This window comes from Salvia hispanica, chromosome 4, assembly GCF_029641045.1.
Source record: "Salvia hispanica isolate PSC_SH4W2 chromosome 4, Shi_PSC_v1, whole genome shotgun sequence".
NCBI lineage: Eukaryota > Viridiplantae > Streptophyta > Magnoliopsida > Lamiales > Lamiaceae > Salvia > Salvia hispanica.
Genome location: NC_142695.1, coordinates 22,987,328 through 23,059,416, shown reverse-complemented (window position 1 = coordinate 23,059,416; position 72,089 = coordinate 22,987,328).

Genomic DNA, 72,089 nt, shown 5'->3' with positions numbered 1-72,089 from the left:
TCTACTGGTTAGTATAATGGAGGTAAGGGTCGAATCCCACGAGGATGGACACGTTTTGATAACTGCGGTGACTTTCCTGGGTGTTTGGTTAGCTACCACGCTTGGGTTGAGATTTTACCTAGACAGGAAATAAAGGTAGTACTCTACTGACTAGTAGGCGGGAAAATAACAGACATGTGGGAGTGTTCGTGAAAATAGGGGACAAGGTGTATCAGAGACATATGGAAAGTGGACAGGTTCTAAAAGAGGAAATTTAGACTACAAGGTATATCTGTTGGCTGGGGGCTTTCTGACAGGTCTGGATAGTACATCTGAAAAGTAGGGAACAAAAGCAAAAGTAACTTAAAAGTAAAAGTGGTCCAATAAAGTTGATTTTGACGTTTTCTTCTTCACCAAGTATTAACAGAATTCAGATAAACACAAACACCATGACTGAACTTCAGATTCACAAATTCAAACTTAAGATCCATCGATTTAAATGCTCAAACTTAAATTAAACAGTGAAACTGCAACTTAACTTCTACTGACTGACATGCAAGGTAGTAATCACGGCGCAGAAAAGAAACTCATGCACGAAAACTTGTCTAAACATAGCTACAACTTCGAATCAACAACTCTCGATAAGAAAACACATAGAAATTGAAAGCAATAACTAAATCTAACTTTCCTAGGCAGAATGAAGCAAACTCGAACCAAAGTGATATGCGAAATAGAAACTTCATAATGTAAACGTTGGAAAATAACAAGTACTTCAAAAGAGCAACAGCGATGAGTGTTTGCAAATAACTTAAATGATGAAAACAAGTAAACTTTAAACTAAGAAAGCGATTAAGATTGTTTGTGTCACTCTGGGCGATGATACTACTACACTGCTACGATAACTGGCTGGAACGACGGACTGATGACTTCTCTGCAAACTCTGGACGTCAAGTGACCATGGCTGTGGCGAGGAATGAGAGGTGGGATAATGCTGAAGGATGGATCTTCTAGAGAGAATTCTACTAAGTGTAATTTCCGAACTGCGAACTGAGAGCTTCGAACCGAACCCCTAAGGAACCAACTCTAAGTGCGATCGTCGAACTCCTTCTCTCTCTCCAAGTGGCTTCTTTTATAGGGAGGCTTGCCCTTGCTTTTAGGGTAGACTTCTCCCGCACTTTGACCTTTTTGCCCTTGTCAATGATCATCCCAGCTATCCTCCTTCTCCATCTTGAGCCTTTTATCTGGCATGCATCCTGGTCAGTATCGCACCCTTCTGGCGCCCTTTTCACTTGCGTCACCTGAATCGTTTCCTACTGACTTGGATCCTTCAATCCTGCATACTTAAGCAACTGTTTTGCAGATAATACATGAATTTCACGACATACTGACCAGTAACCAAGGCTTAGAATACGACTTATCAGGAGGTCATAAGCGTCTATACTGTAAAATCGATTTTCAACGGAATGAAAAAGACATATATGGTAGAATTGTAACCATAGAATACAACCCTAATCGAAATGCATACATTTGTCTCATACACTATGGGGATGGTGAGAAGAGATATATTTTACATCCCGGAGGGGCTATAATTGGAGATACCATTGTTTCTGGTACAGAAGTTTCTATAAAAATGGGAAATGCCCTACCTTTGAGTGCGGTTTGAACTATTGATTTACGTAATTGGAACTAACCAATTAGGTTTACGACGAAACCTAGAAATCAATCACTGATCCAATTTGAGTACCTCTACAGGATAAACCTCAACAGAAAACTGAAGAGTAACTGCAGCAAGTGATTGAGTTCAGTAGTTCCTCATATAAAATTATTGACTCTAGAGATATAGTAATATGGAGAAGACAAAATTGTTTCAAGCACCGACAGAACCGGAAGCGCCCCTTCTTTCAAAGAGAGGAGGACAGGTTATTCACATTTCATTTGATGGTGAGAGATGAATTGAAAGCTAAGCAGTGGGAATTCTAAAGATTCCCCGGGGAAAAATAGAGATGTCTCCTACGTTACCCACAACATGTGGAAGTATCGACGTAATTTCATAGAGTCATTCGGTCTGAATGCTCCATGGAGAACATAAGCCAGATGACGGAACGAGAAGACCTAGGATGTAGATGATCATCCCATGAGTGATTCGGCAGATTTGGATTCATATAGATATCCACCCATGTGGTACTTCATTGTACCATATATATATATATATATATATATATATATAAGATCCATCTGTATAGATATCATCTACATCCAGAAAGCCGTATGCTTTGGAAGAAGCTTGTACAGTTTGGGAAGGGGTTTTGATTGATCAAAAAGAGGAATCTACTTCAACCGATATGTCCTTAGGCACAACCATACATAACATAGAAATCACACTTGGAAAGGGTGGACAATTAGTTAGAGCAGCGGGTGCTGTAGCGAAACTGATTGCAAAAGAGGGGAAATCGGCCACATTAAAATTACCTTTTGGGGAGGTCCGTTTGATATCCAAAAAATGCTCAGCAACAGTCGGACAAGTGGGGAATGTTGGGGCGAACCAGAAAAGTTTGGGTAGAGCCGGATCCAAGCATTGGCTAGGTAAGCGTCCTGTAGTAAGAGGAGTAGCTATGAACCCTGTAGACCATCCCCAAAGGGATGGTGAAGGGTGAGCCCAAATTGGTTGAAAATAACCCACAACCCCTTGGGGTTATCCTGCACTTGGAAGAAGAAGTAGAAAAAGGAATAAATATAGTGATAATTTGATTGTTCTCCCCCAGTCAGTATATCTGCTTGTCAGGATCACCCAATCCTAGGCCAAACACTGGGTTCACTCAGTCACTCATTCCTCACAGGGGATGTTAGGACGGTTTTCTCTCAATGCTAAACCACAGATGTTTCGGACTCAGATCTCACATGCAGCTCCTGAAGGTCTTTAAGGCTTGTAATGGGGCTAGTGGCTTGTAATGTTTGGGGTAGTTGTCCCTAAGGCTCTAAGGTCCAACAATGACTACTTATTTGATGAGGGAGAAGTGTGTGCATTCGGGCTTCTGGCTAGGGCTTCTTCTTTGGCTGGACAATTTCTGTTATTGGCTTCCAACTGGTCAGTAGCTTCTTCGTGGCTTCGCCACCCTTGTTCCTTCTTCTCCTTTCTCTTTTTGTGGTCAAGTATCTGCGATCATTTTCTTCAATTTTTCTTTCTGTGGCTTCGCCACCCTTATTCCTTCTTCTATTTTTTTTGGGATCTGGAAACTTCAGATCGATTTTCTCCTTCTTCCTTTGTTTTTCTCTTCTTCAGCTGGTTCCTTTTGTATGTCCTCCTGGGCAGTTGCTTCCTTGCCTCATGCCTTGCACGCACACAGTTCCAGTGGCTGAGGGGTTATTTCGGGGTATAATTCAGGCTAGAAAATGGGGTTCTAAGGGTAGGTTTTTTTTTTTTTTTTCAAAGGGGTTTCCTACTGCCTTCAGGGTTTGCTACACGCGGTCACCTTGCCCTAGACATCATGTGGTAGCCTCTCTTTTTTTTTTTTCAGTATTTAGTGGAAAGTAGTTCCACTTTGGGGTTTCTAACTCACCTTTTAAGAGGGCTTTCGTGTCTGACCTAAGGGATGGGTTTTTCCTTCATACTTGCATCATCTATACTGACTAGGGGTTACTGAAGGGGGTGGTTTCTGTTTTCCGGCATGCCTTATCTCCCTCAATTCCCCTCACCGTCAGTTCGAGGCAGTTGAGTTTTAAGCCCATTCATAAAACATAACACATAATTCCTAGACCTAAACAAACCTAAAAAAAAACTAACATGCACTGACTCAAATGACACATATATACATGTCATACTGGCCATTTGCTCTCCCCTCTCACTTCACAAGTGTCTGCCCCAGATACGGGCTGCGAAGTGAAAATTGGGAACGGCTAGTATGACCGACACACGTTTATAACAAACACATATTATATCTAAAAACTTCTCACACTTAGACTATGCAATAGGCTAAGTGGGAGAGTTTCAGATATATTATAAACAAAACAGAGCAAAATATTGACAAACATGAAATATAAACATATAAACTCCTCACACTTAGACTGCGCAGTAGGCTAAGTGTGAGGTAACATGCCCACGAAAAAACACAAAGGAAAAAAAAACATAATAAGCATATGCACCAAAGTAGCAACCCTTTTACTTCTCACACTTAGACTATTAAATAGGCTAAGTGTTATGAATGGGATTTGCATACAATTAAAACACATAAATCTACCTATTTAATAAAATTACGAAAACATAAACAAAAGAAAAACTAAAAAAATTAAAAAGAAAACTAACTGGTCAGTTGGGGGTGGTTCGGTCAGATGTTCCTCCTGCTCCTTTTTGGGGCAGGGTTCTGTGCAGGTGGGTCCGTCGGTGCTTCTTCAGTAGGTCCGGGTTGGTTGTCATCATCCTCCTGTTGTCTATCGCCGTCTTCTTCCTCAGGTCCGGTGGGTTCTTCTTCCTGTCCTCCATGTTCCAGCTCCACTGCTTGCTTTCCCTCTTGCCAACTCCCTTAGGACGCTCTCCATTAGGGCTGTCAGTTTCTCCATCTCAGCCCGCGATTGTCTATTCTCCTCAGCCAGCTCAGTCACTGCCCGCTCCAGATTTTCTTGTCTCAGCCTCTCCAAGTTGTTCGGCTTTTTTCGGTTGTTCGTCTGTCTTCTCCTCTTCTGACTGGTGGGCTACCCCTTCCAAATTTTCCGCTTCCTTTGTTGCTTCCCCCTTCCCTACTGCCTGGGATGCGAGGTCCAGTACCTCAGCCACCCCTTCAGGGTTCACCACGATTCGATCCTCCTTGCCCAAAACCGCTTGGAATTCATCATCCGTCATTAGCCTTTGCTTCCTGGCCGTCTCGTTCAGATCTATCTCCTCCTTCTCCGCTTCATCGATATTTGTTTCGGTGGCCCTAATCTCCTCTGCTTCACCTTTCTCGCTCTCGCTCGCTCTCCCTCCGCTTTCCTTATCTTCTGTTTCTCCCCAGTTGGGATCTTGATAGGCGGAAAGAGGGCTGACGTCCAGCGGCTCTGTTTGTTGTTGTAAAGGAAAAGGGTGGGAGGGTTCTGATTGTGCAGCAATTGTTGAGGAAATATTTTCGGACGCCGGAATTGAGGTTTTTGGGGTGGTGGTGGGTGGGTTTTCTGTGGTTGCAGTTGGGGTAGGGTTTGATGTCGCCGACATTCCTCCGGTTAGGCTAAATCCAGCCAGGGTTGCTGTCCAGTCTCTGTTTGGATCTTGTTGCCTTAGAAACGCCGTCAGTGCGTCTAGAGGAACCATCGCCGGAATTTGTGTCATCGGCGGTGGCTGTGATCGTTGTGGGCTTGGCGGCCGCGATTCGGCTGCTGGCTGGAGTTCTGACGAGGCCTCTCCGGTGGTAGATGCCGGGTTGTTGGTTGCCTTTCTCCTTGCCATGACTGTACCGGTGGTGGTTTGCGGTGGTTTCTGTAGTGGGTGGTGGTTTTCGGAGTGGGGTGGTGGTTGTGAGAAAGGGAGTGCAGGTAAGGGTTTGTAAAGTGAAGGGTAGTAGGCGGTGGGGTGTTTTGCGGTTTTTGGGGTGGTGGTGGGTGGGTTTTCTGTGGTTGCAGTTGGGGTAGGGTTTGATGTCGCCGACATTCCTCCGGTTAGGCTAAATCCAGCCAGGGTTGCTGTCCAGTCTCTGTTTGGATCTTGTTGCCTTAGAAACGCCGTCAGTGCGTCTAGAGGAACCATCGCCGGAATTTGTGTCATCGGCGGTGGCTGTGATCGTTGTGGGCTTGGCGGCCGCGATTCGGCTACTGGCTGGAGTTCTGACGAGGCCTCTCCGGTGGTAGATGTCGGGTTGTTGGTTGCCTTTCTCCTTGCCATGACTGTACCGGTGGTGGTTTGCGGTGGTTTCTGTAGTGGGTGGTGGTTTTCGGAGTGGGGTGGTGGTTGTGAGAAAGGGAGTGCAGGTAAGGGTTTGTAAAGTGAAGGGTAGTAGGCGGTGGGGTGTTTTATAGAGGGGTGGGTAGTTGAGGGTTTTGACCGGTTGTAGGCAGTCGCCCGGTTGAGACGCTTCGTGTGGAAGGCGGTTGCGCTTGCTGACGGCTGATTGGACGTTGCTTGTCACGTCCTTGCTTCACGCGCCTCCCAGCCTCTGCACTCGCCTGCAAAGCTGCAACACGCCCAAAAATTCAAATTTTACTCGACTCCATCTTCTCAATTAGCTAGAAATAGAAAAAAGTAAATAAATGGGTCTTTAATATAATTCAGAGTTTCACCCAAGTGGTATCCTCGTGGTCAGTACGAACTCCGAATTAATATTTAAGATCCGAAAAATCTTTTTGTTGTTTTTCCTTCTTAACTTAAATTAAATTACCAAATATTTACAGTATTTACATCATTACTAAGGGTAATTGAAGTTTTACCCGGTCAGTAAGCACAATACTTATGCCGTTGACCAGGTGAAACTTCAAATCCCCTTCCTACGGGTCATTTAGACGCTCTTAAAGTGTAGTGGAATTTCTTCCACTACACACACCTCTTCATTTTCCCTACATATTTTCAATCTATGTCCATTAACGACAAAAGGTTCAGAGTTAGGGATACTCCCTGAAATCTCGACCGCTCCATTAGCACGTAGCGCAGTGATAATGTAGGGTCCTGCCCATTTGGACTTGAGCTTCCCAGGCATTAGCTTTAATATTGACTGGAAGAGTAGTACTTTCTGACCATCTTGGAGATCCTTGGTTCTCAGATTTTTGTCGTGCCACATCTTTGTTTTCTCCTTGTACCACATGGCTGAGTCGAACGACTCCAATCTGAGTTCTTCCAGCTCTTGTAGTTGTGCTTCCTTTCCTCTTCACAGGCCTTAGCATCCACATTAACCTGTTGTACTGCCCAATATGCTCGGTGTTCAATTCCCACTGGCAAGTGACACATCTTCCCAAAGACGATGCGATAGGGGGACATCCCTATAGGAGTTTTGTAGGCTGTCCGATATGCCCACAGAGCATCTTCCAACCTTGTGCTCCAATCTTTTCTGGAGGGGTTGACTGTCTTCTCTAAAATGCTCTTTATTTCCCTATTTGAGATCTCTGCCTGCCCGTTGGCTTGAGGGTGGTAAGGACTGGATAGGCGGTGATGGACTCCGTACTTCTTCATCAATGCTTCGATCGTTCGGTTGCAGAAGTGAGTCCCTTGATCGGAGATGATTGCCCTTGGTATCCCAAATCGGCTGAATATATGACTCTTGAGGAACTTGGTGACTTCCTTAGATTCACAAGTGCTTGTGGCCTTGGCTTCTATCCATTTTGACACGTAGTCAACTGCCACTAGGATGTAGGAGTTACCATAAGATGAGGAGAAAGGACCCATGAAGTCCATACCCCAGATGTCGAACACCTCACAAACTATTACTGGAACTTGTGGCATTTCATCCCTCGCGGAGATCCCACCGGTCAGTTGGCAACGGTCACAGCCCTTGCAGAACTCGTATGCATCTCTATTCAGGGTCGGCCAGTAGAATCCGCTATCTAGCACTTTCCTGGCAGTCTTTCTTGGCCCGAAATGTCCTCCACATGCCAAGGAGTGGCAGTGCGTCAGTACATCCCGTTGCTCCCAGTCAGGAACACATCTTCTAATGACCTGGTCTGTTCCTACCTTCCACAAGTATGGGTCGTCCCAGAAATAATACTTTGCTTCGCTCTTGATCTTCATCATCTGAGCCTTTGTCACGTTTGGCACCATTGGCAGCTCTCCTGTTACTAGGTAGTTTGCCAAGTCCGCATACCAGGGTTTCTGTCCCTCTTTCTCCTTGCCCTTGGTTGTTGCGTCCTGACCAGTGAGTCTCATCACTTCTTCCCAATTGATCTTCCTTGTGGAGAAAATTACTTCACATAAATGCTCTTCCGGGAATCGATCCCTTACATCTTCACTGTTCCCTTCTTGTATTATTCTGCTCAAGTGGTCCGCTACCTTGTTCTCAACTCCCCTTTTGTCTTCTACCTCCCAGTCGAATTCTTGTAAAAGCAGCACCCATCTGATCAGTCGGGGCTTTGACTCCTTCTTCGCAATGAGATACTTGATCGCCGCATGATCGGTATAGACGATGACTCTGGATCCCAGTAGGTACTGCCTGAACTTCTCGAATGAATAGACAACCGCCAACATCTCTTTCTCGGTGGTGTCATAATTCTGTTGGGCTTGATTCAGGGTTTTCGATGCATAGAATATCACGTACCTTTTTCCGTCTATCTTCTGACCCAGCACGGCCCCCACTGCATAGTCACTAGCATCGCACATCACCTCGAAGGGGTGATCCCAGTCAGGAGCCTGAATGATCGGTGCAGAAATTAATTTTTCCTTAAGGAGGTTAAAGGCAGCCTTGCAATGCTCATCGAAGACGAACTCCACCTCATTCTGGAGAAGCCTGGTAAGAGGTTGGGCAATCTTGGCGAAATCCTTGATAAATCTTCGATAAAATCCAGCATGGCCAAGGAAACCTCTTATTCCTTTCTGATCAGTAGGGAAGGGCAGTTTGGATATGACATCCACTTTAGCTTGATCCACCTGGATCCCTTTTTCTGACACCACGTGTCCTAGAACAATTCCTTCTGTAACCATAAAGTGGCATTTCTCAAAGTTCAAGACCAGACTCTTTGCTTGACACCTTTCTAGCACCACATCCAAATGTTGCAAGCACGAGTGGAAAGAGTCTCCATAGACAGTGAAATCATCCATAAAGATCTCTATACAATCTTCGATCAGGTCCGAGAATATGCTCATCATGCACCGTTGGAAAGTACCGGGGGCGTTGCATAGGCCAAATGGCATACGCCTATACGCATAGGTTCCAAACGGGCACGTGAACGTGGTCTTATCCTGGTCCTTCGGGTTCACATAAATTTGAAAGTATCCACTGTACCCATCCAAAAAGCAGAAGTACTTCCTCCCAGCCAGTACCTCCAGCATTTGATCGATGAATGGCAGGGGGAAGTGGTCCTTCCTGGTTGCAGTGTTTAGCTTTCGGTAATCTATACACATTCGCCACCCAGTAACTAGTCTGGTGGGCACTAGTTCATTCCTCTCATTCTTAATCACCTGGATCCCTGACTTCTTGGGGATCATATGGATTGGGCTAACCTATTCACTGTCTGGCACCGAGTATATAATGCCCAGTGAGAGCAACTTCAAGATTTCCTTCAGTATCTCTTCTCGCATGTTTGGGTTCACCTTTCTTTGAGAGTCCCTATGCGCCTTGGCTTCATCCTCTAGCTTAATGTGATGCATGCAGACGTCCGGGCTTATACCTACCAGGTCCGTAAGGCTCCATCCAATAGCCTTCTTGTTTTTGCTCAGCACAGTTAGTAGTCTTGCCTCTTGCTCTTCAGTCAACCCGCTGTTGATGATTACAGGGAATGAGTCTTCTTCCCCTAGGTATGCATACTTAAGCGCTGCTGGTAACTTTTTCAACTCCACTTGCGGGGGTAGTGTGTCCGTAGGTAGGGGGTTCTTCTTTAAATCCTCCTCTTGTTCTTGTTCAACATCTGATTTTTCCTCCATACTGGCCGGTACCACGGCCCCTACGGATCCTGCTAGTTCTGACTTCTGACAGAATTCCGTAATTGCTTCTTCGATCTCTTCGTCAGTCAACCCTCGGCTACTGATCAGATCACACCATGCGGCTGCTTCCACATCAGCCTGGGCATACACATCCAAGGCTTGGAGCTTTTCCTGCAATAATTCGGTCTCAAGAAATTCTTGGACTAGGGGGTCAATTACATCAACATAACATAGATTTTCAGAATCTATTGGTCTTTTCATGGCTTCATTGATGTCAAAGACAAATTTCTCACCATTAAAGTCAATGCATATTGTCCCCTCGGCCATATCCACAATTGTCTTAGCCGTTCTTAAAAATGGTCTTCCTAACAATATCCCGCTAGACTCCCTAGCTTCTGGTTCACTCATTTTAATGACATAAAAATCAGCGGGATAAGTAAAGTTCTGTATCCTGACCAACACATTTTCTAACACACCCTCAGGATTGATACATGACCTATCAGCCAGTTGGATCAACACCCTAGTATTCGACAATTTTACCCCCTTTAACCGATTATAAATGGATAACGGCATAACATTGATAGATGCTCCTAAATCACACATTGCATGCTCGATTTTCACATCTCCAATCGTTATGGGTAGGGTAAACATACCTGGGTCGGCTCTCTTGGGTGGTAGCTTCTCCTGTACAATGGCTGACGCTATTCCTTCCACCATGATCTTTCCATCCTCCTGGGCTTTCCCAGCTATGAACTCCTTTATAAACTTCCCCAGAGGGGGCAGTCTCACGGCTTGGAGGAATGGTATGGTGACATCCAACTTCCCAAAGATCGACATGAAATCCACAGGGTTTTCCTTCTTCCTCTTCGTCACAAACCGATATGGAAACGGTTTTTCTCCCTTAGCTTCTCCAGTCAGTCCTTGTGGAATTCCCTTTGGCTCCTCCTGGGCTTGAGGTTCCGATGTGGGTATCACTCCTCCCGGTTGCTCATTCCCAGGTTGTGTTTCTCCCTTCTTTTCTTCCACGGTAGGCTCCTTGTTTAGAAAAAACGGATCCTCCATCTGAGGCAGAGGCCTCTTGAGCTCTTCCGCAGGGATGATGTCGCTCAGCACCCCTTCTCTACTAGACTTCCCAGGAGGGTTCTTGAGCTGAGGTCCATTATAGGCTGTCCCGGACTGTAACGACCCGCCCATTTAGGGTATAATAAATGCGGCGTTCGCTAACTAGGTAGACTTAAAACATCAAAGATCATAGACTAGGGTTTCATTTGAAAAGAGATTTTCATCAAAGCATTAAATGAGCAAGTAAGAAAAGAATAATGCTTTAGCAATGAAATCCAACAAAAGGCTATCACCATAAATGCTCCAAAGTAGCAAAGGTTCCAAAATATTTTCAAGTGTTCCATATCCAAAATATACCCACGAAATAAAAGTATTTAACCCAACAAAAGATCACAGTTTTCATAATCAATAGCGGAAGCGACCAAGAAAGAAGTGAGGCTATGTATGAGGACACAACGACACCTTAAGTACCAACAGATCATCTTTATTATTTCCTACTCAACACCGCCGCCCGCTCGCCACCGCTCAACCTGCACATAAGGAAAACACATGCAGGGCTGAGTACGATAATCATACTCAATGGGCTCATTGCCGAAAACAGTTTTATCACAAATATAGTTATTATCATGCCACTTTCAAGTGTCCATCGGGGTTTTAACTTTAGAAAGACCCGAGGCACCAAAATATCTTCTTTCTCAAATATCCCGGTCGCGCAACCATTTTTCTCATAGACGTTTACCATATCCTCATTCTACATGACAAGGACTGCGGCCGCAATCCAGGTCACTAGACCGGCCGACCCGTACGCCAGCACTCGGTCTAACATTGGTGTACACTAACCCAAGTAGAGTTTGCGGCTCTACAAGGATCCGAATTCGATTAAATCAATAGTGGCATAGCCACGAGGGATAGGCACGACAAAACAAATCAAGGCATGATAACACATCTTTCATTCTCATCAATATCATTTTAGGACAATGTCCTTATTTTAAAAGAAAGCCCACCTCGTAGGTTTAGCTCGATAGAATTCTCTTCTCCTCGTTTATCACGCTGAGAGCGCGAAGTATCACCTTTAAATTAGGCGTATCACAAATCAGTTTCAATCATTGATTTCAAATCATGCATGTCTCCCATATTTCCCTTTTCCCCATCGATTACTTTCAAAATCATCAATCAAAATCAAGGTATGATTAGCATATCATTTTTATTCAAATAACAACTCCAATTTCACCATTAAATCGTATCACGCATGAGTGTTCCACACACACAACACATGCACACGAATACAACAATTGTGCACGCCGACCGAGGCGTGCACACACACACACACACGGTCTCGCACACACACACTCACACACATGTAACCCAAAATTCACCGATTAATTTCCCCTTCACTCAATCTATATGCATGTGGAAACAAGAATACCGATTAATCGGTAGGAGAAGAGGAGATCAATAATTAAAGTACCTTTTCCAAAAGAACGAACGGTAGAAACAAGGAATTAGTCTTGATTCTTCAATAATCTCTTGAATTTCACTTGAATTCTTCTCAATTGATGAAGAAATCTTGAAGAAAACTTGGAGAAAACTTGGAGAAAACTTGGAGAGAGTGGAGGAGAGAATCTCGAAATTTTTGAGAGAGTGGGCGCCGGTTTTTGTGAATAGAGTGCCAATAATAATATCCCAATAATAAATAAAGATTTGGAAGATTTGTTGGTTATAGGGGCCGAAAATTTGGAGGTGGTTAGGAGAGAATTTTCGAAATCTAGGCTATTAATTTAGCCTATGATTTAATTCAAATATTTCACGGAGCAGAATAATATATCACGGAGCAAGAATAAAATAAAATACTCCCCAAATAATATAGAAGTAGGCGTGTATTTTGATTCTCAAAAGGGATTTGAATTTCAAATCCTAATTTAATTAGGATATAGTAAGATCTTCTTGGATATATCAAGATATGCTAGGATATTTTAGCATATTTATATTTATTCATGGAATAGAATAAATAAGGAATCAATAAAATAACAAATAAATCCTCCCTCCTTTCTAGATGAGATTTCCGAAAATCTCATGAATACCAAAGGTGAAAATTTCGAAAATTCCATGTAGGAATTATAGAGTATTTGACCTTTGGATTTAATTTGGATAATTATCCCAAACAAATAATTAAATCCAAGAATAAAATTATTTCTTCTCCAATATATAATAATGGCCGAAAATTCCACATGATTTAGTAATGCTCCTATTATTTTTCTCACTCATCCCTTCGGAAAATAAATAATAATTCTCCCACAATTATATTTCTCCGCATCAAGTATTCACATAATCAAAACAATCATCTCTTCACTTCTACTCCATTTTCTCATCGTATTGACCTTTCAACGGTCACATCATTTTTCCACATCTTTGACTATTAAATAGCCACGTCAACATTTCGACAAGTTGACTATTCAACTCAATCTCAATATCTTATACGCAATTAGGTCACATAGACACTATGCAATTTATTACCCATCAATTAATTCACATATCATAGCATTTAAGGCATTTAATGCAAAAATTTTATAACCCGAAAATTAGGGTTTGAAAAAGTTGGGCGTTACATTCCACCACCCTTAAAAGAAATTTCGCCCCGAAATTTGGTACCTCATGGAAAAAGTTCCGGGTACAGTTCCTTCATCTTGTCCTCAAGCTCCCACGTGGCTTCTTCATATTCGTGGTTCTTCCATAGAACTTTCACGCTAGCAATGGATTTATTTCTCAAATTCTGAACCTTCCGGTCCAAGATCATTTGGGGTCTCTCTTCATAGTTCAAGTCGGAATTCAACGCGACTTCTTCATAGTGAATCACACGCTTTGGATCAAACACATATTTTCGCAACTGCGATACGTGAAAGACGTTGTGCACGTTTCCAAGACTTGGCGGTAGCGCCAATCGATAGGCTACGGGTCCTATTCCTTCTAGAATTTCGTAAGGCCCGATAAAACGTGGTTTCAATTTTCCTTTCACACCAAAACGTGTTATCCCTTTCGACGGGGACACTTTGAGAAAAACTTTATCACCGACTTGAAACTGTAGGTCAGTTCGTCGGACGTCAGCATATGACTTTTGTCTGTCCCGAGCTTCCTTTATTCTCGCACGAATTTGTCGAACGACTTCAATCATTTCCTCGACTGCATCGGGTCCTAGCACTCGTCGCTCGCCAACTTCATCCCAGTAGAGCGGCGATCTACATTTTCTTCTATATAAGGCTTCATAAGGCGCCATGTTGATTGTTGCTTGGAAGCTGTTATTGTATGCAAATTCAATTAGTGGTCATACGGTCTCCCAATTTCCACCGCGATCGAGTATTACGGCTCTCAACATATCCTCGAGAGTTTGGATCGTCCTCTCGGATTGCCCATCAGATTGCGGGTGAAATGCCATGCTGAAATTCAGTTGCGTTCCCAACTCGCGCTGTAGACTAATCCAAAATTTCGATATGAACTTCGGGTCACGATCGGACGTAATTGTCACTGGGATTCCGTGCAATCGCACAATCTCCTTTATGTAGATACGAGCCAGCTTGCTCGATCCATGGGTTACCGGAATCGGTATGAAATGCGCACTCTTGGTGAGTCGATCTATAATCACCCAAATTGCGGTATTCCCACTTAGGGTCTCTGGCAAGGCCGTCACAAAATCCATGGCGATATGCTCCCATTTCCACTCGGGTATCTCCAGTGGTTGTAATTTTCCATGCGGTCGTTGATGTAATGCCTTCACCTGTTGGCAGGCTAAGCAACGTTCCACAAATGCCGCGATATCTCTCTTCATGCCATTCCACCAAAAGGACTTTTTCAAGTCTTGGTACATCTTCGTGCTTCCAGGGTGAGCAGTGTATGGAGTTTCATGAGCTTCGCTCATGATCTCGTTCTTAAGTTCCTCGTTGTTTGGCACGCACAACCTTCCTTCAAAGGTGAGGGCGTTGCCGGACTCCTCACTAAATTTTCCGGATTCGCCGGTTCTCACTTCAACTCGGATTTCCTCGAGTTCCGCATCCATCCGTTGCGCTGCAACGATTCTCGTTTTCAGATCTGGTTTAACCACCAAAGTGGCAATTCGCTCTTCCGCTGTTTCGGGTGCTCTTATCACTTCTAATCGCATTTTGCTAAATTCTCGTATCAAGCTCTCCTCTTCCGTTAGGAAGGTAGCCATTTGCGAGTGATCTCTACGGCTCAAAGCATCTGCCACTACATTTGCTTTGCCGGGGTGGTAGTTGATGCCACAATCATAATCTTTCACTAGTTCGAGCCATCTTCGCTGTCGCATATTCAAGTCTCTCTGCTCGAAGAAATACTTTAAGCCTTTGTGGTCCGTAAAGATTTCACATCTCATTCCGTAGAGATGATGCCTCCAAATCTTTAGGGCATGTACCACTGCTGCTAACTCCAAATCGTGTGTTGGGTAGTTCAACTCGTGTGGTCTTAATTGTCGCGACGCGTAGGCGATCACTTTGTTATTTTGCATCAGCACGCATCCTAATCCAATCTTCGAAGCATCGGTGTAGACTACGTAATTCACTCCAGATTCGGGCACAGCTAACACTGGCGCGGTTGTCAACTTTTCCTTCAAGAGTTGAAAGCTTGCTTCACACTCTGGGGTCCAATTTACTTTAACTCCTTTCTTGAGTTGTTGCGTCATTGGTCTCGCTATCTTGGAGAATCCCTCAATGAATCTTCGGTAGTATCCTGCCAAACCTAGGAAACTCCGAATTTCGTTTGGTGTTGAAGGCGACTTCCATCGTTGTACCGCCTCGACCTTGGCGGGGTCCACTCGAATTCCTTCTGCCGACACAATGTGTCCTAAGAAGTTCACTTCCTTTAGCCAAAATTCACACTTGCTGAATTTGGCATACAACTTCTCGGTTCTCAACGTTTCCAACGCAATTCGTAGGTGCTCTTCATGCTCCTTCTCGTTCTTTGAGTAGACTAGAACGTCATCGATGAAGACTAAAACGAATTTATCCAAATACGGATGGAATATTCGATTCATCAAATCCATGAACACCGCTGGGGCATTCGTTAGTCCAAACGGCATCACCACAAACTCGTAGTGGCCATATCTTGTACGAAACGCAGTCTTGGGTATATCCTCCCTTCGAACTCGTAGCTGGTGATATCCGGACCTCAAGTCCATCTTTGAAAAGACTCCTGCTCCTCGAAGTTGATCAAACAAGTCATCTATCCTTGGCAGTGGATACTTGTTCTTAAGAGTCAACTTGTTTAACTCCCTATAATCGATGCACATCCTCATTGATCCGTCCTTCTTCTTCACGAAAAGCACTGGTGCGCCCCATGGCGAGACACTAGGTCTAATGAAACCTAAGTCCATAAGCTCCTGGAGTTGTATCTTTAACTCCTCCAACTCTTTTGGCGCCATTCGATATGGTGCCTTGGATACGGGTGCAGCTCCCGGTTCAAGGTCAATCGTGAACTCCAATTGCCTATCTGGCAGTGGTCCAGGTAACACTTCTGGAAAAACATCGGGAAATTCTTTCACCACAGCAATATCTTCCATTTTCTCCTCGTTCTTCTCCTCTCCATGGAGGTAGACAAGATAGGCAGTTCGCCCTTTTCTCATCATTGCGGTCGCTTGAAGCGCGGATATGATGGTTGTTCGCCGTTTCATCGCGATTCCGTGGTATATGGTGGGTTCGCTTCCCGGAGCTTGTAGAGATATCTGCCTCTCCTTACAACGAATCGTCGCGAAGTTCGTTGTCAACCAGTCCATTCCCAAGATTATATCGATATCTTCCATTTTTATGACTCGTAAGTCATGAGCAACTGTCTTAATTTCTCCCATAACTATTTCTATGTTCGAGCACGTTCTAGATATTTCTATCATTCCTCCTACTGGTGAGGACACCATCATTCTACGTTCGGATTCGCTAGTAGACAAGCTCAAAGTGCGCACACATAATTCAGATATAAACGAGTGCGACGCGCCCGTATCAAACAACACAACAACAGGGGTGTTGAGAATTTCGCCCATACCTGTCAAATTCCCTTTTTCACGATCCTCTTGCTCTTTCTTCGGCTTCTTTTGTTCCAGCGCGAACGCTCTAGCTTGGGGAGGAAGTCTGGGGCGTTGAGATTGTGGTTGTCGCGATGATGAGTCGCGATTCCCTCCAGATTCATTCTGCGGTGCCCTAGTTGGCTGACGGAATCCCTGATCGTTCTGCCGTGATCCCGATCCTCTTTTGTTATTTGGACACTCCCTAGAGAAGTGACCGTTTCCTCCGCAAGTGTAGCACTTGATCGCATTCTGGTATCGGCATTCTCCGAAATGGTACTTAGAGCACACATTGCATTGTGGTGCCCTCGGTCGGTAGTCTCCTCTCTGGCTAGACGTGCGCTGCCCTCCTTCGTACTGGGACCGATGTTGGCTCGACTGGTGCCGTTTTCCATCATGCGAAGCTCTAGGCTCATCCCACTTCCGTTTCTCCCTCGAGTAGTGCGGTGGGGGTAACGACGAAGTTGCAATCTCCTTAGCTTTCTCCTTAGGCATTGCTGCCTCAATATCCAATGCGAGTGCCAAAGCTTTAGCGTATGTGAGTCTCCCTCGACTGGCCAACGACATCTTTATCTCGGACCTTAGTCCCTCGCGGAACTTGTCCGACAGCTTCTCATCTGTGTCGACTTGATCAGGGGCGTATCGGGTCATGCTGTTGAGCGCTCGATCATACTCTGTCACTGTCATGCGTCCTTGCGTAAGATTGTTGAACTCGGATGCCTTCGCCTTCCGGTAGCTTTTCGGTACATACTTGTTGTATAGCTCGGTCTTGAAATCGTCCCACGTCATTGCTTCCACTTGGCCTTGTGTCAAGGTCTTTATTCTTGTATCCCACCAAAAATCGGCTGCCTCGGCTAGTTGATGAGTCACGCAACTCATCCGTTCCCTATCATTGCATCCCAAGATTGCGAAGATACGTTCTATCGCGCGGATCCAAGATTCGGCCTTGGCCGGTTCTCCAAGTCCATCGAACACGGGCGGTTTCTGTTCCAAGAACAGCTTCACTACTTCCCTATCAACCGGGGGTGGGGGAGGCGGCGGTGTCGGAATCGACTGCGTCACACTCTCCTCACTTGAAGGTGGAGGTGTCGGTTGACGGTTATGGCGTCTTGGCGGCATTCTGATTTATCAACACAAGAATTATTCCCATGATTCTAACAATAGTCACATGGTATAGTTGAATAACAAGGTTCATGGTTCAATTGTTTTGGAAAATATGGCCAAGCGCAAGATATCAAAAGTTCGTCACATAGACGGATTGCAAAGAATAGCGTCAATCAACATTGTTACCAACAATCGGCTGCGTCAAGGTTATCAAAAGATAAATGTTTCCATATCATCAAGGCAATTGCACTTAAGAAGCAGTTGTACAATTTCTAGTGGCGATTACAAGGCGCCATAAGGTATTCCAAAGATGGTGGTGCTATAAGAGGCATGATGTGATGGCATGATAATATAGTGATAGATAATTTGTACCATGTACGAAAGGCAATCCTTTCAATCAAAATAAATATCTCCCCATGGCATATTAATCAAAAAAACGTCGCCTCAAAGAGGTCTTAGTATCAAAAGCAGCAGAATAAAAGAGTAGCAAAAATCACAAGGTAGAAAAAGGCAACAAATCATTCCAAAACATGGGGGAAGCCAAAACAAATGTTCCACGACTATCAATCCTAATCGATGTCGTTCATATCCTCCTCGGGGTCATCGTCCTCATCCATCTCCAAAGCAGGTCCTTCCTCGTCCGGTCCCTCATTCTCGCCATATTCACCAACATCCGGGGGCGGCGGAGTGATCGCACGCATGTCCTCCACATTTCCATGGATAACCAAAGGATTAGCCGCGTTAGCCTTAAGCCTTGGCCTATTAGGGACGCGATCAACATGCGGCTCCTTATCGCGACGATACCTCCATCGGCGAGCTTGGCCTGGCGGATACTTGTGCGGCGGGGGACTAAGCGGCGGTCCATCCCTCGCAACTGCCATGGCTGGGAGTAGCACTCCAATCAAGCCGATGATATCGCCTCGAGGCTTATACTCGGGCGGACTGAACCATGTGTATGGCAATGCAGCTTGGGCAGTCCATTCGCTCCAAGGACTCGGCAGAGTGTAGATCAATCTCGAGATCCCCGCGTGATGGGTAACTCCTCCATACGCGTATGCATCCATCCAACGATCGTAGAATTCGGCGACGTAGGTTAAGAGAAAAGACTTTCCATCCCATTCAAACTCTTGGTAGGTTTCGACAGGAAAAACCTTATTCTTTGCGTAACGATCGCGCATCGGTGCGTAATAATGATTAAGCATCTACAAAAGAAATCTCAGCATCAGAACAAGGATCGAAGAAATTATCAATAGTGTATAAGATTTCAACTGATGCTGAGAGTACGATGGATATATATATATATATATGTGTGTGTGTGTATGCGTCGAATGACGGAGGTGTGAAGATAATATCATATCAAGAAATATCGGAATTTCCTTTCCGTGCCAAAAGGTGTGTATATATATATATTTTCGCGTTTCAACGCTTCGCAATTCGTTCTCATAAGTCGCTCGCCTCGTATTCGGCGTCTGGTACCTCCAAGTTCGATATTATCACAAAATTTTCATTCACGACACGACTTACAACTATGTATAGCAGCATGTTCGAGTTCATTCTCATAAATGTCGTTCATCACACATCACGAAATTCACAATCATATAAAATTTCATTTATTCAATTCATAGCGATCTTAGTCGCAAATCACTTGCATAACAGCATTCATCTTATATTTTTGCATAATCACAGTTAGCAATTTCGCATGCTTGCATAATCATCACAATTTCCAAATATATATCAACAATCTCCCTTTCGCATCACTTCCAATATTTCATAATTCAAATCAATATTCAAGAGATACTTGTTACCTCTTTCATCGTGGTTGAGCGGAGACGAGTTGCGGTGTTGAGCCTTCGACGATTATCAATTAATCAATTTACACAAATTTCAGATTTCAATTCAACAAGACTCTTGGGTCCAGAGTGGAAAGAACGATTGCTCTGATACCAACTGTAACGACCCGCCCATTTAGGGTATAATAAATGCGGCGTTCGCTAACTAGGTAGACTTAAAACATCAAAGATCATAGACTAGGGTTTCATTTGAAAAGAGATTTTCATCAAAGCATTAAATGAGCAAGTAAGAAAAGAATAATGCTTTAGCAATGAAATCCAACAAAAGGCTATCACCATAAATGCTCCAAAGTAGCAAAGGTTCCAAAATATTTTCAAGTGTTCCATATCCAAAATATACCCACGAAATAAAAGTATTTAACCCAACAAAAGATCACAGTTTTCATAATCAATAGCGGAAGCGACCAAGAAAGAAGTGAGGCTATGTATGAGGACACAACGACACCTTAAGTACCAACAGATCATCTTTATTATTTCCTACTCAACACCGCCGCCCGCTCGCCACCGCTCAACCTGCACATAAGGAAAACACATGCAGGGCTGAGTACGATAATCATACTCAATGGGCTCATTGCCGAAAACAGTTTTATCACAAATATAGTTATTATCATGCCACTTTCAAGTGTCCATCGGGGTTTTAACTTTAGAAAGACCCGAGGAACCAAAATATCTTCTTTCTCAAATATCCCGGTCGCGCAACCATTTTTCTCATAGACGTTTACCATATCCTCATTCTACATGACAAGGACTGCGGCCGCAATCCAGGTCACTAGACCGGCCGACCCGTACGCCAGCACTCGGTCTAACATTGGTGTACACTAACCCAAGTAGAGTTTGCGGCTCTACAAGGATCCGAATTCGATTAAATCAATAGTGGCATAGCCACGAGGGATAGGCACGACAAAACAAATCAAGGCATGATAACACATCTTTCATTCTCATCAATATCATTTTAGGACAATGTCCTTATTTTAAAAGAAAGCCCACCTCGTAGGTTTAGCTCGATAGAATTCTCTTCTCCTCGTTTATCACGCTGAGAGCGCGAAGTATCACCTTTAAATTAGGCGTATCACAAATCAGTTTCAATCATTGATTTCAAATCATGCATGTCTCCCATATTTCCCTTTTTCCCATCGATTACTTTCAAAATCATCAATCAAAATCAAGGTATGATTAGCATATCATTTTTATTCAAATAACAACTCCAATTTCACCATTAAATCGTATCACGCATGAGTGTTCCACACACACAACACATGCACACGAATACAACAATTGTGCACGCCGACCGAGGCGTGCACACACACACACACACGGTCTCGCACACACACACTCACACACATGTAACCCAAAATTCACCGATTAATTTCCCCTTCACTCAATCTATATGCATGTGGAAACAAGAATACCGATTAATCGGTAGGAGAAGAGGAGATCAATAATTAAAGTACCTTTTCCAAAAGAACGAACGGTAGAAACAAGGAATTAGTCTTGATTCTTCAATAATCTCTTGAATTTCACTTGAATTCTTCTCAATTGATGAAGAAATCTTGAAGAAAACTTGGAGAAAACTTGGAGAGAGTGGAGGAGAGAATCTCGAAATTTTTGAGAGAGTGGGCGCCGGTTTTTGTGATCTCTAGGGTTAGGGTTTCTCTCTTATTTATAGAGTGCCAATAATAATATCCCAATAATAAATAAAGATTTGGAAGATTTGTTGGTTATAGGGACCGAAAATTTGGAGGTGGTTAGGAGAGAATTTTCGAAATCTAGGCTATTAATTTAGCCTATGATTTAATTCAAATATTTCACGGAGCAGAATAATATATCACGGAGCAAGAATAAAATAAAATACTCCCCAAATAATATAGAAGTAGGCGTGTATTTTGATTCTCAAAAGGGATTTGAATTTCAAATCCTAATTTAATTAGGATATAGTAAGATCTTCTTGGATATATCAAGATATGCTAGGATATTTTAGCATATTTATATTTATTCATGGAATAGAATAAATAAGGAATCAATAAAATAACAAATAAATCCTCCCTCCTTTCTAGATGAGATTTCCGAAAATCTCATGAATACCAAAGGTGAAAATTTCGAAAATTCCATGTAGGAATTATAGAGTATTTGGACTTTGGATTTAATTTGGATAATTATCCCAAACAAATAATTAAATCCAAGAATAAAATTATTTCTTCTGCAATATATAATAATGGCCGAAAATTCCACATGATTTAGTAATGCTCCTATTATTTTTCTCACTCATCCCTTCGGAAAATAAATAATAATTCTCCCACAATTATATTTCTCCGCATCAAGTATTCACATAATCAAAACAATCATCTCTTCACTTCTACTCCATTTTCTCATCGTATTGACCTTTCAACGGTCACATCATTTACCCACATCTTTGACTATTAAATAGCCACGTCAACATTTCGACAAGTTGACTATTCAACTCAATCTCAATATCTTATACGCAATTAGGTCACATAGACACTATGCAATTTATTACCCATCAATTAATTCACATATCATAGCATTTAAGGCATTTAATGCAAAAATTTTATAACCCGAAAATTAGGGTTTGAAAAAGTGGGGCGTTACACGGACCGCAGTGTAATTTTGCTCACATTTGCCTTTTCAGGTACATGGACTGTAGATGGGAGTTTCCCTGAGTTCCCTTTCATTTCGCCCATCGAGTTAGCGAGTTGGGCCAACTGCCTGTTCATCATGTCCATATTTTCCCTATGCTCCTTCTGGGCACTTTGCATCCCTTGCATTGTTTCATTACTGGACTGCAAATCATTTTTAATGCTTTGCTGCGAGGCAAGCATCTCCCCCATCATGTCCTCCATAGACCTCCTCGACCTGTTTGGCTGATGGAATTGGTTTGAGCTCTGGTGCTGGTTATACTGAGGTGGTGGGTTTGACTGGTAGCCTGAGAAATTTTGTTGGTTTTGGTTCGGCGGGTGCTGATTATACTGGGCAGGAGGGTTATACTGGTCGTGGTTTTGCTGGTACTGACTTTGGTTTTGGTGGTGGGTGTTATGTTGAGGCCCTGGGTTAAATTGGTTCTGGTTCTGGTTTTGGTTTTGGTTTTGGTTTTGAGAGTTTCGCTGATGGGGTGGCACATAAGTAGGGTTCGGGTTCTGGTTTTGAGAGTTTTGGTTCTGAGGATGCTGGTTCCTTCCTACCCAGTTAGATTGGTAGTCAGGGTTTGTTGGTCCGCGGTTGGGATATTGGTTCGGTTGGGGGTTGGGTTGATTTGGAGCCTGATTTTGGTTCTGATTCTGATTTCCATCTCCCCAACGGAAATTTTGGTGGTCCCTCCACGGTGCATCTCTTTGTTTCCCCGGAATCCAACTACCATTGGAATTGTAGTATCCTGCGGCATTTGCTTGCTCCACATCCAGCGAGTTGTCCGGCTGATCATATGGTAGTGCTGGGGCTTCTTGGCCTCCAGTTGGAGAAGGTGGTGGAGTGTTCTGCTTGATTGCAGTCAGCAATTCCTTCTTTAATTCCTCCATCTTCAAGTCCATCCGTTCCTCCTGGTCAGTAGCCGAAGCACTCGCTACCCTTTCTCTGCTGTACCCATCTCTTGCATTGTGGTACGTCTTCTTCGCATTCAACAGCTTGCGTAGCACCTTTTTGGCTTCACTTACTCTCAACTGGGTGAAATCACCTCCAGGTGATGAATTCGCCAGATCCTTGGTTTCCTTGTTCATCCCCTCATAGAAGGTGTGGTGCACCTCTATCTCCTTCATGCGATGGTTGGGGCATGACTCCAGAAGGCTCATGTACTTCTCCCAGTACTCGCTCAGAGTTTCATCATATTCTTGCCTTATGCACGATATTTTCCTCTTCAATGCACTTGTCTTTGAAGACGGGAAAAACTCGGCTAGGAAGACTTACTTGAAATCGGCCCATGTATTGATAGAGTCGGCTGGCAGGCGCATGAACCAAGTGTTGGCCTCTCCCTTTAGGACAAAAGGTAGGGCTTTCAGTCTGTAATCATCCTCGCTCGCTCCTGCTGGCCGCCTCTGTGCCTTACAGATTTTACAGAACTCATTTAAGAATTCGTATGGTCCCTCGTAGCTCTTCCCACAGTACGTCGGTAAGATTGCGATCACGTGGGGTTTCACATCACAGGCGGTTTGGCCTGGGGTAACCACTATGGCTTGTGGGGGATCTCCATCGGCATGCGCGGTAAGTGTCGCGAGTTCGGGATCGTCTTCACCTTGGTCAGCCATTCTCACTAGTGTTCTTACTGGTTGGGGTGGAAACTCCGGGAGTTGGTACTCTAGCTCCTCTTTTTCTTCGTTGCTACTCGTGCCTAGGTCGGACAGTGCTGTCGACAGGCCAGAACGAGTGGTAACGAGTATTGTTCCTCGGGGAAGTATCCTTGGTCTCCACTGGCCAGGAGCCGAGCCACTTCTCATAAACTGAAAGCAAAAGGAAAAGAAAAATTATAAACAGTATGTACACCAAAAAGATCACATACAATAACAGGTATGAACGCCATCCATCCCCGGCAACGGCGCCATTTTGACAGCCCGGATGGTCTCCCCCACTCTCTCGAGTGTTGTGATGGTTTTCGTATGTAATTTGGAGTGTATCCAACTGATCAGGAAGAGATTCCCGACCCAGCTGAGTCGTTGGTACGATAACCGGGACCTGGCTTCAAACAAATTTCCTCAACCCACTTCTACTGGTTAGTATAATGGAGGTAAGGGTCGAATCCCACGAGGATGGACACGTTTTGATAACTGCGGTGACTTTCCTGGGTGTTTGGTTAGCTACCACGCTTGGGTTGAGATTTTACCTAGACAGGAAATAAAGGTAGTACTCTACTGACTAGTAGGCGGGAAAATAACAGACATGTGGGAGTGTTCGTGAAAATAGGGGACAAGGTGTATCAGAGACATATGGAAAGTGGACAGGTTCTAAAAGAGGAAATTTAGACTACAAGGTATATCTGTTGGCTGGGGGCTTTCTGACAGGTCTGGATAGTACATCTGAAAAGTAGGGAACAAAAGCAAAAGTAACTTAAAAGTAAAAGTGGTCCAATAAAGTTGATTTTGACGTTTTCTTCTTCACCAAGTATTAACAGAATTCAGATAAACACAAACACCATGACTGAACTTCAGATTCACAAATTCAAACTTAAGATCCATCGATTTAAATGCTCAAACTTAAATTAAACAGTGAAACTGCAACTTAACTTCTACTGACTGACATGCAAGGTAGTAATCACGGCGCAGAAAAGAAACTCATGCACGAAAACTTGTCTAAACATAGCTACAACTTCGAATCAACAACTCTCGATAAGAAAACACATAGAAATTGAAAGCAATAACTAAATCTAACTTTCCTAGGCAGAATGAAGCAAACTCGAACCAAAGTGATATGCGAAATAGAAACTTCATAATGTAAACGTTGGAAAATAACAAGTACTTCAAAAGAGCAACAGCGATGAGTGTTTGCAAATAACTTAAATGATGAAAACAAGTAAACTTTAAACTAAGAAAGCGATTAAGATTGTTTGTGTCACTCTGGGCGATGATACTACTACACTGCTACGATAACTGGCTGGAACGACGGACTGATGACTTCTCTGCAAACTCTGGACGTCAAGTGACCATGGCTGTGGCGAGGAATGAGAGGTGGGATAATGCTGAAGGATGGATCTTCTAGAGAGAATTCTACTAAGTGTAATTTCCGAACTGCGAACTGAGAGCTTCGAACCGAACCCCTAAGGAACCAACTCTAAGTGCGATCGTCGAACTCCTTCTCTCTCTCCAAGTGGCTTCTTTTATAGGGAGGCTTGCCCTTGCTTTTAGGGTAGACTTCTCCCGCACTTTGACCTTTTTGCCCTTGTCAATGATCATCTCAGCTATCCTCCTTCTCCATCTTGAGCCTTTTATCTGGCATGCATCCTGGTCAGTATCGCACCCTTCTGGCGCCCTTTTCACTTGCATCACCTGAATCGTTTCCTACTGACTTGGATCCTTCAATCCTGCATACTTAAGCAACTGTTTTGCAGATAATACATGAATTTCACGACATACTGACCAGTAACCAAGGCTTAGAATACGACTTATCAGGAGGTCATAAGCGTCTATACTGTAAAATCGATTTTCAACGGAATGAAAAAGACATATATGGTAGAATTGTAACCATAGAATACAACCCTAATCGAAATGCATACATTTGTCTCATACACTATGGGGATGGTGAGAAGAGATATATTTTACATCCCAGAGGGGCTATAATTGGAGATACCATTGTTTCTGGTACAGAAGTTTCTATAAAAATGGGAAATGCCCTACCTTTGAGTGCGGTTTGAACTATTGATTTACGTAATTGGAACTAACCAATTAGGTTTACGACGAAACCTAGAAATCAATCACTGATCCAATTTGAGTACCTCTACAGGATAAACCTCAACAGAAAACTGAAGAGTAACTGCAGCAAGTGATTGAGTTCAGTAGTTCCTCATATAAAATTATTGACTCTAGAGATATAGTAATATGGAGAAGACAAAATTGTTTCAAGCACCGACAGAACCGGAAGCGCCCCTTCTTTCAAAGAGAGGAGGACAGGTTATTCACATTTCATTTGATGGTGAGAGATGAATTGAAAGCTAAGCAGTGGGAATTCTAAAGATTCCCCGGGGAAAAATAGAGATGTCTCCTACGTTACCCACAACATGTGGAAGTATCGACGTAATTTCATAGAGTCATTCGGTCTGAATGCTCCATGGAGAACATAAGCCAGATGACGGAACGAGAAGACCTAGGATGTAGATGATCATCCCATGAGTGATTCGGCAGATTTGGATTCATATAGATATCCACCCATGTGGTACTTCATTGTACCATATATATATATATATATATATATATATATATATAAGATCCATCTGTATAGATATCATCTACATCCAGAAAGCCGTATGCTTTGGAAGAAGCTTGTACAGTTTGGGAAGGGGTTTTGATTGATCAAAAAGAGGAATCTACTTCAACCGATATGTCCTTAGGCACAACCATACATAACATAGAAATCACACTTGGAAAGGGTGGACAATTAGTTAGAGCAGCGGGTGCTGTAGCGAAACTGATTGCAAAAGAGGGGAAATCGGCCACATTAAAATTACCTTTTGGGGAGGTCCGTTTGATATCCGAAAAATGCTCAGCAACAGTCGGACAAGTGGGGAATGTTGGGGCGAACCAGAAAAGTTTGGGTAGAGCCGGATCCAAGCATTGGCTAGGTAAGCGTCCTGTAGTAAGAGGAGTAGCTATGAACCCTGTAGACCATCCCCAAAGGGATGGTGAAGGGTGAGCCCAAATTGGTAGAAAATAACCCACAACCCCTTGGGGTTATCCTGCACTTGGAAGAAGAAGTAGAAAAAGGAATAAATATAGTGATAATTTGATTGTTCTCCCCCAGTCAGTATATCTGCTTGTCAGGATCACCCAATCCTAGGCCAAACACTGGGTTCACTCAGTCACTCATTCCTCACAGGGGATGTTAGGACGGTTTTCTCTCAATGCTAAACCACAGATGTTTCGGACTCAGATCTCACATGCAGCTCCTGAAGGTCTTTAAGGCTTGTAATGGGGCTAGTGGCTTGTAATGTTTGGGGTAGTTGTCCCTAAGGCTCTAAGGTCCAACAATGACTACTTATTTGATGAGGGAGAAGTGTGTGCATTCGGGCTTCTGGCTAGGGCTTCTTCTTTGGCTGGACAATTTCTGTTATTGGCTTCCAACTGGTCAGTAGCTTCTTCGTGGCTTCGCCACCCTTGTTCCTTCTTCTCCTTTCTCTTTTTGTGGTCAAGTATCTGCGATCATTTTCTTCAATTTTTCTTTCTGTGGCTTCGCCACCCTTATTCCTTCTTCTATTTTTTTTGGGATCTGGAAACTTCAGATCGATTTTCTCCTTCTTCCTTTGTTTTTCTCTTCTTCAGCTGGTTCCTTTTGTATGTCCTCCTGGGCAGTTGCTTCCTTGCCTCATGCCTTGCACGCACACAGTTCCAGTGGCTGAGGGGTTATTTCGGGGTATAATTCAGGCTAGAAAATGGGGTTCTAAGGGTAGGTTTTTTTTTTTTTTTTCAAAGGGGTTTCCTACTGCCTTCAGGGTTTGCTACACGCGGTCACCTTGCCCTAGACATCATGTGGTAGCCTCTCTTCTTTTTTTTTCAGTATTTAGTGGAAAGTAGTTCCACTTTGGGGTTTCTAACTCACCTTTTAAGAGGGCTTTCGTGTCTGACCTAAGGGATGGGTTTTTCCTTCATACTTGCATCATCTATACTGACTAGGGGTTACTGAAGGGGGTGGTTTCTGTTTTCCGGCATGCCTTATCTCCCTCAATTCCCCTCACCGTCAGTTCGAGGCAGTTGAGTTTTAAGCCCATTCATAAAACATAACACATAATTCCTAGACCTAAACAAACCTAAAAAAAAACTAACATGCACTGACTCAAATGACACATATATACATGTCATACTGGCCATTTGCTCTCCCCTCTCACTTCACAAGTGTCTGCCCCAGATACGGGCTGCGAAGTGAAAATTGGGAACGGCTAGTATGACCGACACACGTTTATAACAAACACATATTATATCTAAAAACTTCTCACACTTAGACTATGCAATAGGCTAAGTGGGAGAGTTTCAGATATATTATAAACAAAACAGAGCAAAATATTGACAAACATGAAATATAAACATATAAACTCCTCACACTTAGACTGCGCAGTAGGCTAAGTGTGAGGTAACATGCCCACGAAAAAACACAAAGGAAAAAAAAACATAATAAGCATATGCACCAAAGTAGCAACCCTTTTACTTCTCACACTTAGACTATTAAATAGGCTAAGTGTTATGAATGGGGTTTGCATACAATTAAAACACATAAATCTACCTATTTAATAAAATTACGAAAACATAAACAAAAGAAAAACTAAAAAAATTAAAAAGAAAACTAACTGGTCAGTTGGGGGTGGTTCGGTCAGATGTTCCTCCTGCTCCTTTTTGGGGCAGGGTTCTGTGCAGGTGGGTCCGTCGGTGCTTCTTCAGTAGGTCCGGGTTGGTTGTCATCATCCTCCTGTTGTCTATCGCCGTCTTCTTCCTCAGGTCCGGTGGGTTCTTCTTCCTGTCCTCCATGTTCCAGCTCCACTGCTTGCTTTCCCTCTTGCCAACTCCCTTAGGACGCTCTCCATTAGGGCTGTCAGTTTCTCCATCTCAGCCCGCGATTGTCTATTCTCCTCAGCCAGCTCAGTCACTGCCCGCTCCAGATTTTCTTGTCTCAGCCTCTCCAAGTTGTTCGGCTTTTTTCGGTTGTTCGTCTGTCTTCTCCTCTTCTGACTGGTGGGCTACCCCTTCCAAATTTTCCGCTTCCTTTGTTGCTTCCCCCTTCCCTACTGCCTGGGATGCGAGGTCCAGTACCTCAGCCACCCCTTCAGGGTTCACCACGATTCGATCCTCCTTGCCCAAAACCGCTTGGAATTCATCATCCGTCATTAGCCTTTGCTTCCTGGCCGTCTCGTTCAGATCTATCTCCTCCTTCTCCGCTTCATCGATATTTGTTTCGGTGGCCCTAATCTCCTCTGCTTCACCTTTCTCGCTCTCGCTCGCTCTCCCTCCGCTTTCCTTATCTTCTGTTTCTCCCCAGTTGGGATCTTGATAGGCGGAAAGAGGGCTGACGTCCAGCGGCTCTGTTTGTTGTTGTATAGGAAAAGGGTGGGAGGGTTCTGATTGTGCAGCAATTGTTGAGGAAATATTTTCGGACGCCGGAATTGAGGTTTTTGGGGTGGTGGTGGGTGGGTTTTCTGTGGTTGCAGTTGGGGTAGGGTTTGATGTCGCCGACATTCCTCCGGTTAGGCTAAATCCAGCCAGGGTTGCTGTCCAGTCTCTGTTTGGATCTTGTTGCCTTAGAAACGCCGTCAGTGCGTCTAGAGGAACCATCGCCGGAATTTGTGTCATCGGCGGTGGCTGTGATCGTTGTGGGCTTGGCGGCCGCGATTCGGCTGCTGGCTGGAGTTCTGACGAGGCCTCTCCGGTGGTAGATGCCGGGTTGTTGGTTGCCTTTCTCCTTGCCATGACTGTACCGGTGGTGGTTTGCGGTGGTTTCTGTAGTGGGTGGTGGTTTTCGGAGTGGGGTGGTGGTTGTGAGAAAGGGAGTGCAGGTAAGGGTTTGTAAAGTGAAGGGTAGTAGGCGGTGGGGTGTTTTGCGGTTTTTGGTGTGGTGGTGGGTGGGTTTTCTGTGGTTGCAGTTGGGGTAGGGTTTGATGTCGCCGACATTCCTCCGGTTAGGCTAAATCCAGCCAGGGTTGCTGTCCAGTCTCTGTTTGGATCTTGTTGCCTTAGAAACGCCGTCAGTGCGTCTAGAGGAACCATCGCCGGAATTTGTGTCATCGGCGGTGGCTGTGATCGTTGTGGGCTTGGCGGCCGCGATTCGGCTGCTGGCTGGAGTTCTGACGAGGCCTCTCCGGTGGTAGATGCCGGGTTGTTGGTTGCCTTTCTCCTTGCCATGACTGTACCGGTGGTGGTTTGCGGTGGTTTCTGTAGTGGGTGGTGGTTTTCGGAGTGGGGTGGTGGTTGTGAGAAAGGGAGTGCAGGTAAGGGTTTGTAAAGTGAAGGGTAGTAGGCGGTGGGGTGTTTTATAGAGGGGTGGGTAGTTGAGGGTTTTGACCGGTTGTAGGCAGTCGCCCGGTTGAGACGCTTCGTGTGGAAGGCGGTTGCGCTTGCTGACGGCTGATTGGACGTTGCTTGTCACGTCCTTGCTTCACGCGCCTCCCAGCCTCTGCACTCGCCTGCAAAGCTGCAACACGCCCAAAAATTCAAATTTTACTCGACTCCATCTTCTCAATTAGCTAGAAATAGAAAAAAGTAAATAAATGGGTCTTTAATATAATTCAGAGTTTCACCCAAGTGGTATCCTCGTGGTCAGTACGAACTCCGAATTAATATTTAAGATCCGAAAAATCTTTTTGTTGTTTTTCCTTCTTAACTTAAATTAAATTACCAAATATTTACAGTATTTACATCATTACTAAGGGTAATTGAAGTTTTACCCGGTCAGTAAGCACAATACTTATGCCGTTGACCAGGTGAAACTTCAAATCCCCTTCCTACGGGTCATTTAGACGCTCTTAAAGTGTAGTGGAATTTCTTCCACTACACACACCTCTTCATTTTCCCTACATATTTTCAATCTATGTCCATTAACGACAAAAGGTTCAGAGTTAGGGATACTCCCTGAAATCTCGACCGCTCCATTAGCACGTAGCGCAGTGATAATGTAGGGTCCTGCCCATTTGGACTTGAGCTTCCCAGGCATTAGCTTTAATATTGACTGGAAGAGTAGTACTTTCTGACCATCTTGGAGATCCTTGGTTCTCAGATTTTTGTCGTGCCACATCTTTGTTTTCTCCTTGTACCACATGGCTGAGTCGAACGACTCCAATCTGAGTTCTTCCAGCTCTTGTAGTTGTAGCTTCCTTTCCTCTTCACAGGCCTTAGCATCCACATTAACCTGTTGTACTGCCCAATATGCTCGGTGTTCAATTCCCACTGGCAAGTGACACATCTTCCCAAAGACGATGCGATAGGGGGACATCCCTATAGGAGTTTTGTAGGCTGTCCGATATGCCCACAGAGCATCTTCCAACCTTGTGCTCCAATCTTTTCTGGAGGGGTTGACTGTCTTCTCTAAAATGCTCTTTATTTCCCTATTTGAGATCTCTGCCTGCCCGTTGGCTTGAGGGTGGTAAGGACTGGATAGGCGGTGATGGACTCCGTACTTCTTCATCAATGCTTCGATCGTTCGGTTGCAGAAGTGAGTCCCTTGATCGGAGATGATTGCCCTTGGTATCCCAAATCGGCTGAATATATGACTCTTGAGGAACTTGGTGACTTCCTTAGATTCACAAGTGCTTGTGGCCTTGGCTTCTATCCATTTTGACACGTAGTCAACTGCCACTAGGATGTAGGAGTTACCATAAGATGAGGGGAAAGGACCCATGAAGTCCATACCCCAGATGTCGAACACCTCACAAACTATTACTGGAACTTGTGGCATTTCATCCCTCGCGGAGATCCCACCGGTCAGTTGGCAACGGTCACAGCCCTTGCAGAACTCGTATGCATCTCTATTTAGGGTCGGCCAGTAGAATCCGCTATCTAGCACTTTCCTGGCAGTCTTTCTTGGCCCGAAATGTCCTCCACATGCCAAGGAGTGGCAGTGCGTCAGTACATCCCGTTGCTCCCAGTCAGGAACACATCTTCTAATGACCTGGTCTGTTCCTACCTTCCACAAGTATGGGTCGTCCCAGAAATAATACTTTACTTCGCTCTTGATCTTCATCATCTGAGCCTTTGTCACGTTTGGCACCATTGGCAGCTCTCCTGTTACTAGGTAGTTTGCCAAGTCCGCATACCAGGGTTTCTGTCCCTCTTTCTCCTTGCCCTTGGTTGTTGCGTCCTGACCAGTGAGTCTCATCACTTCTTCCCAATTGATCTTCCTTGTGGAGAAAATTACTTCACATAAATGCTCTTCCGGGAATCGATCCCTTACATCTTCACTGTTCCCTTCTTGTATTATTCTGCTCAAGTGGTCCGCTACCTTGTTCTCAACTCCCCTTTTGTCTTCTACCTCCCAGTCGAATTCTTGTAAAAGCAGCACCCATCTGATCAGTCGGGGCTTTGACTCCTTCTTCGCAATGAGATACTTGATCGCCGCATGATCGGTATAGACGATGACTCTGGATCCCAGTAGGTACTGCCTGAACTTCTCGAATGAATAGACAACCGCCAACATCTCTTTCTCGGTGGTGTCATAATTCTGTTGGGCTTGATTCAGGGTTTTCGATGCATAGAATATCACGTACCTTTTTCCGTCTATCTTCTGACCCAGCACGGCCCCCACTGCATAGTCACTAGCATCGCACATCACCTCGAAGGGGTGATCCCAGTCAGGAGCCTGAATGGTCGGTGCAGAAATTAATTTTTCCTTAAGGAGGTTAAAGGCAGCCTTGCAATGCTCATCGAAGACGAACTCCACCTCATTCTGGAGAAGCCTGGTAAGAGGTTGGGCAATCTTGGCGAAATCCTTGATAAATCTTCGATAAAATCCAGCATGGCCAAGGAAACCTCTTATTCCTTTCTGATCAGTAGGGAAGGGCAGTTTGGATATGACATCCACTTTAGCTTGATCCACCTGGATCCCTTTTTCTAACACCACGTGTCCTAGAACAATTCCTTCTGTAACCATAAAGTGGCATTTCTCAAAGTTCAAGACCAGACTCTTTGCTTGACACCTTTCTAGCACCACATCCAAATGTTGCAAGCACGAGTGGAAAGAGTCTCCATAGACAGTGAAATCATCCATAAAGATCTCTATACAATCTTCGATCAGGTCCGAGAATATGCTCATCATGCACCGTTGGAAAGTACCGGGGGCGTTGCATAGGCCAAATGGCATACGCCTATACGCATAGGTTCCAAACGGGCACGTGAACGTGGTCTTATCCTGGTCCTTCGGGTTCACATAAATTTGAAAGTATCCACTGTACCCATCCAAAAAGCAGAAGTACTTCCTCCCAGCCAGTACCTCCAGCATTTGATCGATGAATGGCAGGGGGAAGTGGTCCTTCCTGGTTGCAGTGTTTAGCTTTCGGTAATCTATACACATTCGCCACCCAGTAACTAGTCTGGTGGGCACTAGTTCATTCCTCTCATTCTTAATCACCTGGATCCCTGACTTCTTGGGGATCATATGGATTGGGCTAACCTATTCACTGTCTGGCACCGAGTATATAATGCCCAGTGAGAGCAACTTCAAGATTTCCTTCAGTATCTCTTCTCGCATGTTTGGGTTCACCTTTCTTTGAGAGTCCCTATGCGCCTTGGCTTCATCCTCTAGCTTAATGTGATGCATGCAGACGTCCGGGCTTATACCTACCAGGTCCGTAAGGCTCCATCCAATAGCCTTCTTGTTTTTGCTCAGCACAGTTAGTAGTCTTGCCTCTTGCTCTTCAGTCAACCCGCTGTTGATGATTACAGGGAATGAGTCTTCTTCCCCTAGGTATGCATACTTAAGCGCTGCTGGTAACTTTTTCAACTCCACTTGCGGGGGTAGTGTGTCCGTAGGTAGGGGGTTCTTCTTTAAATCCTCCTCTTGTTCTTGTTCAACATCTGATTTTTCCTCCATACTGGCCGGTACCACGGCCCCTACGGATCCTGCTAGTTCTGACTTCTGACAGAATTCCGTAATTGCTTCTTCGATCTCTTCGTCAGTCAACCCTCGGCTACTGATCAGATCACACCATGCGGCTGCTTCCACATCAGCCTGGGCATACACATCCAAGGCTTGGAGCTTTTCCTGCAATAATTCGGTCTCAAGAAATTCTTGGACTAGGGGGTCAATTACATCAACATAACATAGATTTTCAGAATCTATTGGTCTTTTCATGGCTTCATTGATGTCAAAGACAAATTTCTCACCATTAAAGTCAATGCATATTGTCCCCTCGGCCATATCCACAATTGTCTTAGCCGTTCTTAAAAATGGTCTTCCTAACAATATCCCGCTAGACTCCCTAGCTTCTGGTTCACTCATTTTAATGACATAAAAATCAGCGGGATAAGTAAAGTTCTGTATCCTGACCAACACATTTTCTAACACACCCTCGGGATTGATACATGACCTATCAGCCAGTTGGATCAACACCCTAGTATTCGACAATTTTACCCCCTTTAACCGATTATAAATGGATAACGGCATAACATTGATAGATGCTCCTAAATCACACATTGCATGCTCGATTTTCACATCTCCAATCGTTATGGGTAGGGTAAACATACCTGGGTCGGCTCTCTTGGGTGGTAGCTTCTCCTGTACAATGGCTGACGCTATTCCTTCCACCATGATCTTTCCATCCTCCTGGGCTTTCCCAGCTATGAACTCCTTTATAAACTTCCCCAGAGGGGGCAGTCTCACGGCTTGGAGGAATGGTATGGTGACATCCAACTTCCCAAAGATCGACATGAAATCCACAGGGTTTTCCTTCTTCCTCTTCGTCACAAACCGATATGGAAACGGTTTTTCTCCCTTAGCTTCTCCAGTCAGTCCTTGTGGAATTCCCTTTGGCTCCTCCTGGGCTTGAGGTTCCGATGTGGGTATCACTCCTCCCGGTTGCTCATTCCCAGGTTGTGTTTCTCCCTTCTTTTCTTCCACGGTAGGCTCCTTGTTTAGAAAAAACGGATCCTCCATCTGAGGCAGAGGCCTCTTGAGCTCTTCCGCTGGGATGATGTCGCTCAGCACCCCTTCTCTACTAGACTTCCCAGGAGGGTTCTTGAGCTGAGGTCCATTATAGGCTGTCCCGGACTGTAACGACCCGCCCATTTAGGGTATAATAAATGCGGCGTTCGCTAACTAGGTAGACTTAAAACATCAAAGATCATAGACTAGGGTTTCATTTGAAAAGAGATTTTCATCAAAGCATTAAATGAGCAAGTAAGAAAAGAATAATGCTTTAGCAATGAAATCCAACAAAAGGCTATCACCATAAATGCTCCAAAGTAGCAAAGGTTCCAAAATATTTTCAAGTGTTCCATATCCAAAATATACCCACGAAATAAAAGTATTTAACCCAACAAAAGATCACAGTTTTCATAATCAATAGCGGAAGCGACCAAGAAAGAAGTGAGGCTATGTATGAGGACACAACGACACCTTAAGTACCAACAGATCATCTTTATTATTTCCTACTCAACACCGCCGCCCGCTCGCCACCGCTCAACCTGCACATAAGGAAAACACATGCAGGGCTGAGTACGATAATCATACTCAATGGGCTCATTGCCGAAAACAGTTTTATCACAAATATAGTTATTATCATGCCACTTTCAAGTGTCCATCGGGGTTTTAACTTTAGAAAGACCGGAGGCACCAAAATATCTTCTTTCTCAAATATCCCGGTCGCGCAACCATTTTTCTCATAGACGTTTACCATATCCTCATTCTACATGACAAGGACTGCGGCCGCAATCCAGGTCACTAGACCGGCCGACCCGTACGCCAGCACTCGGTCTAACATTGGTGTACACTAACCCAAGTAGAGTTTGCGGCTCTACAAGGATCCGAATTCGATTAAATCAATAGTGGCATAGCCACGAGGGATAGGCACGACAAAACAAATCAAGGCATGATAACACATCTTTCATTCTCATCAATATCATTTTAGGACAATGTCCTTATTTTAAAAGAAAGCCCACCTCGTAGGTTTAGCTCGATAGAATTCTCTTCTCCTCGTTTATCACGCCGAGAGCGCGAAGTATCACCTTTAAATTAGGCGTATCACAAATCAGTTTCAATCATTGATTTCAAATCATGCATGTCTCCCATATTTCCCTTTTCCCCATCGATTACTTTCAAAATCATCAATCAAAATCAAGGTATGATTAGCATATCATTTTTATTCAAATAACAACTCCAATTTCACCATTAAATCGTATCACGCATGAGTGTTCCACACACACAACACATGCACACGAATACAACAATTGTGCACGCCGACCGAGGCGTGCACACACACACACACACGGTCTCGCACACACACACTCACACACATGTAACCCAAAATTCACCGATTAATTTCCCCTTCACTCAATCTATATGCATGTGGAAACAAGAATACCGATTAATCGGTAGGAGAAGAGGAGATCAATAATTAAAGTACCTTTTCCAAAAGAACGAACGGTAGAAACAAGGAATTAGTCTTGATTCTTCAATAATCTCTTGAATTTCACTTGAATTCTTCTCAATTGATGAAGAAATCTTGAAGAAAACTTGGAGAAAACTTGGAGAAAACTTGGAGAGAGTGGAGGAGAGAATCTCGAAATTTTTGAGAGAGTGGGCGCCGGTTTTTGTGTATAGAGTGCCAATAATAATATCCCAATAATAAATAAAGATTTGGAAGATTTGTTGGTTATAGGGGCCGAAAATTTGGAGGTGGTTAGGAGAGAATTTTCGAAATCTAGGCTATTAATTTAGCCTATGATTTAATTCAAATATTTCACGGAGCAGAATAATATATCACGGAGCAAGAATAAAATAAAATACTCCCCAAATAATATAGAAGTAGGCGTGTATTTTGATTCTCAAAAGGGATTTGAATTTCAAATCCTAATTTAATTAGGATATAGTAAGATCTTCTTGGATATATCAAGATATGCTAGGATATTTTAGCATATTTATATTTATTCATGGAATAGAATAAATAAGGAATCAATAAAATAACAAATAAATCCTCCCTCCTTTCTAGATGAGATTTCCGAAAATCTCATGAATACCAAAGGTGAAAATTTCGAAAATTCCATGTAGGAATTATAGAGTATTTGGACTTTGGATTTAATTTGGATAATTATCCCAAACAAATAATTAAATCCAAGAATAAAATTATTTCTTCTGCAATATATAATAATGGCCGAAAATTCCACATGATTTAGTAATGCTCCTATTATTTTTCTCACTCATCCCTTCGGAAAATAAATAATAATTCTCCCACAATTATATTTCTCCGCATCAAGTATTCACATAATCAAAACAATCATCTCTTCACTTCTACTCCATTTTCTCATCGTATTGACCTTTCAACGGTCACATCATTTACCCACATCTTTGACTATTAAATAGCCACGTCAACATTTCGACAAGTTGACTATTCAACTCAATCTCAATATCTTATACGCAATTAGGTCACATAGACACTATGCAATTTATTACCCATCAATTAATTCACATATCATAGCATTTAAGGCATTTAATGCAAAAATTTTATAACCCGAAAATTAGGGTTTGAAAAAGTTGGGCGTTACATTTCACCACCCTTAAAAGAAATTTCGCCCCGAAATTTGGTACCTCATGGAAAAAGTTCCGGGTACAGTTCCTTCATCTTGTCCTCAAGCTCCCACGTGGCTTCTTCATATTCGTGGTTCTTCCATAGAACTTTCACGCTAGCAATGGATTTATTTCTCAAATTCTGAACCTTCCGGTCCAAGATCATTTGGGGTCTCTCTTCATAGTTCAAGTCGGAATTCAACGCGACTTCTTCATAGTGAATCACACGCTTTGGATCAAACACATATTTTCGCAACTGCGATACGTGAAAGACGTTGTGCACGTTTCCAAGACTTGGCGGTAGCGCCAATCGATAGGCTACGGGTCCTATTCCTTCTAGAATTTCGTAAGGCCCGATAAAACGTGGTTTCAATTTTCCTTTCACACCAAAACGTGTTATCCCTTTCGACGGGGACACTTTGAGAAAAACTTTATCACCGACTTGAAACTGTAGGTCAGTTCGTCGGACGTCAGCATATGACTTTTGTCTGTCCCGAGCTTCCTTTATTCTCGCACGAATTTGTCGAACGACTTCAATCATTTCCTCGACTGCATCGGGTCCTAGCACTCGTCGCTCGCCAACTTCATCCCAGTAGAGCGGCGATCTACATTTTCTTCCATATAAGGCTTCATAAGGCGCCATGTTGATTGTTGCTTGGAAGCTGTTATTGTATGCAAATTCAATTAGTGGTCATACGGTCTCCCAATTTCCACCGCGATCGAGTATTACGGCTCTCAACATATCCTCGAGAGTTTGGATCGTCCTCTCGGATTGCCCATCAGATTGCGGGTGAAATGCCATGCTGAAATTCAGTTGCGTTCCCAACTCGCGCTGTAGACTAATCCAAAATTTCGATATGAACTTCGGGTCACGATCGGACGTAATTGTCACTGGGATTCCGTGCAATCGCACAATCTCCTTTATGTAGATACGAGCCAGCTTGCTCGATCCATGGGTTACCGGAATCGGTATGAAATGCGCACTCTTGGTGAGTCGATCTATAATCACCCAAATTGCGGTATTCCCACTTAGGGTCTCTGGCAAGGCCGTCACAAAATCCATGGCGATATGCTCCCATTTCCACTCGGGTATCTCCAGTGGTTGTAATTTTCCATGCGGTCGTTGATGTAATGCCTTCACCTGTTGGCAGGCTAAGCAACGTTCCACAAATGCCGCGATATCTCTCTTCATGCCATTCCACCAAAAGGACTTTTTCAAGTCTTGGTACATCTTCGTGCTTCCAGGGTGAGCAGTGTATGGAGTTTCATGAGCTTCGCTCATGATCTCGTTCTTAAGTTCCTCGTTGTTTGGCACGCACAACCTTCCTTCAAAGGTGAGGGCGTTGCCGGACTCCTCACTAAATTTTCCGGATTCGCCGGTTCTCACTTCAACTCGGATTTCCTCGAGTTCCGCATCCATCCGTTGCGCTGCAACGATTCTCGTTTTCAGATCTGGTTTAACCACCAAAGTGGCAATTCGCTCTTCCGCTGTTTCGGGTGCTCTTATCACTTCTAATCGTATTTTGCTAAATTCTCGTATCAAGCTCTCCTCTTCCGTTAGGAAGGTAGCCATTTGCGAGTGATCTCTACGGCTCAAAGCATCTGCCACTACATTTGCTTTGCCGGGGTGGTAGTTGATGCCACAATCATAATCTTTCACTAGTTCGAGCCATCTTCGCTGTCGCATATTCAAGTCTCTCTGCTCGAAGAAATACTTTAAGCTTTTGTGGTCCGTAAAGATTTCACATCTCATTCCGTAGAGATGATGCCTCCAAATCTTTAGGGCATGTACCACTGCTGCTAACTCAAAATCGTGTGTTGGGTAGTTCAACTCGTGTGGTCTTAATTGTCGCGACGCGTAGGCGATCACTTTGTTATTTTGCATCAGCACGCATCCTAATCCAATCTCGAAGCATCGGTGTAGACTACGTAATTCACTCCAGATTCGGGCACAGCTAACACTGGCGCGGTTGTCAACTTTTCCTTCAAGAGTTGAAAGCTTGCTTCACACTCTGGGGTCCAATTTACTTTAACTCCTTTCTTGAGTTGTTGCGTCATTGGTCTCGCTATCTTGGAGAATCCCTCAATGAATCTTCGGTAGTATCCTGCCAAACCTAGGAAACTCCGAATTTCGTTTGGTGTTGAAGGCGACTTCCATCGTTGTACCGCCTCGACCTTGGCGGGGTCCACTCGAATTCCTTCGCCGACACAATGTGTCCTAAGAAGTTCACTTCCTTTAGCCAAAATTCACACTTGCTGAATTTGGCATACAACTTCTCGGTTCTCAACGTTTCCAACGCAATTCGTAGGTGCTCTTCATGCTCCTTCTCGTTCTTTGAGTAGACTAGAACGTCATCGATGAAGACTAAAACGAATTTATCCAAATACGGATGGAATATTCGATTCATCAAATCCATGAACACCGCTGGGGCATTCGTTAGTCCAAACGGCATCACCACAAACTCGTAGTGGCCATATCTTGTACGAAACGCAGTCTTGGGTATATCCTCCCTTCGAACTCGTAGCTGGTGATATCCGGACCTCAAGTCCATCTTTGAAAAGACTCCTGCTCCTCGAAGTTGATCAAACAAGTCATCTATCCTTGGCAGTGGATACTTGTTCTTAAGAGTCAACTTGTTTAACTCCCTATAATCGATGCACATCCTCATTGATCCGTCCTTCTTCTTCACGAAAAGCACTGGTGCGCCCCATGGCGAGACACTAGGTCTAATGAAACCTAAGTCCATAAGCTCCTGGAGTTGTATCTTTAACTCCTCCAACTCTTTTGGCGCCATTCGATATGGTGCCTTGGATACGGGTGCAGCTCCCGGTTCAAGGTCAATCGTGAACTCCAATTGCCTATCTGGCAGTGGTCCAGGTAACACTTCTGGAAAAACATCGGGAAATTCTTTCACCACAGCAACATCTTCCATTTTCTCCTCGTTCTTCTCCTCTCCATGGAGGTAGACAAGATAGGCAGTTCGCCCTTTTCTCATCATTGCGGTCGCTTGAAGCGCGGATATGATGGCTGTTCGCCGTTTCATCGCGATTCCGTGGTATATGGTGGGTTCGCTTCCCGGAGCTTGTAGAGATATCTGCCTCTCCTTACAACGAATCGTCGCGAAGTTCGTTGTCAACCAGTCCATTCCCAAGATTATATCGATATCTTCCATTTTTATGACTCGTAAGTCATGAGCAACTGTCTTAATTTCTCCCATAACTATTTCTATGTTCGAGCACGTTCTAGATATTTCTATCATTCCTCCTACTGGTGAGGACACCATCATTCTACGTTCGGATTCGCTAGTAGACAAGCTCAAAGTGCGCACACATAATTCAGATATAAACGAGTGCGACGCGCCCGTATCAAACAACACAACAACAGGGGTGTTGAGAATTTCGCCCATACCTGTCAAATTCCCTTTTTCACGATCCTCTTGCTCTTTCTTCGGCTTCTTTTGTTCCAGCGCGAACGCTCTAGCTTGGGGAGGAAGTCTGGGGCGTTGAGATTGTGGTTGTCGCGATGATGAGTCGCGATTCCCTCCAGATTCATTCTGCGGTGCCCTAGTTGGCTGACGGAATCCCTGATCGTTCTGCCGTGATCCCGATCCTCTTTTGTTATTTGGACACTCCCTAGAGAAGTGACCGTTTCCTCCGCAAGTGTAGCACTTGATCGCATTCTGGTATCGGCATTCTCCGAAATGGTACTTAGAGCACACATTGCATTGTGGTGCCCTCGGTCGGTAGTCTCCTCTCTGGCTAGGCGTGCGCTGCCCTCCTTCGTACTGGGACCGATGTTGGCTCGACTGGTGCCATTTTCCATCATGCGAAGCTCTAGGCTCATCCCACTTCCGTTTCTCCCTCGAGTAGTGCGGTGGGGGTAACGACGAAGTTGCAATCTCCTTAGCTTTCTCCTTAGGCATTGCTGCCTCAATATCCAATGCGAGTGCCAAAGCTTTAGCGCATGTGAGTCTCCCTCGACTGGCCAACGACATCTTTATCTCGGACCTTAGTCCCTCGCGGAACTTGTCCGACAGCTTCTCATCTGTGTCGACTTGATCAGGGGCGTATCGGGTCATGCTGTTGAGCGCTCGATCATACTCTGTCACTGTCATGCGTCCTTGCGTAAGATTGTTGAACTCGGATGCCTTCGCCTTCCGGTAGCTTTTCGGTACATACTTGTTGTATAGCTCGGTCTTGAAATCGTCCCACGTCATTGCTTCCACTTGGCCTTGTGTCAAGGTCTTTATTCTTGTATCCCACCAAAAATCGGCTGCCTCGGCTAGTTGATGAGTCACGCAACTCATCCGTTCCCTATCATTGCATCCCAAGATTGCGAAGATACGTTCTATCGCGCGGATCCAAGATTCGGCCTTGGCCGGTTCTCCAAGTCCATCGAACACGGGCGGTTTCTGTTCCAAGAACAGCTTCACTATTTCCCTATCAACCGGGGGTGGGGGAGGCGGCGGTGTCGGAATCGACTGCGTCACACTCTCCTCACTTGAAGGTGGAGGTGTCGGTTGACGGTTATGGCGTCTTGGCGGCATTCTGATTTATCAACACAAGAATTATTCCCATGATTCTAACAATAGTCACATGGTATAGTTGAATAACAAGGTTCATGGTTCAATTGTTTTGGAAAATATGGCCAAGCGCAAGATATCAAAAGTTCGTCACATAGACGGATTGCAAAGAATAGCGTCAATCAACATTGTTACCAACAATCGGCTGCGTCAAGGTTATCAAAAGATAAATGTTTCCATATCATCAAGGCAATTGCACTTAAGAAGCAGTTGTACAATTTCTAGTGGCGATTACAAGGCGCCATAAGGTATTCCAAAGATGGTGGTGCTATAAGAGGCATGATGTGATGGCATGATAATATAGTGATAGATAATTTGTACCATGTACGAAAGGCAATCCTTTCAATCAAAATAAATATCTCCCCATGGCATATTAATCAAAAAAACGTCGCCTCAAAGAGGTCTTAGTATCAAAAGCAGCAGAATAAAAGAGTAGCAAAAATCACAAGGTAGAAAAAGGCAACAAATCATTCCAAAATATGGGGGAAGCCAAAACAAATGTTCCACGACTATCAATCCTAATCGATGTCGTTCATATCCTCCTCGGGGTCATCGTCCTCATCCATCTCCAAAGCAGGTCCTTCCTCGTCCGGTCCCTCATTCTCGCCATATTCACCAACATCCGGGGGCGGCGGAGTGATCGCACGCATGTCCTCCACATTTCCATGGATAACCAAAGGATTAGCCGCGTTAGCCTTAAGCCTTGGCCTATTAGGGACGCGATCAACATGCGGCTCCTTATCGCGACGATACCTCCATCGGCGAGCTTGGCCTGGCGGATACTTGTGCGGCGGGGGACTAAGCGGCGGTCCATCCCTCGCAACTGCCATGGCTGGGAGTAGCACTCCAATCAAGCCGATGATATCGCCTCGAGGCTTATACTCGGGCGGACTGAACCATGTGTATGGCAATGCAGCTTGGGCAGTCCATTCGCTCCAAGGACTCGGCAGAGTGTAGATCAATCTCGAGATCCCCGCGTATGCATCCATCCAACGATCGTAGAATTCGGCGACGTAGGTTAAGAGAAAAGACTTTCCATCCCATTCAAACTCTTGGTAGGTTTCGACAGGAAAAACCTTATTCTTTGCGTAACGATCGCGCATCGGTGCGTAATAATGATTAAGCATCTACAAAAGAAATCTCAGCATCAGAACAAGGATCGAAGAAATTATCAATAGTGTATAAGATTTCAACTGATGCTGAGAGTACGATGGATATATATATATATATATATATGTGTGTGTGTGTATGCGTCGAATGACGGAGGTGTGAAGATAATATCATATCAAGAAATATCGGAATTTCCTTTCCGTGCCAAAAGGTGTGTATATATATATATTTTCGCGTTTCAACGCTTCGCAATTCGTTCTCATAAGCCGCTCGCCTCGTATTCGGCGTCTGGTACCTCCAAGTTCGATATTATCACAAAATTTTCATTCACGACACGACTTACAACTATGTATAGCAGCATGTTCGAGTTCATTCTCATAAATGTCGTTCATCACACATCACGAAATTCACAATCATATAAAATTTCATTTATTCAATTCATAGCGATCTTAGTCGCAAATCACTTGCATAACAGCATTCATCTTATATTTTTGCATAATCACAGTTAGCAATTTCGCATGCTTGCATAATCATCACAATTTCCAAATATATATCAACAATCTCCCTTTCGCATCACTTCCAATATTTCATAATTCAAATCAATATTCAAGAGATACTTGTTACCTCTTTCATCGTGGTTGAGCGGAGACGAGTTGCGGTGTTGAGCCTTCGACGATTATCAATTAATCAATTTACACAAATTTCAGATTTCAATTCAACAAGACTCTTGGGTCCAGAGTGGAAAGAACGATTGCTCTGATACCAACTGTAACGACCCGCCCATTTAGGGTATAATAAATGCGGCGTTCGCTAACTAGGTAGACTTAAAACATCAAAGATCATAGACTAGGGTTTCATTTGAAAAGAGATTTTCATCAAAGCATTAAATGAGCAAGTAAGAAAAGAATAATGCTTTAGCAATGAAATCCAACAAAAGGCTATCACCATAAATGCTCCAAAGTAGCAAAGGTTCCAAAATATTTTCAAGTGTTCCATATCCAAAATATACCCACGAAATAAAAGTATTTAACCCAACAAAAGATCACAGTTTTCATAATCAATAGCGGAAGCGACCAAGAAAGAAGTGAGGCTATGTATGAGGACACAACGACACCTTAAGTACCAACAGATCATCTTTATTATTTCCTACTCAACACCGCCGCCCGCTCGCCACCGCTCAACCTGCACATAAGGAAAACACATGCAGGGCTGAGTACGATAATCATACTCAATGGGCTCATTGCCGAAAACAGTTTTATCACAAATATAGTTATTATCATGCCACTTTCAAGTGTCCATCGGGGTTTTAACTTTAGAAAGACCCGAGGCACCAAAATATCTTCTTTCTCAAATATCCCGGTCGCGCAACCATTTTTCTCATAGACGTTTACCATATCCTCATTCTACATGACAAGGACTGCGGCCGCAATCCAGGTCACTAGACCGGCCGACCCGTACGCCAGCACTCGGTCTAACATTGGTGTACACTAACCCAAGTAGAGTTTGCGGCTCTACAAGGATCCGAATTCGATTAAATCAATAGTGGCATAGCCACGAGGGATAGGCACGACAAAACAAATCAAGGCATGATAACACATCTTTCATTCTCATCAATATCATTTTAGGACAATGTCCTTATTTTAAAAGAAAGCCCACCTCGTAGGTTTAGCTCGATAGAATTCTCTTCTCCTCGTTTATCACGCTGAGAGCGCGAAGTATCACCTTTAAATTAGGCGTATCACAAATCAGTTTCAATCATTGATTTCAAATCATGCATGTCTCCCATATTTCCCTTTTTCCCATCGATTACTTTCAAAATCATCAATCAAAATCAAGGTATGATTAGCATATCATTTTTATTCAAATAACAACTCCAATTTCACCATTAAATCGTATCACGCATGAGTGTTCCACACACACAACACATGCACACGAATACAACAATTGTGCACGCCGACCGAGGCGTGCACACACACACACACACGGTCTCGCACACACACACTCACACACATGTAACCCAAAATTCACCGATTAATTTCCCCTTCACTCAATCTATATGCATGTGGAAACAAGAATACCGATTAATCGGTAGGAGAAGAGAAGATCAATAATTAAAGTACCTTTTCCAAAAGAACGAACGGTAGAAACAAGGAATTAGTCTTGATTCTTCAATAATCTCTTGAATTTCACTTGAATTCTTCTCAATTGATGAAGAAATCTTGAAGAAAACTTGGAGAGAGTGGAGGAGAGAATCTCGAAATTTTTGAGAGAGTGGGCGCCGGTTTTTGTGATCTCTAGGGTTAGGGTTTCTCTCTTATTTATAGAGTGCCAATAATAATATCCCAATAATAAATAAAGATTTGGAAGATTTGTTGGTTATAGGGACCGAAAATTTGGAGGTGGTTAGGAGAGAATTTTCGAAATCTAGGCTATTAATTTAGCCTATGATTTAATTCAAATATTTCACGGAGCAGAATAATATATCACGGAGCAAGAATAAAATAAAATACTCCCCAAATAATATAGAAGTAGGCGTGTATTTTGATTCTCAAAAGGGATTTGAATTTCAAATCCTAATTTAATTAGGATATAGTAAGATCTTCTTGGATATATCAAGATATGCTAGGATATTTTAGCATATTTATATTTATTCATGGAATAGAATAAATAAGGAATCAATAAAATAACAAATAAATCCTCCCTCCTTTCTAGATGAGATTTCCGAAAATCTCATGAATACCAAAGGTGAAAATTTCGAAAATTCCATGTAGGAATTATAGAGTATTTGGACTTTGGATTTAATTTGGATAATTATCCCAAACAAATAATTAAATCCAAGAATAAAATTATTTCTTCTGCAATATATAATAATGGCCGAAAATTCCACATGATTTAGTAATGCTCCTATTATTTTTCTCACTCATCCCTTCGGAAAATAAATAATAATTCTCCCACAATTATATTTCTCCGCATCAAGTATTCACATAATCAAAACAATCATCTCTTCACTTCTACTCCATTTTCTCATCGTATTGACCTTTCAACGGTCACATCATTTACCCACATCTTTGACTATTAAATAGCCACGTCAACATTTCGACAAGTTGACTATTCAACTCAATCTCAATATCTTATACGCAATTAGGTCACATAGACACTATGCAATTTATTACCCATCAATTAATTCACATATCATAGCATTTAAGGCATTTAATGCAAAAATTTTATAACCCGAAAATTAGGGTTTGAAAAAGTGGGGCGTTACACGGACCGCAGTGTAATTTTGCTCACATTTGCCTTTTCAGGTACATGGACTGTAGATGGGAGTTTCCCTGAGTTCCCTTTCATTTCGCCCATCGAGTTAGCGAGTTGGGCCAACTGCCTGTTCATCATGTCCATATTTTCCCTATGCTCCTTCTGGGCACTTTGCATCCCTTGCATTGTTTCATTACTGGACTGCAAGTCATTTTTAATGCTTTGCTGCGAGGCAAGCATCTCCCCCATCATGTCCTCCATAGACCTCCCCGACCTGTTTGGCTGATGGAATTGGTTTGAGCTCTGGTGCTGGTTATACTGAGGTGGTGGGTTTGACTGGTAGCCTGAGAAATTTTGTTGGTTTTGGTTCGGCGGGTGCTGATTATACTGGGCAGGAGGGTTATACTGGTCGTGGTTTTGCTGGTACTGACTTTGGTTTTGGTGGTGGGTGTTATGTTGAGGCCCTGGGTTAAATTGGTTCTGGTTCTGGTTTTGGTTTTGGTTTTGGTTTTGAGAGTTTCGCTGATGGGGTGGCACATAAGTAGGGTTCGGGTTCTGGTTTTGAGAGTTTTGGTTCTGAGGATGCTGGTTCCTTCCTACCCAGTTAGATTGGTAGTCAGGGTTTGTTGGTCCGCGGTTGGGATATTGGTTCGGTTGGGGGTTGGGTTGATTTGGAGCCTGATTTTGGTTCTGATTCTGATTTCCATCTCCCCAACGGAAATTTTGGTGGTCCCTCCACGGTGCATCTCTTTGTTTCCCCGGAATCCAACTACCATTGGAATTGTAGTATCCTGCGGCATTTGCTTGCTCCACATCCAGCGAGTTGTCCGGCTGATCATATGGTAGTGCTGGGGCTTCTTGGCCTCCAGTTGGAGAAGGTGGTGGAGTGTTCTGCTTGATTGCAGTCAGCAATTCCTTCTTTAATTCCTCCATCTTCAAGTCCATCCGTTCCTCCTGGTCAGTAGCCGAAGCACTCGCTACCCTTTCTCTGCTGTACCCATCTCTTGCATTGTGGTACGTCTTCTTCGCATTCAACAGCTTGCGTAGCACCTTTTTGGCTTCACTTACTCTCAACTGGGTGAAATCACCTCCAGGTGATGAATTCGCCAGATCCTTGGTTTCCTTGTTCATCCCCTCATAGAAGGTGTGGTGCACCTCTATCTCCTTCATGCGATGGTTGGGGCATGACTCCAGAAGGCTCATGTACTTCTCCCAGTACTCGCTCAGAGTTTCATCATATTCTTGCCTTATGCACGATATTTTCCTCTTCAATGCACTTGTCTTTGAAGACGGGAAAAACTCGGCTAGGAAGACTTACTTGAAATCGGCCCATGTATTGATAGAGTCGGCTGGCAGGCGCATGAACCAAGTGTTGGCCTCTCCCTTTAGGACAAAAGGTAGGGCTTACAGTCTGTAATCATCCTCGCTCGCTCCTGCTGGCCGCCTCTGTGCCTTACAGATTTTACAGAACTCATTTAAGAATTCGTATGGTCCCTCGTAGCTCTTCCCACAGTACGTCGGTAAGATTGCGATCACGTGGGGTTTCACATCACAGGCGGTTTGGCCTGGGGTAACCACTATGGCTTGTGGGGGATCTCCATCGGCATGCGCGGTAAGTGTCGCGAGTTCGGGATCGTCTTCACCTTGGTCAGCCATTCTCACTAGTGTTCTTACTGGTTGGGGTGGAAACTCCGGGAGTTGGTACTCTAGCTCCTCTTTTTCTTCGTTGCTACTCGTGCCTAGGTCGGACAGTGCTGTCGACAGGCCAGAACGAGTGGTAACGAGTATTGTTCCTCGGGGAAGTATCCTTGGTCTCCACTGGCCAGGAGCCGAGCCACTTCTCATAAACTGAAAGCAAAAGGAAAAGAAAAATTATAAACAGTATGTACACCAAAAAGATCACACACAATAACAGGTATGAACGCCATCCATCCCCGGCAACGGCGCCATTTTGACAGCCCGGATGGTCTCCCCCACTCTCTCGAGTGCTGTGATGGTTTTCGTATGTAATTTGGAGTGTATCCAACTGATCAGGAAGAGATTCCCGACCCAGCTGAGTCGTTGGTACGATAACCGGGACCTGGCTTCAAACAAATTTCCTCAACCCACTTCTACTGGTTAGTATAATGGAGGTAAGGGTCGAATCCCACGAGGATGGACACGTTTTGATAACTGCGGTGACTTTCCTGGGTGTTTGGTTAGCTACCACGCTTGGGTTGAGATTTTACCTAGACAGGAAATAAAGGTAGTACTCTACTGACTAGTAGGCGGGAAAATAACAGACATGTGGGAGTGTTCGTGAAAATAGGGGACAAGGTGTATCAGAGACATATGGAAAGTGGACAGGTTTTAAAAGAGGAAATTCAGACTACAAGGTATATCTGTTGGCTGGGGGCTTTCTGACAGGTCTGGATAGTACATCTGAAAAGTAGGGAACAAAAGCAAAAGTAACTTAAAAGTAAAAGTGGTCCAATAAAGTTGATTTTGACGTTTTCTTCTTCACCAAGTATTAACAGAATTCAGATAAACACAAACACCATGACTGAACTTCAGATTCACAAATTCAAACTTAAGATCCATCGATTTAAATGCTCAAACTTAAATTAAACAGTGAAACTGCAACTTAACTTCTACTGACTGACATGCAAGGTAGTAATCACGGCGCAGAAAAGAAACTCATGCACGAAAACTTGTCTAAACATAGCTACAACTTCGAATCAACAACTCTCGATAAGAAAACACATAGAAATTGAAAGCAATAACTAAATCTAACTTTCCTAGGCAGAATGAAGCAAACTCGAACCAAAGTGATATGCGAAATAGAAACTTCATAATGTAAACGTTGGAAAATAACAAGTACTTCAAAAGAGCAACAGCGATGAGTGTTTGCAAATAAATTAAATGATGAAAACAAGTAAACTTTAAACTAAGAAAGCGATTAAGATTGTTTGTGTCACTCTGGGCGATGATACTACTACACTGCTACGATAACTGGCTGGAACGACGGACTGATGACTTCTCCGCAAACTCTGGACGTCAAGTGACCATGGCTGTGGCGAGGAATGAGAGGTGGGATAATGCTGAAGGATGGATCTTCTAGAGAGAATTCTACTAAGTGTAATTTCCGAACTGCGAACTGAGAGCTTCGAACCGAACCCCTAAGGAACCAACTCTAAGTGCGATCGTCGAACTCCTTCTCTCTCTCCAAGTGGCTTCTTTTATAGGGAGGCTTGCCCTTGCTTATAGGGTAGACTTCTCCCGCACTTTGACCTTTTTGCCCTTGTCAATGATCATCCCAGCTATCCTCCTTCTCCATCTTGAGCCTTTTATCTGGCATGCATCCTGGTCAGTATCGCACCCTTCTGGCGCCCTTTTCACTTGCGTCACCTGAATCGTTTCCTACTGACTTGGATCCTTCAATCCTGCATACTTAAGCAACTGTTTTGCAGATAATACATGAATTTCACGACATACTGACCAGTAACCAAGGCTTAGAATACGACTTATCAGGAGGTCATAAGCGTCTATACTGTAAAATCGATTTTCAACGGAATGAAAAAGACATATATGGTAGAATTGTAACCATAGAATACAACCCTAATCGAAATGCATACATTTGTCTCATACACTATGGGGATGGTGAGAAGAGATATATTTTACATCCCAGAGGGGCTATAATTGGAGATACCATTGTTTCTGGTACAGAAGTTTCTATAAAAATGGGAAATGCCCTACCTTTGAGTGCGGTTTGAACTATTGATTTACGTAATTGGAACTAACCAATTAGGTTTACGACGAAACCTAGAAATCAATCACTGATCCAATTTGAGTACCTCTACAGGATAAACCTCAACAGAAAACTGAAGAGTAACTGCAGCAAGTGATTGAGTTCAGTAGTTCCTCATATAAAATTATTGACTCTAGAGATATAGTAATATGGAGAAGACAAAATTGTTTCAAGCACCGACAGAACCGGAAGCGCCCCTTCTTTCAAAGAGAGGAGGACAGGTTATTCACATTTCATTTGATGGTGAGAGATGAATTGAAAGCTAAGCAGTGGGAATTCTAAAGATTCCCCGGGGAAAAATAGAGATGTCTCCTACGTTACCCACAACATGTGGAAGTATCGACGTAATTTCATAGAGTCATTCGGTCTGAATGCTCCATGGAGAACATAAGCCAGATGACGGAACGAGAAGACCTAGGATGTAGATGATCATCCCATGAGTGATTCGGCAGATTTGGATTCATATAGATATCCACCCATGTGGTACTTCATTGTACCATATATATATATATATATATATATATATATATATATATATATATATATATATATATATATAAGATCCATCTGTATAGATATCATCTACATCCAGAAAGCCATATGCTTTGGAAGAAGCTTGTACAGTTTGGGAAGGGGTTTTGATTGATCAAAAAGAGGAATCTACTTCAACCGATATGTCCTTAGGCACAACCATACATAACATAGAAATCACACTTGGAAAGGGTGGACAATTAGTTAGAGCAGCGGGTGCTGTAGCGAAACTGATTGCAAAAGAGGGGAAATCGGCCACATTAAAATTACCTTTTGGGGAGGTCCGTTTGATATCCAAAAAATGCTCAGCAACAGTCGGACAAGTGGGGAATGTTCTCCCCCAGTCAGTATATCTGCTTGTCAGGATCACCCAATCCTAGGCCAAACACTGGGTTCACTCAGTCACTCATTCCTCACAGGGGATGTTAGGACGGTTTTCTCTCAATGCTAAACCACAGATGTTTCGGACTCAGATCTCACATGCAGCTCCTGAAGGTCTTTAAGGCTTGTAATGGGGCTAGTGGCTTGTAATGTTTGGGGTAGTTGTCCCTAAGGCTCTAAGGTCCATCAATGACTACTTATTTGATGAGGGAGAAGTGTGTGCATTCGGGCTTCTGGCTAGGGCTTCTTCTTTGGCTGGACAATTTCTGTTATTGGCTTCCAACTGGTCAGTAGCTTCTTCGTGGCTTCGCCACCCTTGTTCCTTCTTCTCCTTTCTCTTTTTGTGTCATTTTCTTCAATTTTTCTTTCTGTGGCTTCGCCACCCTTATTCCTTCTTCTATTTTTTTTGGGATCTGGAAACTTCAGATCGATTTTCTCCTTCTTCCTTTGTTTTTCTCTTCTTCAGCTGGTTCCTTTTGTATGTCCTCCTGGGCAGTTGCTTCCTTGCCTCATGCCTTGCACGCACACAGTTCCAGTGGCTGAGGGGTTATTTCGGGGTATAATTCAGGCTAGAAAATGGGGTTCTAAGGGTAGGTTTTTTTTTTTTTTTCAAAGGGGTTTCCTACTGCCTTCAGGGTTTGCTACACGCGGTCACCTTGCCCTAGACATCATGTGGTAGCCTCTCTTCTTTTTTTTTCAGTATTTAGTGGAAAGTAGTTCCACTTTGGGGTTTCTAACTCACCTTTTAAGAGGGCTTTCGTGTCTGACCTAAGGGATGGGTTTTTCCTTCATACTTGCATCATCTATACTGACTAGGGGTTACTGAAGGGGGTGGTTTCTGTTTTCCGGCATGCCTTATCTCCCTCAATTCCCCTCACCGTCAGTTCGAGGCAGTTGAGTTTTAAGCCCATTCATAAAACATAACACATAATTCCTAGACCTAAACAAACCTAAAAAAAAACTAACATGCACTGACTCAAATGACACATATATACATGTCATACTGGCCATTTGCTCTCCCCTCTCACTTCACAAGTGTCTGCCCCAGATACGGGCTGCGAAGTGAAAATTGGGAACGGCTAGTATGACCGACACACGTTTATAACAAACACATATTATATCTAAAAACTTCTCACACTTAGACTATGCAATAGGCTAAGTGGGAGAGTTTCAGATATATTATAAACAAAACAGAGCAAAATATTGACAAACATGAAATATAAACATATAAACTCCTCACACTTAGACTGCGCAGTAGGCTAAGTGTGAGGTAACATGCCCACGAAAAAACACAAAGGAAAAAAAAACATAATAAGCATATGCACCAAAGTAGCAACCCTTTTACTTCTCACACTTAGACTATTAAATAGGCTAAGTGTTATGAATGGGGTTTGCATACAATTAAAACACATAAATCTACCTATTTAATAAAATTACGAAAACATAAACAAAAGAAAAACTAAAAAAATTAAAAAGAAAACTAACTGGTCAGTTGGGGGTGGTTCGGTCAGATGTTCCTCCTGCTCCTTTTTGGGGCAGGGTTCTGTGCAGGTGGGTCCGTCGGTGCTTCTTCAGTAGGTCCGGGTTGGTTGTCATCATCCTCCTGTTGTCTATCGCCGTCTTCTTCCTCAGGTCCGGTGGGTTCTTCTTCCTGTCCTCCATGTTCCAGCTCCACTGCTTGCTTTTCCTCTTGCCAACTCCCTTAGGACGCTCTCCATTAGGGCTGTCAGTTTCTCCATCTCAGCCCGCGATTGTCTATTCTCCTCAGCCAGCTCAGTCACTGCCCGCTCCAGATTTTCTTGTCTCAGCCTCTCCAAGTTGTTCGGCTTTTTTCGGTTGTTCGTCTGTCTTCTCCTCTTCTGACTGGTGGGCTACCCCTTCCAAATTTTCCACTTCCTTTGTTGCTTCCCCCTTCCCTACTGCCTGGGATGCGAGGTCCAGTACCTCAGCCACCCCTTCAGGGTTCACCACGATTCGATCCTCCTTGCCCAAAACCGCTTGGAATTCATCATCCGTCATTAGCCTTTGCTTCCTGGCCGTCTCGTTCAGATCTATCTCCTCCTTCTCCGCTTCATCGATATTTGTTTCGGTGGCCCTAATCTCCTCTGCTTCACCTTTCTCGCTCTCGCTCGCTCTCCCTCCGCTTTCCTTATCTTCTGTTTCTCCCCAGTTGGGATCTTGATAGGCGGAAAGAGGGCTGACGTCCAGCGGCTCTGTTTGTTGTTGTATAGGAAAAGGGTGGGAGGGTTCTGATTGTGCAGCAATTGTTGAGGAAATATTTTCGGACGCCGGAATTGAGGTTTTTGGGGTGGTGGTGGGTGGGTTTTCTGTGGTTGCAGTTGGGGTAGGGTTTGATGTCGCCGACATTCCTCCGGTTAGGCTAAATCCAGCCAGGGTTGCTGTCCAGTCTCTGTTTGGATCTTGTTGCCTTAGAAACGCCGTCAGTGCGTCTAGAGGAACCATCGCCGGAATTTGTGTCATCGGCGGTGGCTGTGATCGTTGTGGGCTTGGCGGCCGCGATTCGGCTGCTGGCTGGAGTTCTGACGAGGCCTCTCCGGTGGTAGATGCCGGGTTGTTGGTTGCCTTTCTCCTTGCCATGACTGTACCGGTGGTGGTTTGCGGTGGTTTCTGTAGTGGGTGGTGGTTTTCGGAGTGGGGTGGTGGTTGTGAGAAAGGGAGTGCAGGTAAGGGTTTGTAAAGTGAAGGGTAGTAGGCGGTGGGGTGTTTTATAGAGGGGTGGGTAGTTGAGGGTTTTGACCGGTTGTAGGCAGTCGCCCGGTTGAGACGCTTCGTGTGGAAGGCGGTTGCGCTTGCTGACGGCTGATTGGACGTTGCTTGTCACGTCCTTGCTTCACGCGCCTCCCAGCCTCTGCACTCGCCTGCAAAGCTGCAACACGCCCAAAAATTCAAATTTTACTCGACTCCATCTTCTCAATTAGCTAGAAATAGAAAAAAGTAAATAAATGGGTCTTTAATATAATTCAGAGTTTCACCCAAGTGGTATCCTCGTGGTCAGTACGAACTCCGAATTAATATTTAAGATCCGAAAAATCTTTTTGTTGTTTTTCCTTCTTAACTTAAATTAAATTACCAAATATTTACAGTATTTACATCATTACTAAGGGTAATTGAAGTTTTACCCGGTCAGTAAGCACAATACTTATGCCGTTGACCAGGTGAAACTTCAAATCCCCTTCCTACGGGTCATTTAGACGCTCTTAAAGTGTAGTGGAATTTCTTCCACTACACACACCTCTTCATTTTCCCTACATATTTTCAATCTATGTCCATTAACGACAAAAGGTTCAGAGTTAGGGATACTCCCTGAAATCTCGACCGCTCCATTAGCACGTAGCGCAGTGATAATGTAGGGTCCTGCCCATTTGGACTTGAGCTTCCCAGGCATTAGCTTTAATATTGACTGGAAGAGTAGTACTTTCTGACCATCTTGGAGATCCTTGGTTCTCAGATTTTTGTCGTGCCACATCTTTGTTTTCTCCTTGTACCACATGGCTGAGTCGAACGACTCCAATCTGAGTTCTTCCAGCTCTTGTAGTTGTAGCTTCCTTTCCTCTTCACAGGCCTTAGCATCCACATTAACCTGTTGTACTGCCCAATATGCTCGGTGTTCAATTCCCACTGGCAAGTGACACATCTTCCCAAAGACGATGCGATAGGGGGACATCCCTATAGGAGTTTTGTAGGCTGTCCGATATGCCCACAGAGCATCTTCCAACCTTGTGCTCCAATCTTTTCTGGAGGGGTTGACTGTCTTCTCTAAAATGCTCTTTATTTCCCTATTTGAGATCTCTGTCTGCCCGTTGGCTTGAGGGTGGTAAGGACTGGATAGGCGGTGATGGACTCCGTACTTCTTCATCAATGCTTCGATCGTTCGGTTGCAGAAGTGAGTCCCTTGATCGGAGATGATTGCCCTTGGTATCCCAAATCGGCTGAATATATGACTCTTGAGGAACTTGGTGACTTCCTTAGATTCACAAGTGCTTGTGGCCTTGGCTTCTATCCATTTTGACACGTAGTCAACTGCCACTAGGATGTAGGAGTTACCATAAGATGAGGGGAAAGGACCCATGAAGTCCATACCCCAGATGTCGAACACCTCACAAACTATTACTGGAACTTGTGGCATTTCATCCCTCGCGGAGATCCCACCGGTCAGTTGGCAACGGTCACAGCCCTTGCAGAACTCGTATGCATCTCTATTCAGGGTCGGCCAGTAGAATCCGCTATCTAGCACTTTCCTGGCAGTCTTTCTTGGCCCGAAATGTCCTCCACATGCCAAGGAGTGGCAGTGCGTCAGTACATCCCGTTGCTCCCAGTCAGGAACACATCTTCTAATGACCTGGTCTGTTCCTACCTTCCACAAGTATGGGTCGTCCCAGAAATAATACTTTGCTTCGCTCTTGATCTTCATCATCTGAGCCTTTGTCACGTTTGGCACCATTGGCAGCTCTCCTGTTACTAGGTAGTTTGCCAAGTCCGCATACCAGGGTTTCTGTCCCTCTTTCTCCTTGCCCTTGGTTGTTGCGTCCTGACCAGTGAGTCTCATCACTTCTTCCCAATTGATCTTCCTTGTGGAGAAAATTACTTCACATAAATGCTCTTCCGGGAATCGATCCCTTACATCTTCACTGTTCCCTTCTTGTATTATTCTGCTCAAGTGGTCCGCTACCTTGTTCTCAACTCCCCTTTTGTCTTCTACCTCCCAGTCGAATTCTTGTAAAAGCAGCACCCATCTGATCAGTCGGGGCTTTGACTCCTTCTTCGCAATGAGATACTTGATCGCCGCATGATCGGTATAGACGATGACTCTGGATCCCAGTAGGTACTGCCTGAACTTCTCGAATGAATAGACAACCGCCAACATCTCTTTCTCGGTGGTGTCATAATTCTGTTGGGCTTGATTCAGGGTTTTCGATGCATAGAATATCACGTACCTTTTTCCGTCTATCTTCTGACCCAGCACGGCCCCCACTGCATAGTCACTAGCATCGCACATCACCTCGAAGGGGTGATCCCAGTCAGGAGCCTGAATGATCGGTGCAGAAATTAATTTTTCCTTAAGGAGGTTAAAGGCAGCCTTGCAATGCTCATCGAAGACGAACTCCACCTCATTCTGGAGAAGCCTGGTAAGAGGTTGGGCAATCTTGGCGAAATCCTTGATAAATCTTCGATAAAATCCAGCATGGCCAAGGAAACCTCTTATTCCTTTCTGATCAGTAGGGAAGGGCAGTTTGGATAAGACATCCACTTTAGCTTGATCCACCTGGATCCCTTTTTCTGACACCACGTGTCCTAGAACAATTCCTTCTGTAACCATAAAGTGGCATTTCTCAAAGTTCAAGACCAGACTCTTTGCTTGACACCTTTCTAGCACCACATCCAAATGTTGCAAGCACGAGTGGAAAGAGTCTCCATAGACAGTGAAATCATCCATAAAGATCTCTATACAATCTTCGATCAGGTCCGAGAATATGCTCATCATGCACCGTTGGAAAGTACCGGGGGCGTTGCATAGGCCAAATGGCATACGCCTATACGCATAGGTTCCAAACGGGCACGTGAACGTGGTCTTATCCTGGTCCTTCGGGTTCACATAAATTTGAAAGTATCCACTGTACCCATCCAAAAAGCAGAAGTACTTCCTCCCAGCCAGTACCTCCAGCATTTGATCGATGAATGGCAGGGGGAAGTGGTCCTTCCTGGTTGCAGTGTTTAGCTTTCGGTAATCTATACACATTCGCCACCCAGTAACTAGTCTGGTGGGCACTAGTTCATTCCTCTCATTCTTAATCACCTGGATCCCTGACTTCTTGGGGATCATATGGATTGGGCTAACCTATTCACTGTCTGGCACCGAGTATATAATGCCCAGTGAGAGCAACTTCAAGATTTCCTTCAGTATCTCTTCTCGCATGTTTGGGTTCACCTTTCTTTGAGAGTCCCTATGCGCCTTGGCTTCATCCTCTAGCTTAATGTGATGCATGCAGACGTCCGGGCTTATACCTACCAGGTCCGTAAGGCTCCATCCAATAGCCTTCTTGTTTTTGCTCAGCACAGTTAGTAGTCTTGCCTCTTGCTCTTCAGTCAACCCGCTGTTGATGATTACAGGGAATGAGTCTTCTTCCCCTAGGTATGCATACTTAAGCGCTGCTGGTAACTTTTTCAACTCCACTTGCGGGGGTAGTGTGTCCGTAGGTAGGGGGTTCTTCTTTAAATCCTCCTCTTGTTCTTGTTCAACATCTGATTTTTCCTCCATACTGGCCGGTACCACGGCCCCTACGGATCCTGCTAGTTCTGACTTCTGACAGAATTCCGTAATTGCTTCTTCGATCTCTTCGTCAGTCAACCCTCGGCTACTGATCAGATCACACCATGCGGCTGCTTCCACATCAGCCTGGGCATACACATCCAAGGCTTGGAGCTTTTCCTGCAATAATTCGGTCTCAAGAAATTCTTGGACTAGGGGGTCAATTACATCAACATAACATAGATTTTCATAATCTATTGGTCTTTTCATGGCTTCATTGATGTCAAAGACAAATTTCTCACCATTAAAGTCAATGCATATTGTCCCCTCGGCCATATCCACAATTGTCTTAGCCGTTCTTAAAAATGGTCTTCCTAACAATATCCCGCTAGCTCCCTAGCTTCTGGTTCACTCATTTTAATGACATAAAAATCAGCGGGATAAGTAAAGTTCTGTATCCTGACCAACACATTTTCTAACACACCCTCGGGATTGATACATGACCTATCAGCCAGTTGGATCAACACCCTAGTATTCGACAATTTTACCCCCTTTAACCGATTATAAATGGATAACGGCATAACATTGATAGATGCTCCTAAATCACACATTGCATGCTCGATTTTCACATCTCCAATCGTTATGGGTAGGGTAAACATACCTGGGTCGGCTCTCTTGGGTGGTAGCTTCTCCTGTACAATGGCTGACGCTATTCCTTCCACCATGATCTTTCCATCCTCCTGGGCTTTCCCAGCTATGAACTCCTTTATAAACTTCCCCAGAGGGGGCAGTCTCACGGCTTGGAGGAATGGTATGGTGACATCCAACTTCCCAAAGATCGACATGAAATCCACAGGGTTTTCCTTCTTCCTCTTCGTCACAAACCGATATGGAAACGGTTTTTCTCCCTTAGCTTCTCCAGTCAGTCCTTGTGGAATTCCCTTTGGCTCCTCCTGGGCTTGAGGTTCCGATGTGGGTATCACTCCTCCCGGTTGCTCATTCCCAGGTTGTGTTTCTCCCTTCTTTTCTTCCACGGTAGGCTCCTTGTTTAGAAAAAACGGATCCTCCATCTGAGGCAGAGGCCTCTTGAGCTCTTCCGCTGGGATGATGTCGCTCAGCACCCCTTCTCTACTAGACTTCCCAGGAGGGTTCTTGAGCTGAGGTCCATTATAGGCTGTCCCGGACTGTAACGACCCGCCCATTTAGGGTATAATAAATGCGGCGTTCGCTAACTAGGTAGACTTAAAACATCAAAGATCATAGACTAGGGTTTCATTTGAAAAGAGATTTTCATCAAAGCATTAAATGAGCAAGTAAGAAAAGAATAATGCTTTAGCAATGAAATCCAACAAAAGGCTATCACCATAAATGCTCCAAAGTAGCAAAGGTTCCAAAATATTTTCAAGTGTTCCATATCCAAAATATACCCACGAAATAAAAGTATTTAACCCAACAAAAGATCACAGTTTTCATAATCAATAGCGGAAGCGACCAAGAAAGAAGTGAGGCTATGTATGAGGACACAACGACACCTTAAGTACCAACAGATCATCTTTATTATTTCCTACTCAACACCGCCGCCCGCTCGCCACCGCTCAACCTGCACATAAGGAAAACACATGCAGGGCTGAGTACGATAATCATACTCAATGGGCTCATTGCCGAAAACAGTTTTATCACAAATATAGTTATTATCATGCCACTTTCAAGTGTCCATCGGGGTTTTAACTTTAGAAAGACCCGAGGCACCAAAATATCTTCTTTCTCAAATATCCCGGTCGCGCAACCATTTTTCTCATAGACGTTTACCATATCCTCATTCTACATGACAAGGACTGCGGCCGCAATCCAGGTCACTAGACCGGCCGACCCGTACGCCAGCACTCGGTCTAACATTGGTGTACACTAACCCAAGTAGAGTTTGCGGCTCTACAAGGATCCGAATTCGATTAAATCAATAGTGGCATAGCCACGAGGGATAGGCACGACAAAACAAATCAAGGCATGATAACACATCTTTCATTCTCATCAATATCATTTTAGGACAATGTCCTTATTTTAAAAGAAAGCCCACCTCGTAGGTTTAGCTCGATAGAATTCTCTTCTCCTCGTTTATCACGCTGAGAGCGCGAAGTATCACCTTTAAATTAGGCGTATCACAAATCAGTTTCAATCATTGATTTCAAATCATGCATGTCTCCCATATTTCCCTTTTCCCCATCGATTACTTTCAAAATCATCAATCAAAATCAAGGTATGATTAGCATATCATTTTTATTCAAATAACAACTCCAATTTCACCATTAAATCGTATCACGCATGAGTGTTCCACACACACAACACATGCACACGAATACAACAATTGTGCACGCCGACCGAGGCGTGCACACACACACACACACGGTCTCGCACACACACACTCACACACATGTAACCCAAAATTCACCGATTAATTTCCCCTTCACTCAATCTATATGCATGTGGAAACAAGAATACCGATTAATCGGTAGGAGAAGAGGAGATCAATAATTAAAGTACCTTTTCCAAAAGAACGAACGGTAGAAACAAGGAATTAGTCTTGATTCTTCAATAATCTCTTGAATTTCACTTGAATTCTTCTCAATTGATGAAGAAATCTTGAAGAAAACTTGGAGAAAACTTGGAGAAAACTTGGAGAGAGTGGAGGAGAGAATCTCGAAATTTTTGAGAGAGTGGGCGCCGGTTTTTGTGTATAGAGTGCCAATAATAATATCCCAATAATAAATAAAGATTTGGAAGATTTGTTGGTTATAGGGGCCGAAAATTTGGAGGTGGTTAGGAGAGAATTTTCGAAATCTAGGCTATTAATTTAGCCTATGATTTAATTCAAATATTTCACGGAGCAGAATAATATATCACGGAGCAAGAATAAAATAAAATACTCCCCAAATAATATAGAAGTAGGCGTGTATTTTGATTCTCAAAAGGGATTTGAATTTCAAATCCTAATTTAATTAGGATATAGTAAGATCTTCTTGGATATATCAAGATATGCTAGGATATTTTAGCATATTTATATTTATTCATGGAATAGAATAATTAAGGAATCAATAAAATAACAAATAAATCCTCCCTCCTTTCTAGATGAGATTTCCGAAAATCTCATGAATACCAAAGGTGAAAATTTCGAAAATTCCATGTAGGAATTATAGAGTATTTGACCTTTGGATTTAATTTGGATAATTATCCCAAACAAATAATTAAATCCAAGAATAAAATTATTTCTTCTCCAATATATAATAATGGCCGAAAATTCCACATGATTTAGTAATGCTCCTATTATTTTTCTCACTCATCCCTTCGGAAAATAAATAATAATTCTCCCACAATTATATTTCTCCGCATCAAGTATTCACATAATCAAAACAATCATCTCTTCACTTCTACTCCATTTTCTCATCGTATTGACCTTTCAACGGTCACATCATTTTTCCACATCTTTGACTATTAAATAGCCACGTCAACATTTCGACAAGTTGACTATTCAACTCAATCTCAATATCTTATACGCAATTAGGTCACATAGACACTATGCAATTTATTACCCATCAATTAATTCACATATCATAGCATTTAAGGCATTTAATGCAAAAATTTTATAACCCGAAAATTAGGGTTTGAAAAAGTTGGGCGTTACATTCCACCACCCTTAAAAGAAATTTCGTCCCGAAATTTGGTACCTCATGGAAAAAGTTCCGGGTACAGTTCCTTCATCTTGTCCTCAAGCTCCCACGTGGCTTCTTCATATTCGTGGTTCTTCCATAGAACTTTCACGCTAGCAATGGATTTATTTCTCAAATTCTGAACCTTCCGATCCAAGATCATTTGGGGTCTCTCTTCATAGTTCAAGTCGGAATTCAACGCGACTTCTTCATAGTGAATCACACGCTTTGGATCAAACACATATTTTCGCAACTGCGATACGTGAAAGACGTTGTGCACGTTTCCAAGACTTGGCGGTAGCGCCAATCGATAGGCTACGGGTCCTATTCCTTCTAGAATTTCGTAAGGCCCGATAAAACGTGGTTTCAATTTTCCTTTCACACCAAAACGTGTTATCCCTTTCGACGGGGACACTTTGAGAAAAACTTTATCACCGACTTGAAACTGTAGGTCAGTTCGTCGGACGTCAGCATATGACTTTTGTCTGTCCCGAGCTTCCTTTATTCTCGCACGAATTTGTCGAACGACTTCAATCATTTCCTCGACTGCATCGGGTCCTAGCACTCGTCGCTCGCCAACTTCATCCCAGTAGAGCGGCGATCTACATTTTCTTCCATATAAGGCTTCATAAGGCGCCATGTTGATTGTTGCTTGGAAGCTGTTATTGTATGCAAATTCAATTAGTGGTCATACGGTCTCCCAATTTCCACCGCGATCGAGTATTACGGCTCTCAACATATCCTCGAGAGTTTGGATCGTCCTCTCGGATTGCCCATCAGATTGCGGGTGAAATGTCATGCTGAAATTCAGTTGCGTTCCCAACTCGCGCTGTAGACTAATCCAAAATTTCGATATGAACTTCGGGTCACGATCGGACGTAATTGTCACTGGGATTCCGTGCAATCGCACAATCTCCTTTATGTAGATACGAGCCAGCTTGCTCGATCCATGGGTTACCGGAATCGGTATGAAATGCGCACTCTTGGTGAGTCGATCTATAATCACCCAAATTGCGGTATTCCCACTTAGGGTCTCTGGCAAGGCCGTCACAAAATCCATGGCGATATGCTCCCATTTCCACTCGGGTATCTCCAGTGGTTGTAATTTTCCATGCGGTCGTTGATGTAATGCCTTCACCTGTTGGCAGGCTAAGCAACGTTCCACAAATGCCGCGATATCTCTCTTCATGCCATTCCACCAAAAGGACTTTTTCAAGTCTTGGTACATCTTCGTGCTTCCAGGGTGAGCAGTGTACGGAGTTTCATGAGCTTCGCTCATGATCTCGTTCTTAAGTTCCTCGTTGTTTGGCACGCACAACCTTCCTTCAAAGGTGAGGGCGTTGCCGGACTCCTTACTAAATTTTCCGGATTCGCCGGTTCTCACTTCAACTCGGATTTCCTCGAGTTCCGCATCCATCCGTTGCGCTGCAACGATTCTCGTTTTCAGATCTGGTTTAACCACCAAAGTGGCAATTCGCTCTTCCGCTGTTTCGGGTGCTCTTATCACTTCTAATCGCATTTTGCTAAATTCTCGTATCAAGCTCTCCTCTTCCGTTAGGAAGGTAGCCATTTGCGAGTGATCTCTACGGCTCAAAGCATCTGCCACTACATTTGCTTTGCCGGGGTGGTAGTTGATGCCACAATCATAATCTTTCACTAGTTCGAGCCATCTTCGCTGTCGCATATTCAAGTCTCTCTGCTCGAAGAAATACTTTAAGCTTTTGTGGTCCGTAAAGATTTCACATCTCATTCCGTAGAGATGATGCCTCCAAATCTTTAGGGCATGTACCACTGCTGCTAACTCCAAATCGTGTGTTGGGTAGTTCAACTCGTGTGGTCTTAATTGTCGCGACGCGTAGGCGATCACTTTGTTATTTTGCATCAGCACGCATCCTAATCCAATCTTCGAAGCATCGGTGTAGACTACGTAATTCACTCCAGATTCGGGCACAGCTAACACTGGCGCGGTTGTCAACTTTTCCTTCAAGAGTTGAAAGCTTGCTTCACACTCTGGGGTCCAATTTACTTTAACTCCTTTCTTGAGTTGTTGCGTCATTGGTCTCGCTATCTTGGAGAATCCCTCAATGAATCTTCGGTAGTATCCTGCCAAACCTAGGAAACTCCGAATTTCGTTTGGTGTTGAAGGCGACTTCCATCGTTGTACCGCCTCGACCTTGGCGGGGTCCACTCGAATTCCTTCGCCGACACAATGTGTCCTAAGAAGTTCACTTCCTTTAGCCAAAATTCACACTTGCTGAATTTGGCATACAACTTCTCGGTTCTCAACGTTTCCAACGCAATTCGTAGGTGCTCTTCATGCTCCTTCTCGTTCTTTGAGTAGACTAGAACGTCATCGATGAAGACTAAAACGAATTTATCCAAATACGGATGGAATATTCGATTCATCAAATCCATGAACACCGCTGGGGCATTCGTTAGTCCAAACGGCATCACCACAAACTCGTAGTGGCCATATCTTGTACGAAACGCAGTCTTGGGTATATCCTCCCTTCGAACTCGTAGCTGGTGATATCCGGACCTCAAGTCCATCTTTGAAAAGACTCCTGCTCCTCGAAGTTGATCAAACAAGTCATCTATCCTTGGCAGTGGATACTTGTTCTTAAGAGTCAACTTGTTTAACTCCCTATAATCGATGCACATCCTCATTGATCCGTCCTTCTTCTTCACGAAAAGCACTGGTGCGCCCCATGGCGAGACACTAGGTCTAATGAAACCTAAGTCCATAAGCTCCTGGAGTTGTATCTTTAACTCCTCCAACTCTTTTGGCGCCATTCGATATGGTGCCTTGGATACGGGTGCAGCTCCCGGTTCAAGGTCAATCGTGAACTCCAATTGCCTATCTGGCAGTGGTCCAGGTAACACTTCTGGAAAAACATCGGGAAATTCTTTCACCACAGCAACATCTTCCATTTTCTCCTCGTTCTTCTCCTCTCCATGGAGGTAGACAAGATAGGCAGTTCGCCCTTTTCTCATCATTGCGGTCGCTTGAAGCGCGGATATGATGGTTGTTCGCCGTTTCATCGCGATTCCGTGGTATATGGTGGGTTCGCTTCCCGGAGCTTGTAGAGATATCTGCCTCTCCTTACAACGAATCGTCGCGAAGTTCGTTGTCAACCAGTCCATTCCCAAGATTATATCGATATCTTCCATTTTTATGACTCGTAAGTCATGAGCAACTGTCTTAATTTCTCCCATAACTATTTCTATGTTCGAGCACGTTCTAGATATTTCTATCATTCCTCCTACTGGTGAGGACACCATCATTCTACGTTCGGATTCGCTAGTAGACAAGCTCAAAGTGCGCACACATAATTCAGATATAAACGAGTGCGACGCGCCCGTATCAAACAACACAACAACAGGGGTGTTGAGAATTTCGCCCATACCTGTCAAATTCCCTTTTTCACGATCCTCTTGCTCTTTCTTCGGCTTCTTTTGTTCCAGCGCGAACGCTCTAGCTTGGGGAGGAAGTCTGGGGCGTTGAGATTGTGGTTGTCGCGATGATGAGTCGCGATTCCCTCCAGATTCATTCTGCGGTGCCCTAGTTGGCTGACGGAATCCCTGATCGTTCTGCCGTGATCCCGATCCTCTTTTGTTATTTGGACACTCCCTAGAGAAGTGACCGTTTCCTCCGCAAGTGTAGCACTTGATCGCATTCTGGTATCGGCATTCTCCGAAATGGTACTTAGAGCACACATTGCATTGTGGTGCCCTCGGTCGGTAGTCTCCTCTCTGGCTAGACGTGCGCTGCCCTCCTTCGTACTGGGACCGATGTTGGCTCGACTGGTGCCGTTTTCCATCATGCGAAGCTCTAGGCTCATCCCACTTCCGTTTCTCCCTCGAGTAGTGCGGTGGGGGTAACGACAAAGTTGCAATCTCCTTAGCTTTCTCCTTAGGCATTGCTGCCTCAATATCCAATGCGAGTGCCAAAGCTTTAGCGTATGTGAGTCTCCCTCGACTGGCCAACGACATCTTTATCTCGGACCTTAGTCCCTCGCGGAACTTGTCCGACAGCTTCTCATCTGTGTCGACTTGATCAGGGGCGTATCGGGTCATGCTGTTGAGCGCTCGATCATACTCTGTCACTGTCATGCGTCCTTGCGTAAGATTGTTGAACTCGGATGCCTTCGCCTTCCGGTAGCTTTTCGGTACATACTTGTTGTATAGCTCGGTCTTGAAATCGTCCCACGTCATTGCTTCCACTTGGCCTTGTGTCAAGGTCTTTATTCTTGTATCCCACCAAAAATCGGCTGCCTCGGCTAGTTGATGAGTCACGCAACTCATCCGTTCCCTATCATTGCATCCCAAGATTGCGAAGATACGTTCTATCGCGCGGATCCAAGATTCGGCCTTGGCCGGTTCTCCAAGTCCATCGAACACGGGCGGTTTCTGTTCCAAGAACAGCTTCACTACTTCCCTATCAACCGGGGGTGGGGGAGGCGGCGGTGTCGGAATCGACTGCGTCACACTCTCCTCACTTGAAGGTGGAGGTGTCGGTTGACGGTTATGGCGTCTTGGCGGCATTCTGATTTATCAACACAAGAATTATTCCCATGATTCTAACAATAGTCACATGGTATAGTTGAATAACAAGGTTCATGGTTCAATTGTTTTGGAAAATATGGCCAAGCGCAAGATATCAAAAGTTCGTCACATAGACGGATTGCAAAGAATAGCGTCAATCAACATTGTTACCAACAATCGGCTGCGTCAAGGTTATCAAAAGATAAATGTTTCCATATCATCAAGGCAATTGCACTTAAGAAGCAGTTGTACAATTTCTAGTGGCGATTACAAGGCGCCATAAGGTATTCCAAAGATGGTGGTGCTATAAGAGGCATGATGTGATGGCATGATAATATAGTGATAGATAATTTGTACCATGTACGAAAGGCAATCCTTTCAATCAAAATAAATATCTCCCCATGGCATATTAATCAAAAAAACGTCGCCTCAAAGAGGTCTTAGTATCAAAAGCAGCAGAATAAAAGAGTAGCAAAAATCACAAGGTAGAAAAAGGCAACAAATCATTCCAAAACATGGGGGAAGCCAAAACAAATGTTCCACGACTATCAATCCTAATCGATGTCGTTCATATCCTCCTCGGGGTCATCGTCCTCATCCATCTCCAAAGCAGGTCCTTCCTCGTCCGGTCCCTCATTCTCTCCATATTCACCAACATCCGGGGGCGGCGGAGTGATCGCACGCATGTCCTCCACATTTCCATGGATAACCAAAGGATTAGCCGCGTTAGCCTTAAGCCTTGGCCTATTAGGGACGCGATCAACATGCGGCTCCTTATCGCGACGATACCTCCATCGGCGAGCTTGGCCTGGCGGATACTTGTGCGGCCGGGGACTAAGCGGCGGTCCATCCCTCGCAACTGCCATGGCTGGGAGTAGCACTCCAATCAAGCCGATGATATCGCCTCGAGGCTTATACTCGGGCGGACTGAACCATGTGTATGGCAATGCAGCTTGGGCAGTCCATTCGCTCCAAGGACTCGGCAGAGTGTAGATCAATCTCGAGATCCCCGCGTGATGGGTAACTCCTCCATACGCGTATGCATCCATCCAACGATCGTAGAATTTGGCGACGTAGGTTAAGAGAAAAGACTTTCCATCCCATTCAAACTCTTGGTAGGTTTCGACAGGAAAAACCTTATTCTTTGCGTAACGATCGCGCATCGGTGCGTAATAATGATTAAGCATCTACAAAAGAAATCTCAGCATCAGAACAAGGATCGAAGAAATTATCAATAGTGTATAAGATTTCAACTGATGCTGAGAGTACGATGGATATATATATATATATATATATATATGTGTGTGTATGCGTCGAATGACGGAGGTGTGAAGATAATATCATATCAAGAAATATCGGAATTTCCTTTCCGTGCCAAAAGGTGTGTATATATATATATTTTCGCGTTTCAACGCTTCGCAATTCGTTCTCATAAGCCGCTCGCCTCGTATTCGGCGTCTGGTACCTCCAAGTTCGATATTATCACAAAATTTTCATTCACGACACGACTTACAACTATGTATAGCAGCATGTTCGAGTTCATTCTCATAAATGTCGTTCATCACACATCACGAAATTCACAATCATATAAAATTTCATTTATTCAATTCATAGCGATCTTAGTCGCAAATCACTTGCATAACAGCATTCATCTTATATTTTTGCATAATCACAGTTAGCAATTTCGCATGCTTGCATAATCATCACAATTTCCAAATATATATCAACAATCTCCCTTTCGCATCACTTCCAATATTTCATAATTCAAATCAATATTCAAGAGATACTTGTTACCTCTTTCATCGTGGTTGAGCGGAGACGAGTTGCGGTGTTGAGCCTTCGACGATTATCAATTAATCAATTTACACAAATTTCAGATTTCAATTCAACAAGACTCTTGGGTCCAGAGTGGAAAGAACGATTGCTCTGATACCAACTGTAACGACCGCCCATTTAGAGTATAATAAATGCGGCGTTCGCTAACTAGGTAGACTTAAAACATCAAAGATCATAGACTAGGGTTTCATTTGAAAAGAGATTTTCATCAAAGCATTAAATGAGCAAGTAAGAAAAGAATAATGCTTTAGCAATGAAATCCAACAAAAGGCTATCACCATAAATGCTCCAAAGTAGCAAAGGTTCCAAAATATTTTCAAGTGTTCCATATCCAAAATATACCCACGAAATAAAAGTATTTAACCCAACAAAAGATCACAGTTTTCATAATCAATAGCGGAAGCGACCAAGAAAGAAGTGAGGCTATGTATGAGGACACAACGACACCTTAAGTACCAACAGATCATCTTTATTATTTCCTACTCAACACCGCCGCCCGCTCGCCACCGCTCAACCTGCACATAAGGAAAACACATGCAGGGCTGAGTACGATAATCATACTCAATGGGCTCATTGCCGAAAACAGTTTTATCACAAATATAGTTATTATCATGCCACTTTCAAGTGTCCATCGGGGTTTTAACTTTAGAAAGACCCGAGGCACCAAAATATCTTCTTTCTCAAATATCCCGGTCGCGCAACCATTTTTCTCATAGACGTTTACCATATCCTCATTCTACATGACAAGGACTGCGGCCGCAATCCAGGTCACTAGACCGGCCGACCCGTACGCCAGCACTCGGTCTAACATTGGTGTACACTAACCCAAGTAGAGTTTGCGGCTCTACAAGGATCCGAATTCGATTAAATCAATAGTGGCATAGCCACGAGGGATAGGCACGACAAAACAAATCAAGGCATGATAACACATCTTTCATTCTCATCAATATCATTTTAGGACAATGTCCTTATTTTAAAAGAAAGCCCACCTCGTAGGTTTAGCTCGATAGAATTCTCTTCTCCTCGTTTATCACGCTGAGAGCGCGAAGTATCACCTTTAAATTAGGCGTATCACAAATCAGTTTCAATCATTGATTTCAAATCATGCATGTCTCCCATATTTCCCTTTTTCCCATCGATTACTTTCAAAATCATCAATCAAAATCAAGGTATGATTAGCATATCATTTTTATTCAAATAACAACTCCAATTTCACCATTAAATCGTATCACGCATGAGTGTTCCACACACACAACACATGCACACGAATACAACAATTGTGCACGCCGACCGAGGCGTGCACACACACACACACACGGTCTCGCACACACACACTCACACACATGTAACCCAAAATTCACCGATTAATTTCCCCTTCACTCAATCTATATGCATGTGGAAACAAGAATACCGATTAATCGGTAGGAGAAGAGGAGATCAATAATTAAAGTACCTTTTCCAAAAGAACGAACGGTAGAAACAAGGAATTAGTCTTGATTCTTCAATAATCTCTTGAATTTCACTTTAATTCTTCTCAATTGATGAAGAAATCTTGAAGAAAACTTGGAGAAAACTTGGAGAGAGTGGAGGAGAGAATCTCGAAATTTTTGAGAGAGTGGGCGCCGGTTTTTGTGTATAGAGTGCCAATAATAATATCCCAATAATAAATAAAGATTTGGAAGATTTGTTGGTTATAGGGGCCGAAAATTTGGAGGTGGTTAGGAGAGAATTTTCGAAATCTAGGCTATTAATTTAGCCTATGATTTAATTCAAATATTTCACGGAGCAGAATAATATATCACGGAGCAAGAATAAAATAAAATACTCCCCAAATAATATAGAAGTAGGCGTGTATTTTGATTCTCAAAAGGGATTTGAATTTCAAATCCTAATTTAATTAGGATATAGTAAGATCTTCTTGGATATATCAAGATATGCTAGGATATTTTAGCATATTTATATTTATTCATGGAATAGAATAAATAAGGAATCAATAAAATAACAAATAAATCCTCCCTCCTTTCTAGATGAGATTTCCGAAAATCTCATGAATACCAAAGGTGAAAATTTTGAAAATTCCATGCAGGAATTATAGAGTATTTGACCTTTGGATTTAATTTGGATAATTATCCCAAACAAATAATTAAATCCAAGAATAAAATTATTTCTTCTCCAATATATAATAATGGCCGAAAATTCCACATGATTTAGTAATGCTCCTATTATTTTTCTCACTCATCCCTTCGGAAAATAAATAATAATTCTCCCACAATTATATTTCTCCGCATCAAGTATTCACATAATCAAAACAATCATCTCTTCACTTCTACTCCATTTTCTCATCGTATTGACCTTTCAACGGTCACATCATTTTTCCACATCTTTGACTATTAAATAGCCACGTCAACATTTCGACAAGTTGACTATTCAACTCAATCTCAATATCTTATACGCAATTAGGTCACATAGACACTATGCAATTTATTACCCATCAATTAATTCACATATCATAGCATTTAAGGCATTTAATGCAAAAATTTTATAACCCGAAAATTAGGGTTTGAAAAAGTTGGGCGTTACATTCCACCACCCTTAAAAGAAATTTCGCCCCGAAATTTGGTACCTCATGGAAAAAGTTCCGGGTACAGTTCCTTCATCTTGTCCTCAAGCTCCCACGTGGCTTCTTCATATTCGTGGTTCTTCCATAGAACTTTCACGCTAGCAATGGATTTATTTCTCAAATTCTGAACCTTCCGGTCCAAGATCATGTGGGGTCTCTCTTCATAGTTCAAGTCGGAATTCAACGCGACTTCTTCATAGTGAATCACACGCTTTGGATCAAACACATATTTTCGCAACTGCGATACGTGAAAGACGTTGTGCACGTTTCCAAGACTTGGCGATAGCGCCAATCGATAGGCTACGGGTCCTATTCCTTCTAGAATTTCGTAAGGCCCGATAAAACGTGGTTTCAATTTTCCTTTCACACCAAAACGTGTTATCCCTTTCGACGGGGACATTTTGAGAAAAACTTTATCACCGACTTGAAACTGTAGGTCAGTTCGTCGGACGTCAGCATATGACTTTTGTCTGTCCCGAGCTTCCTTTATTCTCGCACGAATTTGTCGAACGACTTCAATCATTTCCTCGACTGCATCGGGTCCTAGCACTCGTCGCTCGCCAACTTCATCCCAGTAGAGCGGCGATCTACATTTTCTTCCATATAAGGCTTCATAAGGCGCCATGTTGATTGTTGCTTGGAAGCTGTTATTGTATGCAAATTCAATTAGTGGTCATACGGTCTCCCAATTTCCACCGCGATCGAGTATTACGGCTCTCAACATATCCTCGAGAGTTTGGATCGTCCTCTCGGATTGCCCATCAGATTGCGGGTGAAATGCCATGCTGAAATTCAGTTGCGTTCCCAACTCGCGCTGTAGACTAATCCAAAATTTCGATATGAACTTCGGGTCACGATCGGACGTAATTGTCACTGGGATTCCGTGCAATCGCACAATCTCCTTTATGTAGATACGAGCCAGCTTGCTCGATCCATGGGTTACCGGAATCGGTATGAAATGCGCACTCTTGGTGAGTCGATCTATAATCACCCAAATTGCGGTATTCCCACTTAGGGTCTCTGGCAAGGCCGTCACAAAATCCATGGCGATATGCTCCCATTTCCACTCGGGTATCTCCAGTGGTTGTAATTTTCCATGCGGTCGTTGATGTAATGCCTTCACCTGTTGGCAGGCTAAGCAACGTTCCACAAATGCCGCGATATCTCTATTCATGCCATTCCACCAAAAGGACTTTTTCAAGTCTTGGTACATCTTCGTGCTTCCAGGGTGAGCAGTGTATGTTGTTTCATGAGCTTCGCTCATGATCTCGTTCTTAAGTTCCTCGTTGTTTGGCACGCACAACCTTCCTTCAAAGGTGAGGGCGTTGCCGGACTCCTCACTAAATTTTCCGGATTCGCCGGTTCTCACTTCAACTCGGATTTCCTCGAGTTCCGCATCCATCCGTTGCGCTGCAACGATTCTCGTTTTCAGATCTGGTTTAACCACCAAAGTGGCAATTCGCTCTTCCGCTGTTTCGGGTGCTCTTATCACTTCTAATCGCATTTTGCTAAATTCTCGTATCAAGCTCTCCTCTTCCGTTAGGAAGGTAGCCATTTGCGAGTGATCTCTACGGCTCAAAGCATCTGCCACTACATTTGCTTTGCCGGGGTGGTAGTTGATGCCACAATCATAATCTTTCACTAGTTCGAACCATCTTCGCTGTCGCATATTCAAGTCTCTCTGCTCGAAGAAATACTTTAAGCTTTTGTGGTCCGTAAAGATTTCACATCTCATTCCGTAGAGATGATGCCTCCAAATCTTTAGGGTATGTACCACTGCTGCTAACTCAAAATCGTGTGTTGGGTAGTTCAACTCGTGTGGTCTTAATTGTCGCGACGCGTAGGCGATCACTTTGTTATTTTGCATCAGCACGCATCCTAATCCAATCTCGAAGCATCGGTGTAGACTACGTAATTCACTCCAGATTCGGGCACAGCTAACACTGGCGCGGTTGTCAACTTTTCCTTCAAGAGTTGAAAGCTTGCTTCACA